This window comes from Protomyctophum parallelum, assembly GCF_964188405.1.
Source record: "Protomyctophum parallelum genome assembly, chromosome: 5".
In the NCBI taxonomy this organism is placed as follows: Eukaryota; Metazoa; Chordata; class Actinopteri; order Myctophiformes; family Myctophidae; genus Protomyctophum; species Protomyctophum parallelum.
This window is the reverse complement of record NC_139702.1, coordinates 14,408,533-14,480,621: the sequence shown is the minus strand read 5'-3', so window position 1 is coordinate 14,480,621 and position 72,089 is coordinate 14,408,533. Positions and strand designations below refer to the sequence as shown.

Genomic DNA, 72,089 nt, shown 5'->3' with positions numbered 1-72,089 from the left:
GCTACATATCTTGCGCCACGGCACCCAATTACCCCTTATTCCTATAGACTTATTTGAGCTACGAGCTTGTAGATCTGCTATTTTTTGAAAAAAATATTTGAATATATATACAGTATACTTTCAGAGCGAGCATTTTTAACTCAAATCTTTGCTTCTGGGAGGGTCCCTGGAACAACATATTTTCAGATGGGGGTCGGCAGCCAATTATATATATATTTGGGGGTCCTTGACATGAAAATGTTTGAGAACCACTGACATAGAAACATGTTCTCAGGTCTAAATGGGTTAAATAAGTTATCCAAATGTTCAAAGCCCTGCAGTCTTTCCAGTAATAGTTACTGTATAGGGTTATTTATCCCATACTTTAATTCATGTATAATTAATTCAGCTATAATGCTGTTTATAGTGAATAGGGATTTTCTGATGATTTCATTTAGTGACTTTCTCTTTTGGCAATAACATCTCATCTTGTGTGCATCGTCTGAATCACTATAGAGGGCTTTCCCACCGAACAGAGGAAAAACTAAAAGAAATAATAAAAAAAAAGAAATTCAGCCAATCATGGCATCCCACGTGCACCTTCCCTCTGCGAGTCTGTGAGTGTGCGCGACTGTGCGTGTGTGTGTGTGTGTGTGTGTACGTGCATGCGTGGTGTGTCCGGAAACAGACCATAGTTGCTTGTCAAAGCTACGAGCATCCGTCTCCTCCTAACAAGGCTCAGTCATCTCCACCGCCCCTATGGCTGCATGCCTTTCATCTTCTCTACACCACTGTCTCTCAACCTCAGGTCTGGGGACCGCCAGGGGCCCAACATGGACCTCATGGGGGCCCTGTATGCCCTATATCGTCGTATACACACTCTCACTAGTTAGATAAGAAGAGGGGTCTTTTCAGTGTTAATTATGGGGTCCCAGAGGGGGTCCGCGTGGCCCTGATCTGCATATCAAACAGGTGGTCCTTTTGAGGATCACTGTCACATCACGTCACACAGCCTACACATACTGTACATACATCTCTCTACCCCTTTGATATCGATCTATACGTGGAAGAGACGTCACCTCTCACTGGGGGGAAAATGTATCTGCAATACAGAGATGCAAGTGTATACTCTGTTACAAGTAAAAGTCTGGAATTCAAAATGTACTTGAGTGAAAGTATACGGCTATAAAACTCAAGTATTGGTATCAAAATGTACCTATAATTTACCAAATGTATACTATATGCAGAATGTCTCATTTCAAGTTTTCAAATCTATAAAGAAAATATTTTGAAAATAGCAGATGCATTGTTTGAGCTTGCAGATCTGCTATTTTCAAATGGCCGAAATGTAAATTATGGCTGAAGAGGTTTAATGTATGTGTGTCTTTGTAATAATAATCAAAGTAACCATAGTAACTAAACATTCTCAAATACACGTAGTCGAGTAAAAGTATAGAACATCTGCCTTTGAGATGTAGTGGAGTAGAAGTAATTGGAAATTACAGTACAAATACCTCAATATATCCTTAACCCATTCTGAACGGGAACCCATTTTGGTGTTAGCTTCATGTTATGCTTTAGCTATTGAAAAATAGCAGATCTACAAGCTCATAGCGCGCCACCGAGTGGCGCGCTACGAGCTTGTAGGTCTGCTATTTTTTTTTTAAATCGAAGAACGACTGACATTTTTTAGAATCTGATCTCAGGTCAGAATGGGTTAAGCATGTAAGTAAATGTAGGCTATACTTATAGTTCCTCATAGTTAGTTCCTTTTTGCACCACTGCTGTGGAAAGACGTGGACAGAACCTCCTCTCCCTCAGTGGTCCATGTGCGGTTGGCGATGACTCGGATGATGCGTCTTTACGCGCTCTCCTCCAACTCCCCTCCCTCCCTCCCTCCCTCCCTTCCCCGGCGCGTCCCCATGGGCATTGGCCCCGCCTCTCTCCGTTCCTCTCCCTCCCTCCCTCCGTCTTCACCCACCCCACCGGGTCGGTGTGACGTAGGAGATTCCACGGTGCCCACATCATGCCCGCGTGGGCGCCCGTAGTGTAACGGCTTTCTCCGGTATAAATACGACACCGGGTGCCATCCAACGGCACTCGACTCGACTCCAGTCGCTCCGACTATAGGCTACTATAACCACGGGGACCCATCAAAGCACAATAACCAGCGGAGATAGGACATATAGCAGAGCCAGGGCATTTATATTAACTTTATATTTTAATAACGCCCCATTCTAGGCTATTATAACTAACTCGCTTTGGACTTTGGTTTTTGAACATGGATCCCTCGACTACAGCTCGGAGCCGACGATGCAGCGCCGTCATACGCAGCTGCAAAAGTAAGTTTTCTTTTCGTCTTCTCATCCGATCGGAAGAGTCGCTCGTTTGTTTGTAAATGTTTTAAAGCCAACTTGAAGTTATTGAATAGAAACTTGTGATCTTTCTAGTTGAATTGAATGGCTTATAGTGATGGAGCTGGACATTTCTTATGGGGATATACAGTAGCTGAGGAATGATCACAATTTAAGCTTTATTGATCCACGCACAAGTGACAAGTCTATCACTTGTTGTAATAAATGTTAAACAAATATATAAGAAAATGTTTTAAAGCAACTTGAAGTTATTTAATCTTTTAGAAATGTTTTTTCTAGATGAATTGAATGGCTTGGAGCTGGCCATTTGTACGGGGATATATAGCTGAGGAATTATATTTGACAATTTAGGCTATATTTATTGATCCACGCACAAGTCTATCACTTGTTGTAATGTTGTTTAATTAACTGCAACTGTAAAAATACGGAATACCTAATTTGTTTAAGAACAGTTCAAGAAGAGAGATAATGCCATCATGCGTAACGCTTATAGCGCAGACAGAAAATGTGTGTACTTTCTCCACACATTTTTAATGTTCTCAATAAACTTATTCTGTAGACATGAACCCATTTGGCTTATTATCACAAATCACTTGCTAACGTGACTAAAGCTATACATACATACATCCGGAACTACCAAACAAGGCGATGATGTTTTGAAGGCGTTTACATTGGGAGTGACAAACGGCATAATACTTTATAACAGCCATTTCAGCACCAAGGACAGCACCCATTGGTCGTCTACATGCGGTGGTTCTTAAAGTGGGGTCCGGGGACCATGCAGGGATCGTTGAAAGGGTTCCAGGGGGCCAGCAGCAGCAGTGTTGCAAATTTCTATTTTAGTTTTAGTCCTATAGTCTTTGGAAGGAAACTTCGTTTAGTTTTTGTCACATTTTAGTCACCTGGAATGTTTGTAGTGTTAGTCTAGTTTATCATAAGATTTTAGTCGACTGAATCTACAGTTGATTTAGTCGACTAAAATGTATTTTGGCAGGCCTTGATGCGCCGTAATGACTGATTTTACACTGAAAATAGCAGCTCACAACGGCTTGTAGATCTGCTATTTTCAGCATTCTCAAACCCAGTGTAAAATGACTTGTACTGGATCTCTTGTCCACTATAGTCCCTTCCTAACATTTTAGTCTAGTTTTTATTAGTTGACAATTTTTTCAGTATATTTAGTCTTAGTCATAGTTTTCATTTAGTCTCCTTTTAGTTTTAGTCAGTGGAAAATGGTAGTCGACGAACATTTTTCGCCTTCGTTTTAGTCAATGAAATCAACACTGCAAGAGCGAGATAAATTAATTTAGCACCTATATCAGTCTTTGACTTTAAACTATATAGGAAATCTGAAGAAATGTTATTATACATTATATTTATATATTATTTAACACAAATCTTGTATGGGGGGGGGGGGGGGGGGGGGGTCCCTGGTACAAAATAGTGAGGGTTCTGCTGCAAAAATACAAATGAGTTTGGTGGTCATTGACATGACCCGATTCATGTACTGCTCTTATGTTGATGGTGTATGTGAATGTAATTCACATGTGTGTATTGTTGGTGTAAATGTGAATGTAATTTCTGTTGTTGACTGTAGTGTGTTGTATCTCGGCTACATTGACAATGAGGGCTTGCCCCTCAAACTGTACTATACGAGTTGAAATAAAGCTTTAAGCTTATGATGATGAAGAAGAAAACAGTTTGAGAACCAGTGGTTTACTGGCCGTTTGTGTACCAGACGTGATCTTACGTTGTGCTGTGAAATTAGTAGGCTACCATATAGACACAGAGCAGGATTCTCAGCGAGTTGATTTATACAGACAAAACAGACAATGAGGCGATTAACCCATTCTGACCCGAGATCAGATTCTAAAAATGTCTGTTTGAAAATGACAGTTTTCTGAAAAAGCTATGTTTCTATGTCAGTCGTTCTTCGATTTAACAAAAATAGCAGACCTACAAGCTCGTAGCGCACCACTCGGTGGTGCGCTATGAGCTTGTATATCTGCTATTTTTCAATAGCAAAAGCATAACGTATAATGCTAACACCAAAAGTGGTTCCCGCCTAAAATGGGTCAATCATTCACTGCATACACTGTGTTTTCAACATGGACATTTGGCAGGAAATAGAACAGATGCAGTGCAATGAAAACACAGTCTGTGTCTTAACAACTCTGGGTACATAATACCTATTATTAATATAATGCACAATACATTGTAAATGAAAATAATCAAATAAGAATAAACACAACCTATAGCGCTTTCATATAGCAAAGATGAAATAGGAAGTTTATGCTATAGGTTATATGACTGTTTTATGGAAACAGTGTTTTGTGTTGAATGTGCTATAATTGCACAGACATTATTTAAAAGAGAAAATGGCCATGCCATAAAATAATGCACATTGCACTTGTCTTTTCATACTTTAGGTGGAAATAAAGCAAAATGAAAAAGTATAATAAATGTTATTTTTTATCAACTGGCCCCTGGCCCCTTGCCATTTTCATAATGTGGCCCACAGGTTCAGCTATTTGAGTATCCCTGGGTTACGTCAATGCCGTAATTTTCTTTCCATGCTAAAATATGATCCTCAGGTATTATTATTATTATATAAGGAGGAAGATTTTGTTTTCAAAAAATTGTACAGTATTTGTTAAAATGACGTTTTTATGCGGACACGCCCACCAGTTCATTATGCCTGGTTTGCCTGGTGGATGGTGATGGGTGGTGATCCACCTGAACTGAACAGTTCATTATGCCTGGTTTGCCTGGTGGATGGTGATGGGTGGTGATCCACCTGAACTGAACAGTTCATTATGCCTGGTTTGCCTGGTGGATGGTGATGGGTGGTGATCCACCTGAACTGAAGCCAGTTCATTAGGTATGCCTGGTTTGCCTGGTGGATGGTGATGGGTGGTGATCCACCTGAACTGAAGCCAGTTCATTAGGTATGCCTGGTTTGCCTGGTGGATGGTGATGGGTGGTGATCCACCTGAACTGAAGCCGAACCCAGTAACCCACAGCTGTTGTTGAATGATAAAGGGGAGGGGTTAGGGGATGATATTGTGATGTCACTATATCACCGTTTTATTCCATTGGCACGTTTGACTGTCGAGGTTTCAGCCTCCAGGAAGAAACCCTATAAATACAAAGGGAAGACATTATTGCACAACCACACCACCAATAAGTCAAACACATTTCCATGTGTTTAGGAGGTGACAGTACTTCATTAGACCCTGAAGAAAAACACATCATATCTTTAAAGTGACAGAACACTGGATCACAATACACATATAGGGATCCATTTTTTACTATTTTGAAAAACATAGTTAAACTAGCTGATCTATACATCGAGACATTGTGAGCTTGTAGATCGGCTATTTGAACTATTTTAAATGTGTTTTTAAAATAGTAAAAAAAAAAAAGGCTAATTAGTTTAGGGATAAAGGACAAGGGTGGCGCAAGATGGAGCCTAATGCCTGCAGGGCAAGTGGAAGCATTATTATTATTAACCACGCTACATCCACTTCTCTCCCTCCTGTTGTGTCTTAAAGGCGATCTCTCCCTCTGGCTGGCGGTGGTGTGGCTGGTCTTTAACTTCTCTCCCTCTGTGTTGTCTCTTCCAGGCGGTCTCTCCCTCTGGCTGGCGGTGTGACTCGTCTTTAACTTCTCTCCCTCTGTGTTGTCTCTTCCAGGCGGTCTCTCCCTGTGGCTGGCGGTGGTGGTTCTGGTTCTGGGTGTAAAGCCCGGTCCGTCTGCGGCGTGCCCTCAGGAGTGCGTGTGCTACCCGACGCCCATGACCGTGAGCTGCCAGGCGCAGAACTTCACCATAGTGCCGGCGGGAGTGCCCTACGACTCGCAGCGCGTGTTCCTGCAGAACAACAGGATAACGGAGCTCAGAGTGGGTTCTTTTGGCTTCGGAACTCAGGTGAGCACTAAATATATATATAGATATATAGATAATGGAGCTCAGAGTTGGTTAATTCTTTTGGCTTTGGAACTCAGGTGAGCACTAAAGCACAACAAGGTTGGACAAGGAAGACAATAGACTTCATGTAATATAAAGGGGAGATGGGCGTTTTAAATTTGAGCTCATTTCTGATTTGCCTGAGCACAAATGATATCTGTGGCAGTAGGGCTATGATAGACTACAAGGTCCATCATGCTTTGCGTATCAGACTTCTGGTGACTAAAGTAAACAAGTGTTGTACAAGCTACTACAAGCTACTAGCTGTGTCCTGTGTCCCGTCACTTAACAATATCGATATACATCATAATCTATCCCCCCCCATTTGCGGAAAGTACATTTACCGTACTTAAGTACTGTACTCTTTTGGTGTTTGTAGGCTACTTTACTTGAGTATTTCCAATTTCCAATACTTTTACTTCTACTCCACTACACCTCAAAGACAAATATTGTACTTTTACTCACTATAATTATTTAAAATATTTAGTTTCTAGTTACTAGTTACATGGTAGATTTGGATTATTATTACAAAACATACATTAATCACTTCAGCATACATTTCGGCAATTTGAAAATAGCTGACGTACAAGCTCACAATGCGACACATGTGAGCTTGTACATCTTTTACTTTCTTTTACTGAAGTAAAACATACTTTTTTCGTCCACTGAACATTTCTATCATCATCATCCTCATCTAGGGATGTCCTAGCCTCGGTCCCAGACTTACTTATCTGCGAAATGTAAAGCCTGGTCACAACGTAAGGCAGAGAAGCATAAAGTAATGCCTGGTCACAACGTAAGGCAGAGAAGCATAAAGTAATGCCTGGTCACAACGTAAGGCAGAGAAGCATAAAGTAAAGCCTGGTCACAACGTAAGGCAGAGAAACATAAAGTAAAGCCTGGTCACAACGTAAGGCAGAGAAGCATAAAGAAAAGCCTGGTCACAACGTAAGGCAGAGAAACATAAAGTAAAGCCTGGTCACAACGTAAGGCAGAGAAGCATAAAGTAAAGCCTGGTCACAACGTAAGGCAGAGAAGCATAAAGTAATGCCTGGTCACAACGTAAGGCAGAGAAGCATAAATAAAAGCCTGGTCACAACGTAAGGCAGAGAAGCCGAACGAAACCGAACGAAATCCTGGTCCTGTGTCTCGTCCTGTGTCCCCTACCCTCCCCTCAACACCCTTCCCCGCCCCCACACATTCATGCATGGCTTTGGAGGAAAATCTGAACAGTACGAACACTATTGAGGACATTTTGGAAAAAATTTCGGCTAGAGGGTTACATATTGTTCATTTGAACATACGTAGTCTCGTACTATACATCGATCAAGTCAGAGACATGTTTGACAATGGCAGGGTTGGTATAATTTCTTTTTCTGAAACTAGACTTGATGATTCCATCAAGGACACCGAGATAGAGATAGAAAACTATACAGTCATCAGAAAGGACAGAGATCGAAATGGAGGAGGAGTCTGTGTCTATGTCAGAGGAGATATCAGCTTCAACGTCCGGTCCGAGATGGACAACAAGGACATTGAAGCAGTTTGGCTTGATATCAACCTCCCCAAAACAAAACCCTTCTTGATTGGGGCTCTGTATAGACCTCCCTCCCAATCCACCTTTTACAACCTGTTAGATGATGTATCAACTGACATAGGATGTTCGGGGGAAATCTTGATTGGCGACGTCAACACCAATATTTTGGTAAAAGACACAGCAATCTTTAAGTCCTTCTGAAATTACTGTAGCCTGCATAACCTGGTTCAGTTGATTTCTCAATATACAAGGGTATGCCCTGACTCTCAAACCATCTTAGACCTCATCTTGACAAATTACCTGACCAAGATCTCCAGAAGTGGTGTCATACAGTGCAATATAAGTGATCATGATATCATTTATTGTACTCGTAAACTTCACAAATCTGCAGTCAATTGTCATAACACAATCAGATTCAGATTAAAAAACTACACCTGTGAAGCATTAAATACAGCTCTGGAGAATCTGGACTGGTCAAACGTCCTTAACTGTACATCTACAGAAGAGGCCTGGTCTCATTTTAAATCTGCCTTTCTATCAGTGGTTGACAGCCTGGCTCCCATGAAAGTCATTAGGGCGAAAGCGAGAACTCAACCATGGATGAATGCCGACATCCTAATGGCCATGAAAATGAGAAATGAGAGTTATGCCAAGTTCAGAAAAAACAGAGATGAGCAGCTGTTCGACAAATGCAAACAATTGCGTAACAAGGTAAACGGCATGATCAAGACAGCCAAACAAACCTACTTCAATGAGAAAATTGAAGAAAACAAGAAAAAGCCCCAAAAACTTGGGCTGTAACAACAGGCTCAAAACAAAGATCACAAATCTCAACATTAAAATAAATGGCTCGCTCATCTCTGATAAGCTGAATGTGGCTAACTGCCAAAATGGTTTCTTCACAACCATAGCTTCCACACTGGTGGACAAGTTGCCCTCCCATTCAGGCCTTTATGGAGAGCAGCATATAAGCTCTTTTTACAAAGGTCTTGGTGCTGTTGAGGACAGCTTCAAAATCTCGTCCGTAACAACAGAGGACGTGTTATCAAAACTCAGTGCCTTACAGCCAACTAAGGCTACCGGCCATGATGGTATCCCCACTAGGTTCCTCAGAGATGCAGCGGTTTCTATTGCCCCTGTTGTGGCTCACATTACAAACCTGTCCATCAGACAGGGCCATGTTCCACAGGAATTCAAACTTGCAAGAGTAGTCCCTCTTTATAAAAAGGGCAGCAAGTTGGACCCTGGGAACTACCGCCCTGTGTCCATCCTTTGTTCCATCTCAAAGGTCATAGAGAGACTAGTGTATGAACAGATAAATTCATATCTGCTTCATAACAAGCTTCTTTTTGAATTCCAGTCAGGCTTCAGAAGATCTCACTCCACTGACACATGTCTGTTATACTTGACAGATAACATCAGACGTGAGGTAGACTCAGGCAAATACTGCGGCATGGTCATGCTGGACCTTCAAAAGGCGTTTGACACTGTGAACCACTCCATACTGCTAAACAAGCTGAAGGCAATTGGTTTTGATGGCCCATCGTTAAACTGGGTGAGATCTTACCTTGAGGGAAGGAAACAGGTGGTCGATGTGAATGGTACCCTGTCCACCTCCCTCCCAGTAGAGTGTGGGGTCCCCCAAGGGAGCATCCTAGGGCCTCTACTGTTTCTAATTTATGTAAACGACATGAACTCGGCATGTAAATGCAATCTGTTCTTGTTCGCAGACGACTCAGCTCTCCTGGTCTCGGACAAAGATAAGTCGCAGGTCGAGAGAGTACTCAGCACAGAGCTCGGTAGCATCTGTCTTTGGCTCTCCGACAACAAATTGTCACTGCACCTTGGGAAAACTGAGTCTATTTTGTTTGGTTCAAGTCATAACCTCAACAAGTCCCGGGCTTCTCAGTTAGAGTGGGTGACAGTGTGGTCACAAATAGGGAAGAGGTCACTTACTTGGGTTTTATACTAGATAACAAACTCACAGGTGAAAAAATGGCAATGAAAGTGATCTCAAAGGTCAACCAGAGAACTCGTTTCTTGGGCAGGATATCCCCTTATGTCAACAGCAGTGCTATGAGGACCTTGGCCGGTGCCCTCATCCAGTGTCACTTTGACTATGCGTGTACTTCATGGTACAGAGGTATCTCCAAGCTTTTGAAAACAAGGCTGCAGACCTCCCAAAACAAGCTTGTGAGGTTACTGCTAAAATTGAACCCCAGGTCTCATCTTACCTCTGCCCACTTTAGTAGCCTGGGATGGCTAAGGGTGGAGGAGAGAGTATCTCAGCTCTCATTGTGTCTGGTCTTCAAGATCCTAGGTGCCTCTGTTCCAGAGTACCTGCTGGGCTACCTGCCCAGAGTGAGGGATGCTCACAGGTACTCAACCAGAGGAAGTCCTTATGATCTAGTTCCTCCCAGTTTCAGGACACTCATGGGTAAAAATGCTTTTTTCTACGCAGCCACTACTCTGTGGAATGCACTCCCTCCAGCCCTGAAATCCCTAAATTCTATTGCAATATTTAGGAAAGACCTGAAATCATGGCTCCATCTACACACTCACTGGTCATAGTTAGCTTCCAAACCTGGATAGCCCTTCTCCCATGCTCAGGACTTTTCTCTCAGGGTACCTCTTGTCCTATGTATAGCTCCCAGCCTTATATATAAGGATTATTTATTATTTGTTCCATGGTTGTTTTTGTCTGTACAGTATGTATGTGTATAGTTTCATGTTTCAAAGTGGACCACAATGGAAACAAGCAAAGGCTTTTTTGTGTCTAAGTCCATTTGGCGTTTTTTTAAAATGATGTCAATTTCTGTAATTTTCTTAAACTGCCAATAAAGTATTCTATCTATCTATCTAAGCATAAAGTAAAGCCTGGTCACAACGTAAGGCAGAGAAACATAAAGAAAAGCCTGGTCACAACGTAAGGCAGAGAAACATAAAGTAAAGCCTGGTCACAACGTAAGGCAGAGAAGCATAAAGTAATGCCTGGTCACAACGTAAGGCAGAGAAGCATAAAGTAAAGCCTGGTCACAACGTAAGGCAGAGAAGCATAAAGTAAAGCCTGGTCACAACGTAAGGCAGAGAAGCATAAAGTAAAGCCTGGTCACAACGTAAGGCAGAGAAGCATAAAGTAAAGCCTGGTCACAACGTAAGGCAGAGAAGCATAAAGTAAAGCCTGGTCACAACGTAAGGCAGAGAAGCATAAAGTAAAGCCTGGTCACAACGTAAGGCAGAGAAGCATAAAGTAAAGCCTGGTCACAACGTAAGGCAGAGAAGCACAAAGTAAAGCCTGGTCACGGATGTATCCTCCGGAACATCCGACAAAAGTATTTCCCCCGGAGAATGTAAACTGATTTGTAGAGCATCAACGTCATTTCCTCGGGCAATACTTCTGCTAAAATCCCGCAACTTCTGCTGATAGTCTTTTCAGCGTAGGTCTTGCCCAGGGTGGGGATGTCCCGATCACATTCTTTTGCTCCCGATCCGATTCCGATCATTAAGATTTTCAGTATCTGCCCATATCGATTTTTCCACTTATGCCATATTACAATATTAGAATATCCAAAATTACAGAAAATATCCAGTCTAATATCATGATATGGATATAATATTGACACTAGTCCTGATCACGTTTATTGCTCCCGATCCGATTCAGCTCATTTGAAAATTACGTGATTGGCCCCCGATTTCAGATCACGTGATCGGATTGGAACAACCCTATATGGACCATATGCAGACAGCGGCCATCTTACCATAATTATAAGTTAATGGCAAGGTGCTAACAAGGTGCAACTTCCCATAGTCAGCCCATTCATCCAAACAGACAAAGTCCTACAGTATATCTGATTGTATTACACAACGTCAAACTCACCAACATTGCAGCTGTACAAAAAGCTTGAATTATTCTCTTTCTATCCTCAAAGTGTTTGTTTCATAAAAATCCACCATGTTATGAGTTACTTTCTGTCCTCGCAGGTGATTCGTGCTCGTTAGATATCACTCGACAGTCCGGCGTACCGACTGTTTTGAATTTGCACATAATGCAAGAGGCAGCAGGACGTTAACCTGACGCTGCCAGATCCAAGATGCTTGCTACACACATTGTTTCACAGCTTATTAGGATCTGGGATCTCGCCAATTCGATGACGGGGCTGTTCCTTTTTTTCCAAGATATTTTCATATGGTAGATGATTGGATGTTCGGTGTTAGCTCAACTCTCTGAGAGATCTCAGATGGATGCTGTCTTGGGGAACATGGTTACTCAATACCGCCCCCCATCTGGCAGAGTCAGGTTAGCAGGACGTTGCTTTACTTCCAAACTCTGATGGCAACATGGCCGCGGTCAATTGAGTCTAGACATCGTCCCAATCAACCACATTAACCCCCTCCATGTCTCCACCACCACCAGGTTCTCTGGCTGTTCAACCACATTAACCCCCTCCATGTTTCCACCACCAGGTTCTCTGGCTGTTCAACCACATTAACCCCCTCCATGTCTCCACCACCACCAGGTTCTCTGGCTGTTCAACCACATTAACCCCCTCCATGTCTCCACCACCACCAGGTTCTCTGGCTGTTCAACCACATTAACCCCCTCCATGTCTCCACCACCAGGTTCTCTGGCTGTTCAACCACATTAACCCCCTCCATGTCTCCACCACCACCAGGTTCTCTGGCTGTTCAACCACATTAACCCCCTCCATGTCTCCACCACCAGGTTCTCTGGCTGTTCAACCACATTAACCCCCTCCATGTCTCCACCACCAGGTTCTCTGGCTGTTCAACCACATTAACCCCCTCCATGTCTCCACCACCAGGTTCTCTGGCTGTTCAACCACATTAACCCCCTCCATGTCTCCACCACCAGGTTCTCTGGCTGTTCTCCAACAACATCTCGTGGATCGAGGCGGGGGCCTTCAGCGAGCTGAGGGACCTGGAGGAGCTGGACCTCGGGGACAACCCCAGCCTGCGGCGCCTGGAGGGCGGGGCGTTCCGCGGCCTGGAGAAGCTCCAGAGCCTCCACATGCACCGCTGCCGGCTCACCGCGCTGCCCCACGACGTCTTCCACAAGCTCTACAGCCTGCAGTTCCTCTACCTGCAGGTAGGTGGCGGCGAGGGGGGATATAATCAGGGTTGATTCCGTCATTAACCCATTCTGACCTGAGATCAGATTCTAAAAAATGTCTTCTACATCCTGACAGTTTTCTGAAAAAGCTATGTTTCTATACGTATGTCAGTCGTTGTTCGATTTTTCAAAAATAGCAGACCTACAAGCTCGTAGCGCGCCACTTGGTGGCGCGCTATGAGCTTGTAGATCTGCTATTTTTCAATAGCTAAAGCATGTCATAATGCTAACACCAAAATGGGTTCCCGTCCAAAATGTGTTAAACTAAAACTAAGACGAAAAATGTTCGTCGACTAAATAAAGACTCAGCTATGATGTCTAAAACAATAAGACTAAATATATTGACAATTTCATCAACAAATTAAAACTAGACTAAAATGTTAGGAAGGGACTAGTGGAGAAGAGATCCAGTATAAGTCATTTTACACTTGGTTGGATGCTGAAAATAGCAGATCTACAGGCTCACAACGCGTCGTAGCGTGCAACGCGTTGTGAGCTTGTAGATCTGCTATTTGCAGCAAGTATAAAATCACGCCATCAAGGCCTGCCAAAATACATTTTTGACAAATCTTATGATATTTAATCGACTAAAACTAGACACTAAAACATTCCGGGTGACCAAAATGTGACTAAAACTAAATGAAAACTATTCAAGAGACTATGACTAAAACTAAAATCTGGCGCTAATGATCGATAGCACCAATAGCATCACCGGCGTCTGGAATGGAATTCAAAATGTACTCCCATTTCAAGTCTGAAAACAGCAGATCTACAAGCTCACAATGCGACACATTGTGAGCTTGTAGATCGTTGATGGTTCCGGCCTAATGACTATACAAAACAATGTCTACAACATGACGTAAACAACGATATCATCCGCTCCCGACCTGATCATAAACCCCAAAAGGAATGCTGACCAGGCTAAGTTCTGAGTGCTTTCACAGAACTTTTAATTGGTTCAGAACTCTAAAAGTTGGTGTGGAACTGGTAGCAGACAAACAGTGCAAGCACTGTTGAAAGATACATTTTGGCGTAATGTCTGGGGGCATTTCTTAAAACGACAGGCAAGTTGTTCCATTTAATGGGACCATAAATAATATATGTTTAGTTCACCATATTATGAGCTTGACATACAACAGGATGCCCTTCTGCATAACAGGTAAAGTATAAGTAACAATACAATACAATACAATACAACACAATACAATACAATACAAATGAATGCCACTTTGGCCCATCCCATAGGATTATATGACGCATTTAACAGAGTACACTGAATGCAACTGGCACTACAGTCCTTCCTGTTCATACATATGTGTACATTATTTGAACAAAAAACTAAACAAAACGAAAATAAACATAACAAGGCCATTTTACATGTAAATGGCCCTCTCCTCCTCATTGACCATGAGGCCTTTTCAAGGAATGAGGCAAATGAAAAGGTGTACTTTTGAAACAGGCGCTTCAGTCCCTCGAAGTCCTCCAACCATACAAATTAAAAAGTCTCTCCCTAATGGAGTTGTAGAATGGACAATAAAAAACAAAATGCAATGCAATACAATAACACATGCACATACTTACAATGTGTTGTATAAATAATTGACAGTCAGCAAATCTTGGACCATTTACAGTTCCACAGTCATCAGATCATGCTATATCTCATGTCATATCATGAGCTAGCCTGGCTAATAAGCCAGACCGAATCAGCCGTTGGCAACAAAAATAATTGCCTGCCGGCGGATTACGGTCTGGAGAGGCTCAATCGTACGCCCATTTCCTACAACAGAGAACTGGTGTGGCCAATCGGGACACGGTATGCAATATGGGCGGGCTTTGGTACAGTGACGTTCAATGCTTGAGACCTTTGACTGACAGTATAGCTCTGACCAATTGCGTCAAAGAGAAAATGATCCATAAACACAGCATCTCCAGACTCAAATACCACACGACACACAGCATCTCCAGACTCAAATACCACACGACACACAGCATCTCCAGACTCAAATACCACACGACACACAGCATCTCCAGACTCAAATACCACACGACACACAGCATCTCCAGACTCAAATAACACAAGACACACAGCATCTCCAGACTCAAATAACACACGACGACAGTGTGATTTGAGTCTGGCTTATTAGCCAGGCTAATCATGAGCTAGCATCACTGTGATGTGTTGTTTTCGTCGACTAAAACTAAGACGAACATTTTTCGTCGACTACCTTTTTCCACTGACAAAAACAAATGGAAACTAAATGAAAACTAAGCTACGATGATTAAAACTAAGACTAAATATACTGACAATTTCGTCGACAAATAAAAACTAGACTAAAATGTTAGGAAGGGACTAGTGGGCAAGAGATCCAGTATAAGTCATTTTACACTTGGTTGCTTGCTGAAAATGGCCGATCTACAAGCTCACAACGTGTCGCAACGCGACGCGTTGTGAGCTTGTAGATCGGCTATTTTCAGCAAGTGTAAAAACACTCATTACGACGGCATCAAGGCCCGCCAAAATACATTTTAGTCGACTAAATCAACTGTACATTTAGTCGACTAAAATCTCATGACATTTAGTCGACTAAAACTAGACTAACACTAAGACATTTCCAGGTGACTAAAATGTGACTAAAACTAAATGACGTTTCAGTCCAAAGACTATGACTAAACTGAAATAGAAATGTGCTGCCAAAAACAACAGTGATGTCACTGTATCTCATCACAGTCCTCACGTCGTCATCATCACGCGTTGCTCCTCCCCTTCCTTCCTTCCAGGAGAACCACCTCCACTTCCTGCAGGACGACATCTTCTCGGACCTCATCAACCTGTCCCAGCTGTTCCTGCACGGGAACCGCATCCGCACGCTGTCCGAGAACGTGTTCCGCGGCCTGGTCAACCTGGACCGGCTGCTGGTGCACGACAACCGCGTACGCCAGGTAGGGAGGCGTGGCCTGATGAATATTTATTTACCCATTCTGACCCGAGATCAGGTCTTCTACATCCTGACGGTTTTCTGAAAAAGCCATGTTTCTATGTCAGTCGTTCTTCGATTTTTCAAAAATAGCAGACCTACAAGCTCGTAGCGCGCTATGAGCTTGTAGATCTGCTATTTTTCAATAGCTAAAGCATAGCATGATGCTAACACCAAAACGGGTTCCCGCACAAAATGGGTTAACGTCGATAATTCAGTGGTTCCCAAACTTTTCAGCCCCGTGCCCGTGGCCCAAGACGGAAATTAGATATTCGCCCGTGGGACGCAAACTATAGTGAAAATAGCCGGTCTACAAGCTCACAAGGTGGCACGAAAATATTTGCTCTAATTTGTGGAATTTCTTAGATTTTTTTTCATTCATTTCTCCAAGACGTTTACTGAATTTCTTTTAATTGGATCATTATTTGTAATTAATTCATGAATGGTTTCCCTTTTTTTTTAAGAATTAATTTAAAAAAGAACGAAGGAAACAGAAAACTAAGGGGACCGAAAACAATGTGTCCGCGACCCACACATGGGTCCCGACCCACTGTTTGGGAAACAGTGGTCAAGACGATCGGATACAGTGGGTTCCATTTTCGTCACCGCTAAACCCCTTATCCCTAAACTTCTTTGCCTTTTTTTTTTACTATTTTGCAAAACATTTTCGAATAGTTAAAAATGGCCAGTCTACAAGCTCACAACGTGTAAATGTATAGGCCGCTAGTTGAACAAAAAAAAGGCAAAGAAGTTTAGGGAAAAGGGGTTTAGCGTTTAGGGAAAAGGGGTTTAGTTTAGTTTAGGGAAAAGGGATTTAGCGTTTAGGGAAAAGGGGTTTAGCGTTTAGGGAAAAGCGGTTTAGTTAAGTTTAGGGAAAAGGGGTTTAGCTTTTAGGGAAAAGGGGTTTAGCGGTGATGAACGTGGAGCCCAGTGTCTCCACCATGTGTTGCCGTTTCAGAGATATTGTACATTATTGTTACGTTGAATGCACATTCTATGATTTGCAGTTTCATACCTTAATTTATACTTATTCTTTTAGTTTTTAACCATAAAACCATAAAAACGGCATGAAGAAATATCGCGATAATATGGTGATATCATATTTTTTCCCATATCGCAGGTGAACCGCCGGGCGTTCCGCGACCTGGGCCGCCTCACCATGCTCTTCCTGTTCAACAACTCCCTGGCGGAGCTCCCCGCCCAGGCGCTGCGGGACGCGCAGGGCGTCCAGTTCCTGCGCCTCAACGCCAACCCCTGGGCGTGCGGCTGCGAGTCCCGCGCCATGTGGGAGTGGTTCCGCGAGGCCAGCGGCTCCGTCTCCTCCTCCGAGGTGCCGTGCGCCTCGCCGGCGGCCCGCCGCGGCCAGGACATGCGCTTCCTGCGCGAGATGGACTTCGCGCCGTGCCCGCTGCCCCCCGACCCCGCCTCCATCGCCGGCTCCACCACCACCACCTTCAGCACCAAGACCCGCTGGTGGTTCTCCCGGAACAAGCCCCAGGCCATCACCAAGGGGCTGCTGGAGAAGGCCCACGAGACGGTGAAGGCCGGCGCGCACGGCAAGGGCCCGTCCACCTCCACGTCCGTGGTCAAGTGGGAGCTGGAGGAGGCGGAGCTGGCGCTGCCCAAGATCGACCCCGAGGAGTACTGGGCCAACTACGGCAACGAGGACTCGGGCATCTCCGTGACCTGCATCGAGCTCGAGTGCCCGCCCGACTTCGACCTCACTCCCAACGCCGCCTCCAGTCCTCTTCGCTCGCACTCTTTCCTCTCGCTGCTGGTGCTCTCCGTCGTGGTCAGCGTTTCCCTCAGTCTCCACCTGCTGTTTGGCTGAATGGGACTCTTGGTTAATTAGACGACCACATTGTCCTCCTAAGCCTGTTGTAAAGGCGACGAGGTACCCTGTTTTAGACGCTCGACAACCCCCAACCCTTTGCCCTTTGCTCTGCTGAGCTGCTCGTATCTAAACGGATACTCAGGGCACAGCGAGGGAAATAGGGAGGGGACGGGAAGGGTTAGATTCTGCATCTTAACCTGCATCCACAGGGCTTAAAACACTTCAGGGTTTCTAAGTGTTCTTCAGCCAAGACTATAATGTACTTTATACGGTATAATTATATACCTACAATGTTGCTATAATGGTGTGACTTTCTGCGTCTCACCTATAGGTGAAGTTATCATTACCCACGATGCACCTGCAATCAGGGGTTCAGATGGCGTAAATATCTGTGCTCGGAGAAACGGCGGTGAACGATCTTAAGTCAGTGTTTGTGAACTTTTCCTCGCGGCCGTATACCTGCTATTATCATGACATCGAAATAATCACCATGGCTGCTACAAAGATAGCAACTATACTGTTATAACCAGTACAATGTCACATTATAATGGCAATACTGAAATGACTCAGAGTGTCATGTGAAACATGCTTTTGTTTATGTGTATTTTTTCTAGTTGTTTTCTGTGTCTGTGACACATCCATTATTTTATTATTATTATCACCTATTGAGCATTACTGTGAGAAGACTGCATGGTGGTTCCACACTCAGAGCACAATGTGGAGCAGCGCTCAGAAAGAAAAGGCAATAAGAGAGAGAGAGAGAGAGAGAGAGAGAGAGAGAGAGAGAGAGAGAGAGAGAGACAGAGACAGAGACAGAGACAGAGACAGAGACAGAGACAGAGACAGAGACAGAGACAGAGAGACAGAGAGAGATACTGTATACTGTGAAGCAAAAAGGAAGCAGGCAAACAGAAGAATGTAGTGGCAGATGGACAAGGAGGAGGCTGGAGGCGGGGAGAGAGAGAGAGAGAGAGAGAGAGAGAGAGAGAGAGAGTTAGAAGAGAGAGAGAGTTATAAATACAAGCAAAAACAGGACAAAAAAGGACATTTTGATGGAAATAATAAAAATGTCAGTGACGCATAACGCAGTGAAAGCGGAATGGTTGACGACATCCATCCGAGGACGATTGTTCAGAACGAGGCATTATTAGCAACGTAAAAAAGAGAACCAGATATTGATTGATCAATGGAGTGAAAGTGAAATATAGGGCGAGGGCACAGCAATACGAATGGAGATAAAAAAGGCAATATTCCGTTGCATGAAGCATGCGACAGGAGGGCTAGTGAAGGAGACCGTGCTGGCCATGGGGAGTGCAGGAGAACAGTAATAAACCCATCCATGTATTGGGTGTTTGTCTGTCTGTCTGTCACAAAGCCACAGTTATATACCCATCCATGTAAATATGATGTGACTGTTTACAAAGTACAGGAAAAAATAATGTCTGTTATAACATTTGTAAGGAATGCTAGGAATATTGGTTAAATTATCTTTATATAAAAAAATATCATCCAGATTTTCTGAATAACATTTGTCAGACTTTTATTTTGTGCAATAACAGAGCTATTTTAGAATGCATTTTTGTGGATTCAAGTTTGTAAGGAGACGACGGTAGCTTGGATTTGAATGGGTTCAACCAGCAACACTTAAATGTATACTGTATCAGAAATGCATGCATTCTCTTGGAGGGCGACAGTATAGCTACTGTCACGTGTGCCATTTTACTTTTGAGGGCTTTGGCTTTACGCAAGACAACTTGCCTCTAATCCTGGCTCCTTTTCTGCATATAGGGACAATCACGAATATCCTTCAAAACACCTTGCTCTTAAAGCTTCAAGCCATTACTTATGTTAAATAATAACAAAGATGACAACAGCAATAATAACAGTTGTGTTAAATAATAACACACCTGATAACTGATAACACAATAGAGCGCCGAAGCCATGACGTCACTCGCTCATCCCCTGGTTCCAAGGTGTTCATGGAAGTTTTTCTCTATATGGAGAATAACATCTTAAAAATCATCTCATATAAGAATTGTGGTCCAAAAATATACAAACTGTCAATTTGTCAGTCATATTTGATAGTCTGTTTCTATAGTGAAGATTTCACTAATTTGGCAGCAGTAACATTAGCGTTTTCTCTCATACGAGTGAAAGTATTGTTCAAACACAGTTCGTATATGAGTCAATCTAAGATCCCCCTATGGGCGTAATAATACAATTAAATACGTACACAAACCCGTGGACTTAGCGCCCTCTAGTGACAGTCAGACTTCGGTACTATAACGAGCACATTTGATTTTGTAGTGGTTGGAAAAATGTGTCAATCCTCCATTGACACCTCAGAGCCATAGACATAAGACGGAGTTACGCTCCATTCACTTCATGGGGCTTCAGTCCAATGGAGGCTCTCCTACATAGACTTCTATTGAGAATGGGGACAACCAACTGGGACAAGTCCTGGACTGGAAGTAGGCAGAAATACATTGGACCCACCAGGCAACAGACCAGCTTTAATGATCTTAAATCCCTTTATTTTAGATTGTTTTTATAGTAATAGTACAACAATAATCATTACAGACTTTAGTTGTTACTGTACAATACTTTAAAACAGTTGTCATGTTGCACACATGCCTAAAATAGCTCTTATTTGCGCCGCCCTCGTTGAAAACAATGTATTTCCAACTCCAGCTTGTCTCAGTTCAGGCTGCATGAACAGCGCTCGGTTTCTGCCCCCTCTATGTCCTAACTCTTCTATTAGATGGCTCTGGGACACCTAATGTAGGTGACTGGTTGAACTAGTTCAAGAGAACAAATTTGGTGCACCGAATTCGACACTAGATACGCCGCCGTGGTTACATGAGGGCTTTTCATTCAGAATAAAAACTTCAGAATAAAATTATTCGGAAGTAATGTGTTTTGCTATACGAGTTTACATGGGAAATGGTCATTCCGAATGAGTGTATACAATTTTTTCAATCGCATTCAACATCGGAATAATCCGGAATGGTTTTTAAATTGCGCATTTTTCATTCGAATTTAAGTTTTTGTAGGCGTTTACATGACAACTTTTAATAGGATTTAACGTTTATTCGGAATTAAAAGGGGTTAAAAGTCCTCATATAAACCTGGCCATTGTTGCAATCACCTCTCCCCGCCAGGAGGAGAAAATGTACTAACCATAACTTTTAACCAAAAATCTGAAATAATCTTAATTTTATATACAGTATGCTGTGATCCGCTAATTCACACTACAGTGCAAGAAATGAGGAACCACATTTTGTACCCTGGACCCTTTTAGTTTTTTTTAGCAAATTAGAGCTAAGCCTGGTACTCAGGATGTTTTCTGTGTGGCTTAATTAAACATGACAACTTCTTTCGTAAACCATGTCAATGAAAAGCACCTGTTGTTACTATAGACTGTGACAGGAATAGGATACTCTCACTGTGATCCTGGACATCTGTCTGTGTGTGTGGTGGGATCTGGGATGAGACACACTGGCATGTTTCCAATGCAACAGCAGGCAAATATACGTCAGTGAGGTTGACACTCAAGTGACTAACTCACTGTCGATGCTGGATTTGACTGACTGACTGACTGACTGACTGACTGACTGACTGACTGACTGACTGACTGGAGAATGCCTTGTAGGGAAAGTGACTATAGCTTGTGAACACAACCAGACGGAAATGGAACAGTTTAAGAATAACAGACAGACTCCATCCAAACGGATGCCCAGTAGACAGCCAACCATAACTGAGATGGAGACATCATATGAATGCAGTCAGAGGGATGGAACCGACAACACAGAGGAACTATGGTCTCCTGTAAAACCCTAACCTAACCCTCCTTTATGTTCTGCCTTTTCTTTTATCTCCAATTGTATTTTCTTTTTCCTTTTTGTGTGTGATCACATTTTTATTTTAACAGCAAGGAAAACCAATAGAAAACAATATTCAACACAATTGCAGATTTCTCTGGTTTTTAAGACCTGCCTTGCATCATGTTGCCAGGTCTGATAATAACACGCTTTCAAGCTTTTAATTCTCTCTATTGCAGTGGTTTTCAACCAGTGGTCCTTGAGGGCGTTCCAGGTGGTCCCCTAAAATGATGGACAGTTGGTAACCAAATGGACCCTTATTATTAGATCTTTAACTCTTGAGAGCGTAAAATGGAACCAAATTGACCTTAAATGGTACTTAATTTACCAGAAGTCTAACAATTACAATGTAGAAGAATTGTTATTTTGATCATGTTATGCCTTTTCTCTACCAACATCAATATGGCAAATGAATACTGTAATTGTGGACAAAGGTTTCTAGGATTTGAGTTCGAGAGGCTAAAATCTCATCAAGCGGTGCTTCCGTGCATGGCTCAGAATGCCGGATAAATAACCGGCCTTAATATGAAACTGGTTGAAAACCACTGCTATGTACAGTATAGCGATGGACTAATGGACACGTAACTCCTCAAGCTGTGCTTCTCAAATAGAACAGAATGTTCACGTCTGTGAAAGAAATGTTCTAACCGAGATGGAGAGAGAGAGGGAGAGAGGGCAAGGACGCCATCCGGGAGTAGGAGGCAGAGTAGGAGGCGAACGCACACGGAAGGAAGAGAGGCGCGCGCGTGCACGCACGCGCACACACACGCACGCACACGTTCAATGTTATTCAGTTGAAAAATCTATGATTTCCCCCACACGGCTGACGATGATAAAGGAAAGACTCTCAAGGTCCTGCATTGTATTGTGATGTGTATTGCAGGTCAATGCTGGATGTGAGGTTGAAGGTCAAACTGAACCAAACTGTAAGTGTGTGACTGTAAGGAAATGTGGAGTGTGTCTCTGTGTTTGTATTGTATTGTTAGTTAGTGTCTGAGAAGAATTAAATCTTCATGTTGATTCGACTCATTTGTCATACCTGCATTTTTCTTTTTTTAATTGTAAAGTAATGATAACATTGAAATACACTCTGTGAGGAAATAATAAATATTAGTTTTCTTTACAAGAAATGATTTGTGTGGGCGTTTCCTTCTACCGTGTGTCAAGATCAATATCCTGGGGTATCAACCATGCATGCATGCATGCACACACACACACACACACACACACACACACACACACACACACACACACACACACACACACACACACACACACACACACACACACACACACACACGTGTGTAACCCTAACCCTAACCCTTGTCATATAGCAGCAGCAACATTGGCTTAGGAATTTGGAACAAAAACGAAACAATTAAAATAATGAATTACATTTTCAACGCTTTCAACAAGCTGAATTTGACGGGCAGGTCTATACGCTCCTGTATTTTAACATCAGTTATTATCGTGGTACTTTGAGAGCCAGATATTTTCTGAACAACCCCTTGTCACGGTTCGCAGGGAAGGACTGAACCCAAGTGCAGAGCCAAACGCAGAATAGTCTTAAAGTAACTTATTTATGCATGCACAGAAGCATACAGCCAAAGTAAAATAGTCAATGCAAAAATCTAAATCCAAAACATGCAAAACTTCAGGGACAAAATTGCAAAATCACAGGAAGTCCAAAAATGCTATACTATACTTGCAAAGCATAAATGTATAAACCAGAAGTCCAAAAGTTACACAAAGCACATGAAATCCAAGATACCTTTTAGGAGACCAAAATAACAAAGCAGAAGTCCAAGGCAGAACACTGGAACAACAATGTATGTACTGACGGTGTGTTTGTGGAATGAGTCCATTCTTATGGGCAGCAGGGTGATTGCAGAAGTGTTCTCAGGTGTGGAATGAGTCCAGTCTTATGGGCAGCAGGGTGATTGCAGAAGTGTTCTCAGGTGTGGAATGGGCGTGGCACTGTTGGGCTGAAGAGGGGGCGGAAACAGGTGTGTGACTATGGGTGCTGCCACACTATGAAAAAACCTGCGCACGTTCCCTGCTGCGCGCAGCTTAAAAACTGTTTTTTTTAGACAGCTGGTGGATGGGAATTAAGCTCCACCTCCGGACGTTTGACGCGGAGGAGAGCTCTTCCGCACAGGCAATTATTTCTCCCCCTTTAGCGTGGCTCCTCATGCATGTGGGAGCGAAGCCCTATACATCCTATATATAATAATATATATACACAAGCCCTGTACATCCCCACATGTCTTCCACAGACACCGCAGTAAGGAACGTTATCCTGCCATGAAAGGCGGTAAAAATCAAAAGGGTATAAAACGTCAAGCACGTACGCTCCGGCCAAGCGAGGACTTTAATGAGACAGGGCAGCTAAAGAAAATGAATTAAATCCGCACTTCCAGTCGAGTAAGAGTCTTTATTCATAAAGAATGTGCTCCGCAGCAGCAGTCATACCAGACAGACAAACGCGTTTCGGCGCGCAGGCCTTCGTCAGTGTCAAAATTGGCAGTAATTAGAAGGGACTATACAGCCGTGTCACATTATTAAAGACATACATAGTAGTGAACATACATATTATTATAAGAAATCATTGTCTTATTTTAGAATCCACATTACAAGAAAAGTTGTTCATAGAAAACTGTTTAACACCAATTCTTCATTTAGACCTTTAGGAAATACAGTGTTTAAGAAATTGATCCAAAATGCTTCGTGTTGCAAGGGCAGGGCAGCTAAACACATGGACATTTTGCCATTTTTTATTCTGTGCTGATGCTGAGTGACGTGTTGCGCAAACGGGCGCTCTACTGCTCTCCAGACAGCCGTTCGTGTGTGCAGTATATTAATATTATATTACACCATTATTTCACCATAATATATAGCTTCATTCAAGATTCACTTTAGATCACTATAAAGTCAACACTTATAGCGATGCACTGTTTGGGTATAAAATAAATACATGTGGGAAAACCCAAGCTTGGAAGCTGCTGGGGGTCTATAATTAAACAAATCAATTCATGCAACTCGCTGCATGTGCCCCGTTTTGAAAACCGACAGCCAACGTTGAAACATTGACACCTATAAGTGATGCCTTGACTCATCATGAGGGCCCATATCAAGCATTATGTTATACTTTAGCTGTTGGAAAATAGCAGATCTACAAGCTCGTAGTGTGGCACTTGGTGCCGCGCTACCAGATCTGCTATTTTTTGAAAAGTCGTGGAAATGTGGCACAAATCTTTGAATATATATTCTTTCAGAGCGAACGTTTTTAACTCAAATCTTTGCTTCTGGGGGGGTGCCTATAGCTGGAACAACATATTTTCAGATGGGGGTCGGCAAATCGCCAAATACAGATAATTCTGGAGGTCCGTTGACATGAAAATATTTGAGAACCACTGACATACTGTAGAAACATGAGGTTTTTCAGAAAACTGTCAGGATTTAAAAGGCATTTGTAGAATCTTTTCTCAGGTCTAAATAGGTTAAGCAATTTTACATGAAAGTGTGTGCTTTCCCGTACAGTTATACTTTTCCGTGTGATGTACTGTATATGTTTTGCATTGTTTAATTTGTATACTCGAAACAAAACACCACTAAAGAAGATGCCTCGAATGTATACCATTCTAAACCTTTTACCGTAATATTTATAAACACATAATATGATCTTTAGGCTACATACAGTAAAATGAAATGAGAATTCAAATATTAAAGGCCTTCTAATATATTAAAAGTATTTGTAGTAGAGAACAGTAGCACAATTAGAAATTTGACGTCTGTGTGTTTGACTACGGTTTGACTGGATTGCTGAATTCCTATACAATGCCCATAATGTTTTAGTGTGTGTGTGTGTGTGTGTGTGTGTGTGTGTGTGTGTGTGTGTGTGTGTGTGTGTGTGTGGATTGTTCGTGAACATGAAATATAAATACATATTACACATAAATAAACAAACAGGAAAGTGTTTTTGTGTGCCCTAAACATCATTAAAAAATAAGCTCTGGATGCAGAAAGGGATGAAATGGCCTTTTTAAAGAGCTTCAAAAAGTCACCAGGAAATACATTCTATACATGAAAACCACCATGAAATGTCTTCTATACGGTATGTGATCCTTCTAATCAAATAAAGAGGTTCTCAGCTTGTAAACCCAAACATGTCAGCAAAAGTCATTTCTGGAGCACGCGTCTGTATCTTTCCCCCCGACTCCAACAGACGCTGTGCACACGCGCGCACACACACACACACACACACACACACACACACACACACACACACACACCCACACACACACACACACACACACACACACACACACACACACACACACACACACGGGGGATGAATGAACAGCCTGTGCCCATATTAGGATATAAATAAACCAAAGCCACGGAGCCCAGGCCAGCTCACGTTTCCCCGTTCCCCATTGGTTCCGTTGACTCCGTTGCGCGCCAACGGATTTGGGTGACGCACCTCCGTCGCACACAATACGTACGTAGCGGCCGCGCGTCTGATTGGCTGGGGGGTGGCATCTCGTTTTAACCCTTTCAGACCCGCCGACCCCCCCCCCCCCCCCCATCTGATAAAAATGTTCTCTGATGTTCGCTCTGAAAGAATATATACCGTATTCAAAGATTTGCGCCATATTATCACGATCTTTCAAAAATAGCAGATACGAGCTTGTAGATTATGTTAGCATAATTATGTTATGCTTTAGCTATTTTTCAACAGCTAAAGTATAACATATAACTCTTAAAACACCAAAAGGGGTTCCCGTACAGAATGCGTTAATCTAATCACCAGCCATGCACAATGGGAGTCACTGGAGATGAGCGGTGATGGTGGTGGTGAGACACACAGTAGGCAAGACAAGACTATGTTATGAATAGATGAATATTAAATAAAACCTCATGCACCGCCCCCTGTTTGTTCATGTTCAGAAAGACAGTGTGAGGGATGGGGGGGCGGGGGGGGGGGGGGGAGACAGCGGGTTCATAGTTACGTCAATAGAATTTCACAAGTTTCCTCCACATTGTGAGAGAGTCACATTTCCACAGCACATGCAAAACACAATGACTGTAGCCCTGAATCACTCAATGCATCTCCACCCACAGCCAACTGTTGCAACGCACACACGCACACACACACACACACACATTCACACACGCACGCACACACACACACACGCACGCACGCATGCACGCCTATATTCTTCACAGGGGTCTAGCCTATAGTCTACAGTCTACACCCCATATCTCTTCGCCGAAAATAGTCAATCTACAAGCTTGTAGATCTTGTAGATCTGCTATACTTCACTGAATGTTCATGTGCACCCCATAGAATAGGGATCCTAGAAGTTTTTATTATTTATTATTTATTTTATTATAAAAAAAATAAAAAATAATTAAGGCGGTTGCCTTTAAGGAAATGACGTAACCTACCGCACTTCCTATTTCATACTGGCTTTGAAAGCGCAATTGATATTGTGTAAAAACGTATATACAAGTCAGAGCAGAGCAGTGATTGCCTCGTTGTCTTTTGTACAGAATAAATCTACTCACTGCTGCATCCTGGTCTATGGTGCTTCATAACACAACGCAAGATCACGTCTGTTACACACACGCCCACGAGCGACTGACTAGACCTGGATTGTCTTGACCTTTTTTTTCCACTTACGTTGTCGCGTTCCTCGTGAGCAGACCCTGCATGGCCGTCGCTGACCCAGGCGACAACCCACTGAGAGATAGTCGATTCAGGGCCTTGCAAAAAACGTGAAGCGAGGAACGCACACGTTGTTGCCTGGATCAACACAGGTCTCCTCCAGGTCTGTTGAAGAGGGTCTGGAACAACACAGGTCTCCTCCAGGTCTGTTAAAGAGGGTCTGGATCAACACAGGTCTCCTCCAGGTCTGTTGAAGAGGGTCTGGATCAACACAGGTCTCCTCCAGGTCTGTTGAAGAGGGTCTGGATCAACACAGGTCTCCTCCAGGTCTGTTGAAGAGGGTCTGGATCAACGACAGGTCTCCTCCAGGTCTCCTCCAGAGGGGCGCGACAACGCAGGTGTAAAAAAAAAAGCTAAACAGAATCCATGTCTGGTGAGTCGCGGGCGTGTGCACAAAACGAGCACGCGCACAACAAATTCACGGGACCGCACTCACGTAAATATACGCTTGTGTTACACCGCGACTTCTGCGACCAAAAACGCAGTTCTCATTGAGAATGAACTATAGGCGCGTTTTATTGCTCCCCGAACCTTTAGACGTCCGTCTAAATTATGGTCTAAAAATGATGGGTTTTTTTTGCGGTCTAATCTTATAGCCTAGACGTTGATTAGCATTTTTGTTAAATGTCTATAGACTTTTCTAAATATAGACATTGAAACCACGTTGTTTCAACGTCTAATCTAAGCCTAACCCGCAAAACAAAACAAAACAATTGACAAATTAAACGGCCATTTAGACATCTATTAGACTAAAAAATCACACCCGTGTGAACTGAGTGGTGCAACTCCCCCCACCCACCTCTCTCTCTCTCTCTCTCCCTCTCTCAATTCAATTAAATTCAATTCAAAGGGCTTTATTGGCATGAGAAAACCTACGTTTACATTGCCAAAGCAGAAAGGACAATACAACAATACAATCAAAACAAAAATTATGTACTTTGAAGGTCAGAATCTTCAATAGATCAACTTCTATACCAAGATCACTCGATGCAGGCATAGTGCAGGAATATACAGGCAACAGAGGCACTATCCCTCTCTCTGTTTCTGGCACCCCCTACTGGTACTAATAGTCATATACTGGTGCTCATTAACGTCACATACATAGGTGAACAACACATACACGTATGTACGTACGTACGTACACGGACATTGCTGGTTGTAGGAGTGGTTGCACCACTCAAAAGAATGCTCAGTGGGACCGTCTGTGTCACACGCTCCCCGTAGCGTCTGAAAAGGACCTTTAGAATTTCACCTTGCCATTTGTTATTGTTTGGGAGTAGCTTATATTCACCTCTGCAGTGTATGGGCTTCAGCTTGAGCTTTGAAAAGAGAGAATGTCTCATTCACTTGCTGTATAATGTACACTATGTACAGTACACACCAGGCGTCATTCACTCGCTGTATAATGTATACAGTACACGCCAGGCGTCATTCACTCGCTGTATAATGTATACAGTACACGCCAGGCGTCATTCACTCGCTGTATAATGTATACAGTACACGCCAGGCGTCGGAGTGACGTGTGGACTGACTCACTGACCGTTCCTGACCATCCGTGTCTGTTCCTGACCATCCGTGTCTGTTCCTGACCATCCGTGTCTGTTCCTGACCATCCGTGTCTGTTCCTGACCATCCGTGTCTGTTCCTGACCATCCGTGTCTGTTTCTGACCATGTGTCTGTTCCTGACCATCCGTGTCTGTTCCTGACCATCCGTGTCTGTTCCTGACCATCCGTGTCTGTTCCTGACCATCCGTGTCTGTTCCTGACCATCCGTGTCTGTTTCTGACCATGTGTCTGTTCCTGACCATCCGTGTCTGTCGGGCCATTCTTCCTGGAGAGCACATTTCATTCAACGCTCGGCTAATGAACTGATTCATGCTTGCATTCGTTGCCGTCATTCGTAACTAATTTTTTTAGGTTTTTGGTATTTTTGTTGTGGCATAAATCAGTGCTATCGAACACCCTTTACGTCTGTGTGTCGTTTCATAAATCAATGCTATTGAACACCCTTTACGTCGTCTGTGTGTTGTTTCATAAATCAGTGCTATCGAACACCCTTTACGTCTGTGTGTCGTTTCATAAATCAGTGCTATTGAACACCCTTTACGTCTGTGTGTTGTTTCATAAATCAGTGCTATCGAACACCCTTTACGTCTGTGTGTCGTTTCATAAATCAGTGCTATCGAACACCCTTTACGTCTGTGTGTCGTTTCATAAATCAGTGCTATTGAACACCCTTTACGTCTGTGTGTTGTTTCATAAATCAGTGCTATCGAACACCCTTTACGTCTGTGTGTCGTTTCATAAATCAGTGCTATTGAACACCCTTTACGTCTGTGTGTTGTTTCATAAATCAGTGCTATCGAACACCCTTTACGTCTGTGTGTCGTTTCATAAATCAGTGCTATTGAACACCCTTTACGTCTGTGTGTTGTTTCATAAATCAGTGCTATCGAACACCCTTTACGTCTGTGTGTCGTTTCATAAATCAGAGCTATTGAACACCCTTTACGTCTGTGTGTTGTTTCATAAATCAGTGCTATCGAACACCCTTTACGTCTGTGTGTTGTTTCATAAATCAGTGCTATTTAACACCCTTTACGTCTGTGTGTTGTTTCATAAATCAGTGCTATCGAACACCCTTTACGTCTGTGTGTCGTTTCATAAATCAGAGCTATTGAACACCCTTTACGTCTGTGTGTTGTTTCATAAATCAGTGCTATCGAACACCCTTTACGTCTGTGTGTCGTTTCATAAATCAGAGCTATTGAACACCCTTTACGTCTGTGTGTTGTTTCATAAATCAGTGCTATCGAACACCCTTTACGTCTGTGTGTTGTTTCATAAATCAGTGCTATTGAACACCCTTTACGTCTGTGTGTTGTTTCATAAATCAGTGCTATTGAACACCCTTTACGTCTGTGTGTTGTTTCATAAATCAGTGCTATCGAACACCCTTTACGTCTGTGTGTTGTTTCGAAAAAATGTAACCAATGGAAAGTAGTAAAAAGTGCTTTGGACAAAACCTCTTAACTCCATTTGGACCATCAAAATGTCTGCTAAAGCAGTTAACTCCACCACCTCTCCCCCTCTCATGGAGGTAATTGACAATATATAAAGTCAAAACACCAACTCTGATGGGGCAGTATCGCTTTGTTTTAAAAGGCAAAGAAGGTTAGGGAGAAGGAGTTTAGCGGTGATGAAAATGGAGCCCATTATAGTCTCCTTCACACCGAGTGAGGTAAAGGACGCCTGCCATTGAACTCCTGCTCGGGTTCTTCCTCGTCTTTCATTCATTCCATTTTCTTTGATTCGTTGTAAGGTTGTAAGGTTTTGCGCTCTTCTGTACAGGGATGTAATTATATGACATATTAAAGAGAGCTGAACAGAAGCAGGTCGCCGTGATGAGAGAGCATCAAAAAGACTTCATAGAATTCTCTCTTGATGTATAGAGACACACACACTCTTTGTGCAGGTGTTGCTCATGATTAGTGTGACACGCACACACGCGCACACACACACGCACGCACGTGTAACATGGTTAATAGTGCTTCCACTTTCCCACGCATTATATTGTATTCAGTGATCCAGTGTTCTGTGACTTTAAGAGTTCAGGCGGTTGACTTTAAGGAAATGACGTAACCTATCGCACTTCCTATTTCATATTGGCTTTGAAATCGGTAGGTTGTGTTCATTTTGCTCTGCAGATTATTTTATTATTTTCAATTACAATTGTGTAATATATTGATACATATATGTACCCAAAGTTGTTAAGACACATACTGTGTTTTCATGGTACTGCGTCTGCTTTATTTCCAGCAAATGTATTGTGGAAAACATACGAGTGAGAGCAGAGCAGTGATTGCCTCATTGTCTTTTGTACAGAATAAATCTACTCACTGCTGAGATCCTGGTCAATGGTGCTTCATAACACAACGCAAGATCACGTCTGTCTCACGCGCACGCACGCACGCACGCACGCACGCACACACACACACACACACACACACACACACACACACACACACACACACACACACACACACACACACACACACACACACACACACACACACACACACACACACACACACACACACACACACACACACACACACACACACAACTATATAATTAGCTATCTATACAAATAGGAGCCTAATTAGCTTAGGCCGTGAATGAATTGTACATCTTGTCACAAGATCTACAATTCATTCACGGCCTAAGCTAATTAGGCTCCTATTTGTATTGTGTACTAGTAAAAAGTTAGGTATGCTGCACGCACGCACAAGACATTCAACTATTTCCATTGAATACATTGCGGCACGAAGTGACCGCTGGGATATTTGCTATTTTGATTTATTTATTTATTTATTTTTAATTTGAGCTGGTAGAACAGCTATTTTTGCTATGACAGTAATATGCAATGTGGCCCCTCTGGAGTGAGTGTGGAACTATAGTGGCCCTCTGGAGTGAGTGTGGAACTATATAGTGTCCCTCTGGAGTGAGTGTGGAACTATATAGTGTCCCTCTGGAGTGAGTGTGGAACTATATAGTGGCCCTCTGGAGTGAGTGTGGAACTATATAGTGGCCCTCTGGAGTGAGTGTGGAACTAGAAAGAGGCAATTCCGGGAAATTGCAAAGTGTGGTTGCCCACATCGCACCCGTCGAAAATGGAATCGCTTTTGGCTCTGCGTTGATGAAGCCACCCTCGACATGTGATTCAGATTTGGGATGGATCGGACATTCCGTGCGTGAATTGTGGCGTGTTTTGTAAAGTAGGCCCCTCCCACTAACTTCGGAAGACGATTACGGCCGAACGATACAGAAGATCCAAATTCTGACTGTGCTGTTTTAATCGGATAGGTCCGGAGATCATGTGTACCGATTTTTGTGAAATTTGGACAAAATCTGTAGGAGGAGGAGCAAAAAGTGTGTTTTGAACAAAATTCAAAATGGCGGGAAATCTATCTAGACGCAAATGGGCGGGGCCTATATGGGGAGATGCGTCATGACCCAAGGAATCCAGGGAAAAAATATTTTTGATTTTACGACCTACGGTTCAAGAGTTATACCCCAAAAGGTAAAGTTGGCTGTTATAGCGCCACCATGAGGCAGAACGTTATACTTCTAAGGTAATTAATTTTAGTAATTATTATGAATCTCTCCTCCAAGTCTTGTAAGTATAGCCCTTACGGTCTCAGAGGAAAAAATACTTGAAAGTGAGTTTTTGCATTTTCCCATTCATGTCTATGGGGAAATTTAATGCACCAATTAATTCATATAAATTAAACTATCCAACAAATGTCTTATCCCAATACACGCACACGATTCCCGATGTAGCCCGTCGTTTTGACATATGGCTCGAGTGCGCGCGACAAAAACTGTGGGAGGTATAACGGGACAAAATAAAGTTTATCTATAATAATAACATTATTAATAATAATAATAAAAGGTCACAAAAACAATAGTATGGTTGCCTTCAGGCAACCACACTAACTATATAGTGGCCCTCTGGAGTGAGTGTGGAACTATATAGTGGCCCTCTGGAGTGAGTGTGGAACTATATAGTGGCTCTCTCCATGTTCAAAGTTGCCCACCCGGCCACCCCTGGACTAGAGAACAAACCACCACCTTTAACCCGCATCTCAATCAGCGTCTTCTCCATGTTTGGCTGTGTCATCATGGCTTACAGTAAAGATAATCAATGTATACTGATTAACATTAACATTAACATTAACATATGATAACCAGATTAACTCCTGTTGATTCTTTATCTGCTTCTGTCCTTGATCTATAGCAGTTGTAAACCAACCTTTTCAAGCCCAAGAGCCCATTTTATTCCCAATTGTAAGCCATGATCTACTAGTTTTAGACCCTCAATCACCCATTGGAATGTAAATGCATGCCTTTGTATCCTATCCGTCGGGCAGGTATATCTCTTAGATAGTGCTACGATTGTGCGCTGCGGGGAGACGACAATTAACACATCTTGCCTGCCCCAACATGTAATTCCTGGAAACGCCACTGCCTTTCGCTGCTGTAGTTAAATACCTTGCGTGTACGGTACGTACAGAATGTGTCTGGAATGTTAGACCAGTCAATCATAACCAAATGTTGCTTATATGATTGATGTTTTTATTTTATCTTTTGACTGTTGCGTTGACATGCTCACATGCAGTTCTGCAAGAGTTTCCTGACAAACCAGACACAACTTGCCAGTGGTGGGGGGAAAAAAAGTACTCACATTCCCTATTAAAAGTATACTGCAATGTAGAAATACTCTGTAACAAGTACAAGTTATGGAATTCAAAATGTACTTGAGTAAAAATATTGGCATCAAAACAATATATAAATAATCAAAATCTATCTGTATAACTAACTAAAGTTAAATAATTGTATTGGAGTAAAAGTACAATAGTTGCCTCACAATGCCTCACAATGCAACACAAATGAAATACTCAAGTAAAGTACAAATACCACACACACACACACACACACACACACACACACACACACACACACACACACACACACACACACACACACACACACACACACACACACACACACACACACACACACACTTCATGTTTGTCCACTTTGACTTTATAGATTATAGATCCCTCCCCCCTCTGTCTGGACTCCTGCAGACATGCGCTGGTGGAATCTCATCTGGAGAGAGAGCTTACTGACAAGACAGACGTGCTAAAAAACATTTACAATGTAATATTCAAAGAGCTATAGACATTAAGGTATATATATATATATATGAAGATCAAAAGGGTAGTCGTCATGGAGGGAGAAGAACAGAGGGTACTTCTGGGAGGACAAAACAAATGTGACAGCAGCAGCAGGAGCACCGAACCCAAACCCGAACCCGAACCCCCCAAAGCTGACGTTTTTGTACGCAAGTTTGAAGCGGACGACGATCCCGAGGTGCAGCGCATCTTCCGCAAGGGGCTGATGGAGATGGTGGAGGACACGGCCTTCCGGGGGCTCAGACACCACCCCGAGAGCCTGCTGCTCTACGCCGCTATGACAGGTAAGATGTGTAACCAAGACCCACTCTGGGGGCTCAGACACCACCCCGAGAGCCTGCTGCTCTACGCCGCTATGACAGGTAAGATGTGTAAACCAAGACCCACTCTGGGGGCTCAGACACCACCCTGAGAGCCTGCTGCTCTACGCTGCTATGACAAGTAAGATGTGTAACCAAGACCCACTCTGGGGGCTCAGACACCACCCCGAGAGCCTGCTGCTCTACGCCGCTATGACAAGTAAGATGTGTAACCAAGACCCACTCTGGGGGCTCAGACACCACCCCGAGAGCCTGCTGCTCTACGCCGCTATGACAAGTAAGATGTGTAACCAAGACCCACTCTGGGGGCTCAGACACCACCCCGAGAGCCTGCTGCTCTACGCCGCTATGACAGGTAAGATGTGTTCAGAGTCAGACACCACACGAGAGCCTGCTGCTCTACGCCGCTATGACAGGTAAGATGTGTAACCAAGACCCACTCTGGGGGCTCAGACACCACCCCGAGAGCCTGCTGCTCTACGCCGCTATGACAAGTAAGATGTGTAACCAAGACCCACTCTGGGGGCTCAGACACCACCCCGAGAGCCTGCTGCTCTACGCCGCTATGACAGGTAAGATGTGTAACCAAGACCCACTCTGGGGGCTCAGACACCACCCCGAGAGCCTGCTGCTCTACGCCGCTATGACAGGTAAGATGTGTAACCAAGACCCACTCTGGGGGCTCAGACACCACACGAGAGCCTGCTGCTCTACGCCACTATGACAAGTAAGATGTGTAAACCAAGACCCACTCTGGGCGGGAACACCCTTTTGGTGCAACCACTCCAAGGAACAGCAATGTCCGTGTCTATGTGTTGGTTAATTGAGCACCAGTATAAGACTATTAGTACCAGTAGGGGCGCTGTTGTGCCAGAAACAGAGAGAGGGATAGTGCTGCACTGTTGCCTGCTAATGAGAGAGAGAGCGAGAGAGAGATAGAGGTGGGGGGGGAGGTGGGGGGGGGGGGGGGGGGGGGACGGACAAATTTCACCGCGGTAACGTGTGTGACAAATCGTACGACTTTGACCTATATGATGGCCGTCCATGTAGTCATTTACTGACAAGTTTGGAGGTCAAGAAATTCAACAGAAAAAGGGAGTTTATTTATTTATTTGAAAAGGATCCCCATTAGCTGATGTCATGGCAGTCAGCTATAGTCTTCCTGGGGTCCACACACAACATATTACAAAACACATTAAATAAAAAAAGGAAGAAAACTAAAACATGAATTGAATTAATTCAGTTCATCAATATCAGTGTTATATTATGAGTTGCCCATGTACGAAGTCTGTGTACTTGAACCTGAGATACAGTGTACTTGATATGTATTGTGTACTGCCTGTACTGTAGCATACTTTATAGATAGGCTACGAGAGACATCTCAGACAACAAGGTCAGCCTTGCTGCATTAGTCAATTCAATTTTCAATTCAAAGGGCTTTATTGGCATGAGAAAACATATGTTTACATTGCCAAAGCAGAAAGAACAATACAACAATACAGCAATACAATCAAAACAAAAATGATGTACATTTGAAGGTCAGAATCTTCAATAGATCAAATTCTATGTACCAAGGTCACTCAATGCAGGTATAGTGCAGGAATATACACAATGATTAATCTTTAGTCACGGTACTTTGTCTCATGTCTTATTGTCACGTCATTATGATCTAATCCAATTTTATTTATAGAGCACATTTAAAACAACAAAGTTGACCAAAGTGCTGTACAATTAGGCAGTAATAAAACATAGCACAACTTGTTCCAAAAATCTATAGCTCTATAAATTACAGTTTTTTTCATTGAGTTTGTGTTTGAACTATAGGTACGGCGATATGCCCATTCACAGCATGCCTTGTATTGTGGGTGTGTATCTAATCTTGACAATTAGAGATGTCCCGATACTGTATCTGTATTTGGAAAAATATCGGATCTGCCCTTATTTGTCATATTGGGTCATATCGGTATCAGCGAATATGCCAGTCTAACCACAGGTCCGACACAGGGGTAAGGGGTTGACACTATGCCAGTCTATAACCACAGATCCGACACAGGGGTAAGGGGTTGACACTATATGCCAGTCTAACCAGCGATCCGACACAGGGGTAAGGGGTTGACACTATGCCAGTCTAACCAGCGATCCGACACAGGGGTAAGGGGGTTGACACTATGCCAGTCTATAACCACAGATCCGACACAGGGGTAAGGGGTTGACACTATGCCAGTCTATAACCACAGATCCGACACAGGGGTAAGGGGTTGACACTATGCCAGTCTAACCACAGATCCGACACAGGGGTAAGGGGTTGACACTATGCCAGTCTATAACCACAGATCCGACACAGGGGTAAGGGGTTGACACTATGCCAGTCTAACCACAGATCCGACACAGGGGTAAGGGGTTGACACTATGACAGGTAAAGAGAATGTTGGGGCATGTGGAGTTTGCTTTGGAGTTGCCCCAAACTGCAAGTGCACATTTGAGTGAGGAGTCTGATATAAACACAACACGAGATATAGCTATAAACACAACATGAGATCACGACACTGGTATCGCTATTCGTATCGGTATCGGCTAACACAGAAATTGAGGTATCGGGATCGGATCGGAAGCGAAAAAAGGGACATCCTTAACAATAATCTATTTGTTCAAACAAAAACCAAGGCATCTTTGACTTAATAACACAAAAGTAAAAATGTGGCCAAACTTGAGGAACTTCTTTGCTCAATAGTGAGCATGAGAGCCTGGAGTGCATATTTACACTACTAGTTATTATAGAACAGCCCAGAACAAGTCAGGGTGGTGGTCCCCAGGTTGATTCTATAGTCAGGGTGGTGGTCCCCAGGTTGATTCTATAGTCAGGGTGGTGGTCCCCAGGTTGATTCTATAGTCAGGGTGGTGGTCCCCAGGTTGATTCTATAGTCAGGGTGGTGGTCCCCAGGTTGATTCTATAGTCACGGTGGTGGTCCCCAGGTTGATTCTATAGTCACGGTGGTGGTCCCCAGGTTGATTCTATAGTCAGGGTGGTGGTCCCCAGGTTGATTCTATAGTCAGGGTGGTGGTCCCCAGGTTGATTCTATAGTCAGGGTGGTGGTCCCCAGGTTGATTCTATAGTCAGGGTGGTGGTCCCCAGGTTGATTCTATAGTCAGGGTGGTGGTCCCCAGGTTGATTCTATAGTCAGGGTGGTGGTCCCCAGGTTGATTCTATAGTCACGGTGGTGGTCCCCAGGTTGATTCTATAGTCACGGTGGTGGTCCCCAGGTTGATTCTATAGTCACGGTGGTGGTCCCCAGGTTGATTCTATAGTCAGGGTGGTGGTCCCCAGGTTGATTCTATAGTCAGGGTGGTGGTCCCCAGGTTGATTCTATAGTCAGGGTGGTGGTCCCCAGGTTGATTCTATAGTCAGGGTGGTGGTCCCCAGGTTGATTCTATAGTCAGGGTGGTGGTCCCCAGGTTGATTCTATAGTCAGGGTGGTGGTCCCCAGGTTGATTCTATAGTCAGGGTGGTGGTCCCCAGGTTGATTCTATAGTCAGGGTGTTGATTTAGTCTTAATTTAGTCAAAAGTTAACACTGCTTTATTGGCATGAGAAAATATCATGCGTTTACATTGCCAACAGAACAGAGGGAAATCTAACTTAAAAACAAACAAACATAAGAATTGTGCGTTTTACTGTCAGAGATTGTTAGCCTATACCATACACATATAGCACAAGCATTTGCTGCTTTTCAAAAGCGTTATTTGTATGTACAGTCAGTGTGTCTATTTTTTCCCTGCAGGCATTCAGGCGAGAGATCTGCTATTTTTCAATAGCTAAAGTAGAACAGAATGCTTAAAACACCAAAAGAGGTTCCCGCCCAAAATGGATTCATCTAGATTAATACAGTACAGTACATACTGTACAGTAAGCAAGGAAAACACCAGGTAAATAGAGATCAGTCTAAACAGTAGAATATCTAATAAATCAATCTCTATGTGACGAGGTCACTCCATGCAGACAGTGCAGGAATTCACTCAATGATTGCACGCAGGCACACACACACACACACACACACACACACACACACACACACACACACACACACGTTCTGTAAAGCGACTTAGCGATTATGCATTACATTCACACACACACACACAAAATTGTTCTGTAAAGTGATTTAGCGATTACGCAACACACACACACACACACACACACACACACACACACACACACACACACACACACACACACACACACACACACACACACACACACACACACACACACACACACACACACACACACACACACACACACACACAGGGTATGTGCAAAACCTGCATATAAGGATGTTTGCATACATAGAGTAGACTCAGGTCTTGTCCTTATACACACACACACTAAGAGTGTATTTATAAACAGATACATGTCATACCTCTTGCAGCGGTGTGTTTTGTGGTCACCGGGTCATGGCTGCTGACGGGCCTGGTCCCGCCTGCCGTCCTGTGTGCGAGGTATCTCTGCAGCCGGCGGGTCGCCCTCCGGTACCTGGAGCACGCCAGGAGGGGAGATATGGCCGACATCCAGGCCTTCTACATCAAACCACCAGGTATAACCAGGGGAGCAGTCAGACAGATATTTTGTGAAGCCACTAAGGAAATCGGGACATCCTGAAAGTTCATATAATGGCCTGTTGTGGCGCTGTCATTGGGCCCAAAAAAACCCATATCCCCATAGAGGTCCATGTATTTGGGCCCAACTTCACCTAGACTGTATTACCTTAATAAACATGGTCATGAATACTTTCTGCTTCCAGTCACTAGTTTAAAGTCTCATTTCTCATGTCATAATATTCTTTTTGGAAAACTATGGTCCCATTTATTAAAATAATTACCATAAAGTCGCGTATGTTCTGAGGGGCGTGGCTACTGTTACAGTCTATTTATGTTAGGATAAATATGCGTGACTGTAAATGTAACGTGTAATCTGCGTTGTGTTGTGGAATAATGAAGTTCCGGACGACTTCTCTCTTTGTTGACATTTTAATCTGGTAAATACACAGACGTATCTGGTCAGTTTCTGTCTGTGTAACACACCCAATCCTCAGCACGTCTATAACTAAATTAACATTGTGACCACAGTAAACATACAGACTCTTGTTGAAAATGTGCTGAGGAACACATCTTACCATGGGCATGTCTCATGTTAGACTGACACCACTCTAAACGTGGACACCCGTGTTATTCAATGAGGTGCCGCCCACTAACCAATAAGAATTGTCATTACTAATGGAGCAAGTGGAACCCACTAAACTCTGTTACATAAAGACGAAACGGAAGTAGGGAGGAGGAACCACTTCCGCTTTATATTTTACTCATGGTCAGATCGAGCTTCCGTTGTTCCAGACTGTATGACTCATACATTCTGGAACAACGGTATATGACGGAAGCATTTGAACATTGCGAGATCATGTCTGAAAACACAGGACTATATCATGTACAACCAGGTTGTTTGACAACAATATCCACTGAACATACATTTTGAATTATATTCACTGTAGCTTGAACATGGTATAGACTAGAATTGTGAATTGAAACATCACTTATATATTATAGTTTAGTTCCATTACATTTTAATAAAAAAAGACCAATACTGGGCTGGCCAGGTTAAAAAACAAAAGGAGGATCTCCTTTTACATTTACGAGGTTTTAATCCTCCATACTATATATAAGGAGTTGGCCTGTCCCCCCGAGGGGGGGGGGGGGGGGGGGTTGCAAATCACCCAAATAAATCACTGAAGCTGTTGTACTATAACAGTTTTTTTCCCCACGTCAGACTCCCTTTATGTCTGTGTGAAAATATTGAACCAATGTAAAGTAGTAAAAAACGCATTGGACAAAACCTCTCAACTCCATTGGACCCTCAAACTGTCTGCAAAAAACAGCTATAACTTCACCACCTCTCTCCTTCTCGTGCAAGTAATTGACAACATCTAAAGTCACAACACCAACTTTGATGAGGCAGTATTGCATCGTTTAAAAATAATGTTAAGGTTTTATTCATTTCATTTGTATATATTTTTCAGACAGCATAGGTATTATAACTGCATTTTGGTGTCTTCTTCATCTCTTCAGCTGTTGTACTATAACAGTGTTGTTTTTGGCAGCAAATTTCTATTTTAGTTTAGTCATAGTCTTTGGACTGAAACTTCATTTAGTTTCAGTCACATTTTAGTCACCTGGAATGTCTTAGTGTTAGTCAATTTTTAGTCGACTAAATGTCATAAGATTTTAGTCGACTAAATCTACAGGTGATTTAGTCGACTAAAATGTATTTTGGTGGGTCTTGATGCCGTCGTAATGAGTGTTTTTTACACTTGCTGAAAATAGCCGATCTACAAGCTCACAACGCGTCGCGTTGTGAGCTTGTAGATCAGCTATTTTCAGCATGCAACCAAGTGTAAAATGACTTATACTGGATCTCTTACCACTAGTCCCTTCCTAACATTTTAGTCTAGTTTTTATTTGTCGACGAAATTGTCAGTATATTTAGTCTTATAGTTTTAGTCATCATAGCTTAGTTTTCATTTAGTTTCCATTTGTTTTTGTCAGTGAAAATATGTAGTCGACGAACATTTTTCGTCTTAGTTTTAGTCGACGAAAACAACACTGTACTATAACTCCGTTTCTTTTCAGACTCCTGCATGTGGGTGGCGGTATGGCAGGGCAGCGTGGTGGGCACCGTCGCGGCCGTAGGCCGCGGCCCGAAGACGAGGAGGAGCGGTGGCGCCCCCGGTGGCGACCTGGAGCTGTGCCGCATGTCCGTGGACCGGCGCCATCGGCACCGCGGCGTGGGCGGGGCGCTGGGGCGCGCCGTCCTGGCGTTCGCGGCGGCCCGCGGGTTCTCGTCCGTGGTCCTGGGAACCACGGCGTACTCGCCGTCCGCGCACAAGCTCTACCGGCGGCTGGGCTTCCGGCGTGTCGGCGAGGTCAGGGGTCACGTCGCCACCAACGAGGGACACGACGGACCGGCGTCGGCGCTGGAGAGGATGTTCTACCGTGTCTCTCATCACCTGTATTCCCTAGACGTGCCGGCCACATCTCCCCCACCCTAGATCAGTGTTGTTTTCGTCGACTAAAACTAAGACGAAAAATGTTCGTCGACTACCTTTTTTCACTGACTAAAACTAAATAAAAACTAAATAAAAACGAATCTATGATGACTAAAACTAAGACTAAATATACTGACAATTTCGTCAACAAATAAAAACTAGACTAAAATGTTAGGAAGGGACTAGTGGACAAGATATCTAGTTTTATGCTGGGTTGCATGATGAAAATAGCAGATATACAATCTCACAACGCGTCGCGCTGCGACGCGTTGTGAGATTGTATATCTGCTATTTTCAGCATGCAACCAAAGTGTAAAATATGTCATTACAACGACATCAAGGCCTGTCAAAACACATTTTAGTCGACTAAATCAACTGTAGATTAGTCGACTAAAATCGTATGACATTTAGTCGACTAAAACTAGACTAAACACTAGAACATTCCAGGTGACTAAAATGTGACTAAAACTAAGTGAAAACTATTCAAGAGACTATGACTAAAACTAAAATAGAAATTTGCTGCCAAAAACAACACTGCCCTAGATGTGCTGGCCATATCTCCCCCACCCTAGATGTGCTGGAGTTCGGCCTGCCTAATTCAGGTCAAGCCCAACACACACACCGGGTGAGCAGCGACGCGGTGCACAGGTGCTGCCGCGCCGCAACGCCATGGAAAATAGAACAGTGGCGTATCGGAGCGTCAGGCGAGGCGTGAACGCGCGTCGGACGCCGCCGGTGTGGGATAGGTTCATTGAAAAATAACGGAGGCGGCTGTTTTGACGCGCGGCGTTCGCAGACGGTTTGTGCTGGGCTTCAGACAGCGGGTGGGGGCCCTTTTTTATGATTTTTACGAGACAAAAACTTTGCAGATAGAAATAGGGGTAATTCAAGCTTTTTTTGTACTGCTGCAATGTTGGTGAGTTTGACGTTGTTTAATACAATAAGACTTTCCTGTTTGGATATATGGGAAATTGCACTTATAGGCTACTAGTCTAGTTACCACCAGTACTTCCCATACGGTCTGCTAAATTAACCTGGTGTACTAAATGTTCTCCTATAGTGGTTTTATTGTCTGACTTCTGTCTATTGTGCCTTTTTTTCCTTCTTGTTATACAGTACATTTCCGTCCTCTCACTGTCCCTGTATTTTATCTGTATTCTAATGTTCAATATAATTGTTTTTTGTCTTTAAACAAACAAAAACAACTATGAATGTATAAACATGCCTGGAGAAGCCACTTGCAAGCCCCTGGAGGGTTTTTAGGCTTTCTCCTTCACATTTTTTATTGACCTTACGGAATATTTTTGTATGTGAAAATAAATAAACAAAGAAACAAACAAACCTTGTTGGAAAGATGGACGCGGTCTGCATAATATGGTCAATAGGATCCACAGGTTGTTGTTGGCCCAGATCTTTAATGAATACACCTGGAAATGCAGATTTATGTAAATGTCAATCTACAATAGTACTGTAACGCTGTGTAATGTTATGTTATTACGTTTGTTGTGCGGAATGTCTTCTTATAGGGTATTAATATATTATGTGACCTTTTGTATATATTTGTTATATTATGTGTAATATAACCATGAATGATATAGGGGTAAATAAAGCTTTTTGCTCAACCCTTGGTGTACTGTTGCAAATACAACTGTTCCTATATAAAGGTAATTTTTTTAGGCTAATTAAAGGATAATTCCTTACTAAAAGGCTTTCTTACCTTTCTTTGTAGTCGTTATGTCCCCATCAAAGAGGTCCAGGTGTTATTTTGTGCAAAAGCTCCTTATTGGCTATTGCCCCGACCATAAGCCCTCAATGAATTGCATTGAATGGGAATTGAATGGGGCTATGGGGTGTTGTGCTAATTCGCTTATTTCCATCGCTCAAAATTATATATTTTTTGTATATATCCTCTCTTCATAATGTAAATAATAACCCAAGCGGCACACTTTACTACTTATTTTGATGGAAATAAGCAAATTAGCACAACACCCCATAGCCCCATTCAATTCAATGCAATTCATTGAGGGCAATAGCCAATAAGGAGTTCTTTTCACAAAAAAAACACCTGGACCTCTTTGGTGGGGACGTAACAACTACAAAGAAAGGTAAGAAAGCCTTCTAGCATGGAATTCTCCTTTAATGTATAACGTCCCATGACACTACCTTTGATTGGAGAAAAATAATAAAGACCACACACATGTCTTGATTTATAATGGCGGGGCTGTGTTCCAGGATTTAATATTTTCTAATTTCTATTTAGCTAGATCTTGACGGTCTTGAGCACAGCTAGCTGCTCAAACCAGATTGATACTTTTACTTAAGAAAAACATCCAAGTACTTTTTCCACCACTGCTGTAATCTTGCTGCATCTTCTCTGTGTGTGTGTGTGTGTGTGTGTGTGTGTGTGTGTGTGTGTGTGTGTGTGTGTGTGTGTGTGTGTGTGTGTGTGTGTGTGTGTGTGTGAGAGTGTGTGTGTGTGTGTGTGTGTGTGTGTGTGTGTTTACACAATTAGTTAGCAGTCTGATTACTCAAGACACAAATTACCGTAATGCTGAGTAACTCAAATGTTTCCTTGAAAACCACAAGATAAGCTTTTTTTCTGTCCTAAGTTGTGTATAGGTCAGCAAGTTTCATCCCACCATGAGAATAACTAATTCCCCTTTTTTCGACAGCCACTGTTCTCTCGGACAAACTTAAAATACGTGACCAACAGGAGAATCATTCTACCCTCCATGGTCCAGGTCAGTGTTGTTTTTGGCAACAAATTTCTATTTTAGTTTTAGTCATAGTCTCCTGAATAGTTTTCACTTACCCTTAGTCACATTTTAGTCACCTGGAATGTATTAGTGCTAGTCTAGTTTTAGTCGACTAAATGTCATAAGATTTTAGTCGACTAAATGTACAGGTGATTTAGTCGACAAAAATGTGTTTTTGCGGGCCTTGTTGCCGTCATAATGACTTATTTTACACTTGCTGAAGATAGCCGATCTACAAGCTCACAACGCGTTGCAGCGCGACGCGTTGTGAGCTTGTAGATCAGCTATTTTCAGCATGCAACCAAGTGTAAAATGACTTATACTGGATCTGTTGTCCACTAGTCCCTTCCTAACATTTTAGTCTAGTTTTTATTTGTTGACGGAATTGTCAGTATATTTAGTCTTAGTTTTAGTCACCATAGCATAGTTTTAATTTAGTTTACATTTAGTTTTCTTCAGTGGAAAAGGTAGTCGACGAACATTTTTCGTCTTAGTTTTAGTCGACAAAAACAACACTGGTCCAGGAAATTGATGTGTTTATCGTGGCACTTGTAGCTGTAGCCCTTGCACTATAGCCTCGTCGACCTTACAGGCGCACGCAAAGGCTAAACTTTAACTTATGTAATTTAGATTTATAATTTAACCTTTTATTCTATATTTATAATTTAGCATTTTATGAAGACTTATACAGTAGCACGTAGCACTCTATAGTGTACTGTACACTCGTAGCTTCACTGCACATACATTCTACTGTTCGACAGATATTAGGTTCTTAGCTTACGTACTGTATGATTCTTGATGACTATTTCTATGTATTTGATGTATTACCATGTGTTGTTTTTGCTTACTGTAAATCACTCTGGATTAGCCCATTTAGACCTGAGGACGATTCTACAAATTCCTTCTAAATTGTAACAGTTTTCTGGAAAAACCCCATGTTTCTATGTCAGTGGTTCTCAAACATTTTCATGTCAAGGACCCCCAAAAATATATGTAAATTGGCCACCGACCACCCATCTGAAAATATGTTGTTCCAGGCACACCCCAGAAACAAAGATTTTTGTTAAAAACGTAGAATATATATTCAAAGATTTGCGCCACATTTGAAAGTTTTTTCAAAAATAGCAGACCTACAAGCTCGTAGCGCGGCACTCCGCGCTATGAGCTTGTAGATCTGCTATTTTTCAATAGCTAAAGTATAACAATGCTTAAAACTTCCAAAAGGGGTTCCATGCAGTCCAGAATGCAAGGGAGAGTCTGCTAAATTGCCTAAATTGTAAATTGTTGTCTTTTGAGTTGATTTATTTTTGATCAATTAAAATATATTTAGTCAAATTTCTATCTCCAGCCCAACCTACACCTTGACGACCATGGAAATTATGGATATGAAGGACAGTCGGAGCAGATACAGTCCGCTTACTGCAGATGGAAGCAAGTTTAAGCTAACAGGTACAATAATAATAATAATAATAATAGACTTAGATAGTATTTTAGACAGAATCATAGCTCGTTACGTAGACAGCACTAGAATTGCATTTTATGTAGTCATAGCACTTTATAGTACATATAGTATAGTATGTATAGTTGACATAGATACTCCACTGTTACGTTCTTAGTTTATACATGATTCATGATAACTACTTTTTATATATGTGTATATGTATGCCATGCTTTTGTTTTTGCTTAATGTAAGTCGCTCTGGATCAAGAGCGTCTGCTAAATGCCTAAATTGCAATAATACATAAATAAATAAAAAGCTTAATTCGAAAATGGAATAATACAAATATTTTGGAGAGAATACTAAATAAATAAATAAATACCCAACTGAAAGCAATAAACCTCAATATGTTTAAGACTTAAAAGAGAATCACCGGCGGAATATACATTTAAAATAATTCATCAGAATGTGTTTGTTTTCATCTCTAAATGTTATAGTTTATCCCATTTTGGGCAGGAACCCATTTTGGTGTTGGCATCATGTCGCGCTTTAGCCATTTAAAAATAGCAGATCTACAAGCTCATAGCATGAGCTTGTAGATCTGCTATTTTTAATTTGGTGTTGGCATCATGTCGTGCTTTAGCTATTTTACAAGCTCATAGCGCGCCACCGAGTGGCGCGCTACGAGCTTGTAGGTCTTCTATTTTTGAAAAATCGAAGAGCGACTGACATAGAAGACATTTTTAGAATCTGATCTCAGGTCAGAATGAAAACTGTCAGGATGTAGAAGACATTTTTAGAATTTGATCTCAGGTCAGAATGGATTATAGAACCTTTGCTCTGCTTCCTACCTATGTGTGTCCAGTTTCTGAGTTGAGGAGCAGACCTTTCAGGACGGCTGCACTGTGTCTTGGGCTGCTGGGTGCTCTCCTGCTGGCTGGGGTCATAGGTCAAGCAGTCCACTGTAAGTCAGACATTACATTATTGTCATATATATTCACAACACGCACCGGCTCTACTGTATATGCTCTGTATTTAACAACACGGTCTCTACTGTGTATATGCTCTGTATTTAACAACACGCACCTCTACTGTGTATATGCTCTGTATTTCATAACACACACCTCTACTGTGTATATGCTCTGTATTTCATAACACCCACCTCTACTGTGTATATGCTCTGTATTTCATAACACCCACCTCTACTGTGTATGCTCTGTATTTCATAACACCCACCTCTACTGTGTATGCTCTGTATTTAACAACACGGTCTCTACTGTGCATGCTCTGTATTTAACAACACGGTCTCTACTGTATAGGCTATATGCTCTGTATTTCACAACACGCACCTCTACTGTGTATGCTCTGTATTTAACAACACGGTCTCTACTGTAGGCTATATGCTCTGTATTTCACAACACGCACCTCTACTGTGTATGCTCTGTATTTAACAACACGGTCTCTACTGTGCATGCTCTGTATTTAACAACACGCACCTCTACTGTATATATGCTCCGTAATGTTCTATGGCAGTGTATGGGACTGCCACTTAACATCAAGATAAACCGCAGCCAATGAAGACATGAGTCGAAGGTGGAATTGATTGTTTACTTAATTCACTGACAAGGCAATGGAAACTGCAAAAAATTATAAAAATAATGCAAACATTCGAACAACAAAGAAACCCAGGCAATGAACTAACCATACACACTGTGGCTAAACCACCTACAGTACTCATCAGTGTTAATTAGTAGGATGACATGCACCTGAGTGTGCACTAGGCTATGTTCTGCAGACACAGCAGCAAACATTGTCAAAAACATTCACAACATGTGATGTCACACAAGGGGTTCACAGCAAGATACAATAACTGAATTGAGCAGCACAACTTACGACATTGCGTCAATATTGCTTCCATGTGGGTAAGATATGTGTTTCAGGGCTCAAGCTATGACCAGGTCTGCCTTCTCTGTGCACTGCTGCTGCATGGTCACAGGAAGTGACTCTCATTAACCCATTCTGACCTGAGATCAGATCCTAAAGATGTCTTCTACATCCTGACAGTTTTCCATTCTGACCTGAGATCAGATTCTAAAAAATGTCTTCTACATCCTGACAGTTTTCCATTCTGACCTGAGATCAGATTCTAAAAATGTCTTCTATGTCAGTCGCTCTTCGGATTTTTCAAAAAATAGCAGACCTACAAGCTCGTAGAGCTTGTAGATCTGCTATTTTTCAATAGCTAAAGCACAACATATTGCTAACACCAAAACGTCTTCCCGCCCCAAAATGGGTTAAATACAGAGTTTTCTAAATAAAACCACTGGTACACACTTTCACAATAAAGTACAAACTTTTCTAATGTAAACAGAAATACAAACGTGAATAGAATTACATATTTGCCTTAATTAAAGGCATCACATGCTCTGTATTTCACAACACGTTCAACTCCAGAAGTGGTGGAAAGTAACCTATACTGTACTACAGTGGTTCTCAAACTTTTTCATGTCTGGGGGGACCCCCAAATTGACACTAATTAGCCCACGGACCCCCATTTGAAAAGATATGTCGGGGACCCCCATGAGAGAAGATTTTCAAAATTTCACTCAACCATTTTTCATTCCAAGGACCCCCCAGTTTGACATGCATCAGGCTACAGACCCCCCCCCCCCCCCCCCCCCCATTCAATGTCATTTCTATCTCTGGGACCCCCAATTATATTGTAAAAATAGTTAAAAAAAATAAAAATAAAAGAAACAACGTTAATTTAACTATCCATGTAAACTCTCAGAGTTGGAGACCCATAAGGGTCCCTTTGGTTCCAAACTATCATTTAGCCGGGGACCCCCTGGAACTGCCTCAAGGACCCCTGGGGGACCCCACTTTGAGAACCACTGACCTAGTGTATTGAGTACATTCTTTAGGTATTTGTACTTTAATTGAGTATTTCCAATACTTTACTTAGGCCTACTTGAGTCCTATAGCCTACACTCCACTACATCTCAGAGGCAAATGTTGTACTTTTATTACTCCACTACATTTAGCTTTAGTTACTATAGTCACGTGGTAACTTCAGGTCAAGAAAGGCACAAACTCAGTCTTTCTTTATCTTTGATTCATTATCTCAAAGATTTGCAGTACAAACACACAGAACACATGTGGGGATCCAACATGGCTGCATTTCTCTACAAACACACAGAACACATGTGGGGATCCAACATGTCTGCATTTCTCTACAAACACACAGAACACATGTGGGATCCAACATGGCTGCATTTCTCTGTCACCGCTGGCAGAAGAGGAAGTGAACCTTTTTAACCTGACCATATAAGGGAACCATTGGAAAACTGTCAACATAATGCATGCCCAGAGCCTTAGATATATACAGAGTTACGCAAACTGCCCAGAGCCTTAGATATATACAGAGTTACGCAAACTGCCCAGAGCCTTAGATATATACAGAGTTACGCAAACTGCCCAGAGCCTTAGATATATACAGAGTTACGCAAACTGCCCAGAGCCTTAGATATAGAACAGAGTTACGCAAACTGCCCAGAGCCTTAGATATAGAACAGAGTTACGCAAACTGCCCAGAGCCTTAGATATAGAACAGAGTTACGCAAACTGCCCAGAGCCTTAGATATAGATATATATATGTAAAAGGTATTTTAATCCACTCCGTTTCTGAATCCTCCATTGTAAATGCGGTAAACGGCGCAACAGAATATTGCCCGCGCCCCTAGCGGCCAGGGTTCTCTTGCGCATTTACAACGGAGAGAAAAGCAAGATGGCCGCCAGATTCCGAGACAGAGTGGATTCAAATACCTTTTACAGGGTTTAATATGGTTCCGCAGACGTTTAATATGGTTCCGCAGACGTCACAAACAAGTGGGGAAAAAATAAAAGCAGCTTAGAATTTGCATTTGTACAAGGTAAGAGTGATTTAAAGGCATCAAGGATGCTTCTTCGACGTTAGGGGCGGGGTTAACTTTTAGACTCTCGTAGAGAGATTCGTCAGAATCTGAAAAAAAACCTCTACGAGAATCTAAATTTTTGGGCTACTATAAGGCCACCTTTGTGATGCAGTCCTGCTCCATCCTCAGTACATGTCCTATAGCCATATCAGGCGTCTGTGTGTAATGTCCTTGGTAATGCTCCGGCTCCCTTGTGTGTTTGTACAGTTCATTGTTTGATATTTTATTCGGCTTCAAGTTCAAAGTGTATACTTGTCTCTTTATTTTCGCAGCCAGGAAAGCAGCCAGGGAAGCAGAACGACATCATCAAAATAAGTACGACGCCTTAACCAAACAACGGGACAACCTGCAGACCAACCTGGCCGCCGTGCTGAAGGAGAGAGAGGAGCAGCAGACCGCTCAGGTCCGCCTGCAGAGCAGCAACGGCGACTTACAGAGAGAGACGGGCCGAGCGGCGGCCGAAATCAAAGCCCTGAAACAGAGAAACGGCGTCCTGACCAACGAGAGAGACACACTCAAAGCCGGCGAACAGCAACTGCAGACGGACAGAGGCGCTTTGGCCACGGAGAGAGACCGGCTCAAAGCCGACCACGACCGCTTGCAGACCAACGTCGTGGCCTTGACCAAAGCCAGAGACCTGTTGCAGAGCAACTTCGACTCGGCCGCCAAACGACGGGACGAGTTGCAGGCCGGTTACAGCGCGGCGGTCAGAGAGAGGGGCGCGTTTGAGAACCGCTACAACAACGTGACCAGAGCCCGGGAGCAGCTGCAGGTCAACTACGACGCCTTGCTTACCGAGTTCGGGAAACTGGAGGACACTCACAACGCCACGGCCAGCGAGAAAGAGCAGCTGGAGATCGATCACCGGCACAAGTCGCAAGAATCCGCCTCGCGGCTGGGTTGGATGAGGTTCTGTACGCTCTCGGTGAACATGTTGCGGTCCAGTTACGATGCTCTGATAGCAGACAGAGACTCGCTGAGAGTCCGTTACGACAACGTCACCACCGACAGAGACGTGTTGCAGGTCAGTGTTGTTTTCGCCGACTAAAACTAAGACGAAAAATGTTCGTCGACTACCTTTTTTCACTGACAAAAACTAAATGGAAAGTAAGCTTAGTAAGCTATGATGACTAAAACTAAGACTAATTATAGGCCTACTGACAATTTCGTCGACAAATAAAAACTAGACTAAAATGTTAGGAAGAGACTAGTGTACAAGAGATCCACATTTTACACTTTACTTTATACTGAAAATAGCAGATCTACAAGCTCACCGTTGTGAGCTTGTAGATCTGTTATTTTCAGTGTAAAAACAGTCATTACATCAAGGCCCACTAAAATACATTTTAGTCGACTAAATTAACTGTAGATTTAGTCGACTAAAATCTTATGACATTTAGTTGACTAAAACTAGACTAACACTAAAACATTCCGGGTGACTAAAATATGACTAAAACTAAGTGAAAACAATTCAAGAGACTAGGACTAAGTGGAAATTCTCTGCCAAAAACAACACTGTTACAGGTCACTGCTGAAAACTGCACCCTCGAGAGAGATGGGCTACAGCAAGAGGTCAAGAGACTGTCACTCAATGCCACGAATATAGAAGGTAAGAGAAAATATAGCAAGGATTTGAGTTAAAAATGTTCACTGTGAAAGAATATGTATATTCAAAGGACACATTTTCGCTATTTATTTTTATTTTCATGTCATTAATTGTTATTATTTATTCTTGCTTTGCTAATATTACTTGCAAGACTCATGATAAGTATACACATTTATAATAATTTAAAGTTTGCGTTCTGCAATGGCCTACTTTTCCATACCCCTCACAATCACTGTACGAAAAGGAAACAACCAAATACTAATGCCATAATGAAAAGAATGAAAAAATGCACTAATCTTTAAAAAATCACACCCGTGTGAACCGAGTGGTGCAACTCCCTTTCTTCCCCGCCCCTCCTCCCCCTCTCTCTCTCTCTCTCTCTCTCTCTCTCTCTCTCTCTCTCTCTCTCTCTCTCTCTCTCTCTCTCTCTCTCTCATTAGCATTGTTTCTGGCAAACAGCGCCCCTACTGGTACTCATTATATGATGCTCATAGTCACATCGGTGAACACATGAAAACATAGGTGAACACATAGGTGAACACATAGGTGAACACATAGGTGAACACATAGGTGAACACGGACAAAGCTGTTCCTTGGAGTGGTTGCACCACTCAAAAACAGGCCAGCTAGTGAATTGTTCCAAACAGTGAATAAATTGTCCCAAACCTGGTGGTGGCTGACAACAATAAGATCATTAAAACTAACTAAAATGGTGGGCTATAATAACAATGATCCTTCTGCAGCACATGCAGTGCACACACTGTCAACATCACAGAGGCCCGGGGTACTTATCTTGAAGAGGGGCAATTAAGTCCCATGCTTTGCCCCCTCTCTCTGCTGAGTTCGTTTGGCGTCCTCCCTCTTTCACCATCTGCCGTCTCGGACCTTAATTCCCTCCTCTGGCATCGACTCTCAGCGCCATCGCAGATGGGTCCAGCTCCCATAGGCGGACGGGACGGGCACAGACACACCCCGCCCGGTGCCAAGCACCGCCCGGTGCCAAGCAACCTTAATTGGCACCCTGGCTGGTGGTGTCCCTCTGGACCCTCTGGTCAATGGCCGCTCTCCTTCCCTCCCTCCAGGCAGCCAGCTCTGTTCCTCTCCACAGCAGTGTTGTTTTTGGCAGCAAATTTCTATTTTAGTTTAGTCATAGTCTTTGGAATGAAACTTCATTGTTGGGGGGGGGGGGGGGGGGGGGTCCCTCTACTTTACTGTACTATCACCGTACTGTACTTGTACACCCGAAATCACCATATATACAGTTAATATGTGCGTGTGTGTTTGTGTGTGTGTTAGGTTGCACACAGGTGGTGAAAATCAACCATGCTGTTTTCGTGCACCCACCCAGCCACCACTCAAAAGCTCACTCATTGATTCACTCGTATACCAAAATCCATTTAAATTTAAAAAGAAAATCACACCCGTGTGAACCGAGTGGTGCAACTCCCCTCTCTCCCCCCCCCCCCCCATCTCCTCCTCCTCTCTCTCTCTCTCTCTCTCTCTCTCATCTCTCATTAGCAGGCAACAGTCAGCACTGTCTCTCTGTTTCTGCATGGCACAACAGCGCCCCTACTGGTACTCATACTGGTGCTCATTAACACATACATACATGAACACATACACATACGGTAGGTGAAACACATAGGTGTACACAGACATTGCTGGTTGTAGGAGTGGTTGCACCACTCAAAAAAGAAAAAGCTTCTCAGGCCAAATATTGATATTCGATTAAAATGCGATTAATTTCCGAATTATTCATTTCAATGCCTCGAAACAATTAGATAACATTTATTTAATCGAGTCCCAGCCCTAGTAACAATACAAATGTGGAACTGGTATTTTCCCTGTCTGTGTTCCCTCAGATCCCCGCGCGTGCACAGAGACAGAGTTTCGCTGTGATAATCTGCAATGCATTCCCGACCGCTGGGTCTGTGACAAAGACAACGACTGTGCGGACAACTCGGATGAAAGGAACTGTGGTAAGTGGAGAGGCTTTTTTGTTTTCTGGTCTGGGTGTTAGCTCTGCATGGTCCATATATAGAGTGTCGCATTCCCCATTTCCCGCCCCCTTTCATAACGACGAAGACAATTTCCCATTCATTTTTCCCCCATAGACGTTTCAGAAAGTATTTATTTAAAGACCTGTAAGCCTCGGACAAAGCCAAACTCGGATGATCATGACTATAAACACACTTTTTTGGGGGGACTCAGGGACACAGCCACACTAGGGCATTAAGCAACTAGTCGTCTAGTTTACTAGTCGACTAGTTTACTAGTCGACTAGTAAATCCACTAGTCGACCTTGTTGGTACTAGTTGACTAGTTGATAATGTAGGCCTCAAGATCAGGTAATAGTTATAGTCACAAATGTACACAGTTTCTGTGTTAAATGTACACAACTAGTCGACTAGTAAACTAGGCAACTAGTAAACTAGTAAAAATGACTAGAAGTGAATGCCCTAGCTAAGCCACACATATAGCAGTGGTTGCACCACTCAAAAACAAAAAACAACAAACAAAAAAGATCATTCGTTAATTTTTGCATTAGTTCATTAAAACAATTCATAAGCTATACAGAGACATTCCTTCTAAAGGACACTTCAGCAGTGACTCACACTGTCCTCATTAATTAACCAGGGTTTTCAGACATGTCACATCTGTCTTTAGCTAAAGATAACAGATGTGGTAAGTGGTCAAGTATAGAGTTTCCATATTTTAGCGAAAATTGATAATTTTGTTATTTTTTGCATTAGTTCATTAAAACAATTCATAAGCTATACAGAGACATTCCTTCTAAAGGACACTTCAGCACTGACTCACACTGTCCTCATTAGCCAGGGTTTTCAGACATGTCACATCTGTCTTTAGCTAAGGATAACGATGGTATGTGGTCAAGTAGAGGTTTCCATATTTTAATGAAAATGTCTTCATTGCCTTTAGACCTACAGTAGCACTCATTCTCTCCATGGGCAGAATTTTGTATATATCCCAGTACCATTGTGTAACTGTTACAATTTACAATTACAATTTAGGCATATTTATCAGACGCTCTTAATCCAGAGAAAAGAACAAAAAGCATGGCAATACATCACATACATAAAAAGTAGTTATCATGAAACATGCGTTAGCTATAAGAACGTAACAGTGGAATATCTATATAATGAAACAATATATACTATATATATATATATATATATATATATACACTACTATACAATTAATATAAAGTGCTGTGACTACATGAAATGCAATTCTAGTGCTGTCTACGTAACATGCTGTAAGTCTGTATAAAATGCTATCTAAGACTACATAAAGTGATATCTAAGTGCAATCTGTTGGTGGTTTAGCCATAATCCAATTGAATAGGATATACATTTTCTGACGAGAACAAATATTCTTTTGAAGAAGCATGACAGATCCTCCAAAGTTATGCCTAAATAAGTAAGTCCTGAAGTGGTCCACTTAAAGGGAACATGGGTTACGTGGGTCAGTGGCACCTCCTACTGGCATGTTTCATTATGACAATTTCATTTGAAAGTATCCTTTTAACAATCAGGACAACATATCATTTTAATTAATTGCATAATGATTCCCCCACCCATGCCTTTTCATGCTGTCTGGTGGAAATCAATAGTTGAAATGGTAAGAACAGTGACATTGAAACAGAAAGGATGTCATGTTTTCCATTAGGACCATGAGGACGATTCTACAAATGTCTTCTAAATCCTGACAGTTTTCTGAAAAAAACAACATGTTTCTATATCAGTCGTTCTCAAACATTTTCCTGTCAAGGACCCCCAAAATTATATGTAATTGGCCTCCGACCCCATCTCAAAATATGTTGTTCCAGGTTCCTCCCCAGAAGCAAAGATTTGAGTTTAAAACGTTCGCTCTGAAAGAATATTCAAAGATTTGCACTACATTTTCATGATTTTTCAAAAATAGCAGATCTACAAGCTCATAGCGCGGCACCGAGTGCCGCGCTATGAGCTTGTAGATCTGCTATTTTCAAATAGCTAAATAAAAGGGGTTCTTGCCCCCACCTTTTCAACATGACATCCCAATGTGGGCATGTCATTATGGCAACTAAAAAATATGGGGAAGCAGCTTTTTGCTTCTACGGGCCGACGGCGTGGAACAAACTCCCACTGTACCTTCAACAGGCAGCCTCTGTAGACATTTTTAAAGCACAGCTCAAGACCCACTTCTACAACATTGCTTTTAATTGATCTTTTATTTTTTGTTATTCATGTCCCCACTGTATTGCATTATTGTTTTTTAATGTTGATGCCTTGCTTTTCTTTTCATTTTTTTCTCCGTTGCTCTGTAAAGCACTTTGAGCTGCATTCCATGTCATGAAAGGTGCTATACAAATAAAGTTGTATTATTATTATTATTATTATTATTATAAGGGGAACATATGCATGTTGAGCTTTGGATATACATTTTTCAAATCACTTGTAGAAAATACTTAAAACAAAAAATCATTTCAACAGGTAAGGCATGTCCTCCCTCCTTCACGAAGTTCCAGCAGAGCTGCTATTACATCTCCACCGGCCGTAAATCCTGGTCCGAGAGCCGGAAGGACTGCCAGAACAGAGGGGCAGACCTGGCCATCCTCAACAGCACAGAGGAAATGGTGGGAACAGTATATATATCACATCCTTTTTTGTTTTATTTAACCTTTATTTAACCAGTAAAAACACATTGAGACTGCGGGCTGTATTTTGCGTTTCTTAAGTACCAGGTCTTATTCCCTAACTTGAGTAAACTAAAGACCTGGAGGCGTGATCAATGCTCTTTGGCCACTCAGAATAGCCAAATGGCATTGATCCCTGAATCAGAGGTGGGCAACTTTGACGATGGCGAGGGCCAATATATTTCCATACTCACTCCAGAGGGGCCACAGTGCATGCCTATTACTGTCGTAGCAAAAAAAGCCGATCTACTATTCAGCTATTTTTTGCTATTTGAATTGAAAACCTGTTTTTTTTGTTGCTATTTTTGAATTGGAATCCTGAAAAGTAACCTTTTTTATTGAATTTCAAATGCATTTAGTTATAGTTAACTTTTTGAACTGTTAACATAACTACATTGGACACAAAAAGACAATAACATTTTTTTAATACTAGTCATTAAGTACTATAGTAATTTAATACTAGTCATGAAGTAATTAGGGGGGTATGGAATTGTAACAGCTGAAATCCATACTATATCAGTATTCTGATATCAACATGTGGGCCGCATTAAGTGAAGGCATGTGGCCCGCGGGCCGCCAGTTGCCCACCCCTGCCCTAAATTATTTTCCTTTTATTAATTTTGGCCAGGCAGAAATGAAATATTGTAGATACGCCTCTGGTATGAGCTACCTTGTATGTTTGTGCACATTTATACATGTGATTTTCTTTTAACCTGTTGTTTCTCCTCCTCCCTCAAAGGACTTCATCGATACCTTACATTCGGCGGATTCTGCAAGCTGGATTGGTTTGACCGACATGAGGAGAGAGGGACATTGGGAATGGGTGGACGGCACACCGCTGACCATAGAGTAAGAAAGAGCATTCATTCAAATCTTCTCTGCGACGGAAATTCAATTCTTTGTAACTTTTAATAAATTAATTAACAGTGGTGGGGGGGAAAAAAGTACTTAAGTAAAAGTATCAATACTGCAGTACAGAACTTAAGTAAATCTACTTAGTTGCTTTACACCTCTGTAAATTAATGTGTGCGTTATGAATCCTTAACCTTAATGACAGCTCTTAAATTACACATTACTCTTCAGGACAACAATCTCAACGGGACTATAAGATTTAACAAAAGTGACCCAGATTGACTGAGGGGCGGCCATTGGATTATTTGTTTGTCATTTGTTTTTTCCATGTATTATGATATGAAAGCAGGGAATCATAGCTTCAAATTGTCAAATTAGCGAGTTGAGAAAACAGGCCTGAAAAGTTCACTTCTGTGGACTCCAACATTACACCTAAGCTACGTGTTTAAGCATTTATTTCATATTTACATGTCGATTTCAGCTCTTGACACTTATTTCAGACATGCTCTAGTAGCCTATGTGAATTATTATTAACTCATTTTGGATTCAAAAATAATTTAATTGAAAATAAAAAAATGTTTTTATCCTGGTGAAAAGCTGGAGGCTGGACGACAAGTCAAGCTGGGTCACAAAAAGGTTAAATAAAAAGTGGAAGAAGCTGCTACATTATGTTCTGTTTTGGCGCCTCTCTCTCTCCCTTCTTTCGACAGCAAGTTTTGGGGCAAAGGACAGCCCAACAGTTACAACGGGCTGCAGGACTGTGTGGAGGTGGTGAAGAAAGACACGGGGGGCGGTTACTGGAATGATGACCAATGTGACGACAAAAACACCTGGATCTGTGAGATGTAGGCATGTAGCGCTCCCAACAACAAGACGAACGGGCTGCGTGTCTTCAGTACCAGGTCTTATTACTTAATTTAAGACCTGGAGGCGTGGTCAATGCTCTTTGGCCACTCAGAATAACCAAATGGCATTGATCACGCCTCCAAGTCTTAAGTTAAGTAATAAGACCTGGTACACTTAAGACACGCAAAATACAGCCCCATGATGTGTCAAAGCCCTCCCTCCATATCGGCAATGTGTGGGCAATGTCTTAAATTGTGGGCAAATTTGTTAGTTATAGACGGATACTGTGCATGGTAGTGTATTTTACATTAATAATGGGAATTATGGCTGAATATGAACGCGGGGGTGCCTGGGGTTTTCTATAGCGGGGCTAATGCATTTTGTTTTACTTAGAACATAGAAGTCAGTCAATTGGGTTTGTGGGGGTGGGGGGGGGGTTAGGGTATGCAGTCAAAGCTTATTTTGTGCTGTGATATCATTCATCTCTTTATTGTGTATCATTTTCATTTTCAATGACAATGCAGGCAGGCAACAGAGAACATTTCAATTTACAAGTAGCATTTATTGTAAGAGGAGAAAAGCATTGGTATTGATGGAACAAAGTAATTAATAAACTGCAAAATGTGAATGCCTTTTTAGATACTTTTTTTTTTACACAGATTAGTGTTTTTTTAATTAATTGACCTTGTACAATGATGATGGCAGACTGCGTGGCGTGCAATGTGTTGTATCCATTAGCTCATGTACAAATTATATAATTAATGATTGATCATAAATGAAACAATTTGGTGTTATTAATGGTCCTGAGAATTTTGATGCATAATTGACTCAACTAGGGGTGGGACGACTTGTGTACCTCACGATACGACATCTGTGGCGAGATTAGGCCCTTGATCATGACAATATTACGATATTATATATATATTGCGATATTTAATATATTGCAAGAGATTGAATCAACGATATATCACGATGTATACTCTGTAACTGAAAATAAAAATAACCATGAATGACAAAAATCTGGAATTATGTATTTATTCCAAAATCTTACAAGATTTCTTTAAGTAAGAATAAGTTAGTAAAGTACATGAATCTTGCCTCCTAGTACTAACTAATCAATATCACGATATTGGGAGGACGATACAATGTATATATATATCGTGGGAGGAAGTACCATGATATCGATAGATTAGCACACCCCTAGTTGTTTTTGGCATCAAGTTTCTATTTTGATTGAAACCTTTATTTATTCTCAAAAGAGCAATTGAGGTTCTCCCTCATTTTCAATGCTGACAAGATTACATACATTATATAAAACAATTTAAAGACATGCAGGTTAGGTTTTAGTTTTAGTCATAGTCTTTGGAATAGTGTTAATTTAGTTTTTGTCACATTTTAGTCACCCGGAATGTTTTAGTGTTGTCATGTCATGAGATTTTAGTCGACTAAATCTACAGTTGATTTAGTCGACTAAAATGCATTTTGGCGGGCCTTGATGCTGTCGTAATGGCAGATTTTTTGTAAAAACAAAAAACGCAAACAAGTGTAAAATGACTTACACTGGATCTCTTGTCCACTAGTTTTTATTTGTTGACGAAATTGTCAGTATATTTAGTCTTAGTTTTAGTCACCATAGATTAGTTTAATTTAGTTTCCATTTAGTTTTCGTTAGTGAAAAAAGGTAGTCAACGAACTTTTTTCGTCTTAGTTTTAGTCAACGAAAACAACACTGCCCTAGACTCAACACACTACAATGTAAGTATAATGCTGTCGAACAGTTTGCATGTTTCAAAACGGAGTGATTACACTTACAGTATATACAGTATATATAGACCCTAATCTATAGTGTCCTAGTGTTGAAGCTGCAACTACGTACGCAACGTTCTTCTACCCCGGATTTGAACCCAGGTCTCCTCCTGTGTGCATTGAGCCAATAGAGCGGATTTGAACCCAGGTCTCCTCCTGTGTGCATTGAGCCAATATAGAGGATTTGAACCCAGGTCTCCTCCTGTGTGCATTGAGCTAATAGAGAGGATTTGAACCCAGGTCTCCTCCTGTGTGCATTGAGCTAATAGAGAGGATTTGAACCCAGGTCTCCTCCTGTGTGCATTGAGCCAATAGAGAGGATTTGAACCCAGGTCTCCTCCTGTGTGCATTGAGCCAATAGAGATGATTTGAACCCAGGTCTCCTCCTGTGTGCATTGAGCCAATAGAGAGACCATGCATGCAGAGACCATCCAGGGGATAAATTGAGTCTGAACGTCGTTCAGGTCGAAATGTGCGTCAAACCAGAAACAGGATCGTGTCAACGGTCATGTTTCCACTATGAATGAAGTTGATGATAACATTGACCACTTTTGAATCTTAAGTCGTTTTGCCACTTCCAAAAAAACAATATAATGGGGTCAAAATATTAGATAGTTTCAGAAGCTTTTGCACTGTGTCTTTGGTTTGAATTTATGATGGACTGACTGATCTGCTGATTAATGTGATTCACTACATTATAATTTTTATATACGCTACAACAATAACACACATGAGGAGCACTCAGGGGCAGACTGGAAAGTGGAAAGCAGACTGGAAAGGGGCAGACCCTAAAGACCACCAAAGGGTCACCATGCAACTCTGACGGTCCAAATGGTTGCAAGGAGTGTTAACTCCTAAAACCGTCTCGACCCTTACATTCGGTGTGGTTTGGGCTTGAATTCCATGCGTTTAATCACTAGGGTCAACGTGGGTCAATGTGCAACAAGACATCACACCACAGAGACAACGCTAAAACCGTCTTGACCCTTTGGTGTGGTTATAGGGCTTAATTTACACCACAACAAATAAAGTCAAAACACACTGAGGGTTCACAGAAAAGTGCTGATTTCTATGAACAAAATGATGAAAATTCAAAGTAGAGGAAGGAATATCTTTTCCATTTCCAACATACAGGGAGGGAAACGTGCTTCACAAATTATAACTGGGACTAACCAACAGAAACATATGCTCCTATAACTGGGACTATAACCAACAGAAACGTGCTCCTGTGACCCAGGGAGGAAGAGACTGAAATATGGCCTTTTATACTGTTTTGGAGACAGTGGTCAGGTGTCTGGGGTTCCACTGATTTAGGCCTATACCTTGATTCCACCCAACACTTCCAATTACACTTGCTTATCCTTGTATACATGTATGGGTTTTGAATTATCTCTCCTAGACTGGATAACAGTAGCCTATATAGACATACATTAGAAGACTGTTACTGAAAAAACATTATCATTACATGATTTATGTTGGAATACAGAGCTTTTTTATGCTTATTTTTTAAAAGAAACATACCTCCTTTAGCACTTCAACTGAAGTTCAGTTTAATTTCAGGCAGAGGGTGCTATATTTCAGCAGCTGGATTAATTGACTCATGCAAACTTTTCTGGACTCTATATATAATATTAATAACTCTATGGCAGGGATGGCTAGGGGGAAGCTTAAAGAAGCATCTCTTCACCAAATAATATAATATGCTTAAGGGAGATCCAACCGCGCCTCTAGCCTATGGCAGGCCAGTCTGGTGCGTCTCAGAGGCCTCTAGCCTATAGCAGGCCAATCTGGTGCATCTCAGAAGCAGGACAGGTATCATGAGAGAAGGAGGCAGCTAGGGTGCAGGTAAAAAGCGACAACATTTCGATGTTTCAGTCATATCTTCATATATATATATATATATATATATATATATATATATATATATATATTATGTAATATAATATGCTTATCTTATGCTTTGGTGATGTTGTCCTTTTTGTTTTGCATAGAAGTGTATATTTGTACGTCATTAATAAATGGTCTGATGAATTGAAAATGGAGGACCCTTATGTAAACAAGTCTTCTTTGTGCTTTTTTTTAATATATTTGTTATCCCACGATTTTGTAAGGGCTCTACACACCCTCCGCCAACCTGGGGAGAGCAACGGACTTAACTCATGCTTCCTTCATGCTTGAGTGTCCAAGTTGCTCCTTTACACCTGACAGGGGGAGTTTCCCTGGTTGGACGTAGCACGTGGAAGGAACACGTTATTCCAACCAGTTCCTTTCCCCTCCATCAGGCACCCCGGCTGGCCAGGGGGAGGCAGTTTAGAGTCCAGGATAACTGCATGTTTTTGTGAGGGTACCTACCCTAGGGGACACGGGGAGAACATGTAAACTCCACACAGAAAGGCCCTTTCGCCAACCCCGCCTTCGGGTATGGGCACTGATGACGCGGAGGAGGAAACACGCCGCCAGCACCCACAGTGCCCCGAGCGGGAATCGAACCCAGGACCTTCTAGCTGTGAGGCGACAGCACTACCAACTGTGCCACCGTGCTTTTTCTGGTTCTATCCTCAAGTAGCACTTTCTGTATTGACCTGCAGGCTGCTTTCGTTTTAAATTCCCATTCTGCATACTGTCAAATGAAATAATCAATCAATCAATCAATCAATCAATCAATCTTATGTACACCACAGTGAAACTTTGATTTACTCAAGTGCCCACCGACACAGATCTGTAGGTGGTGAATGGCCTTCTAATTGCCCTCTTAGTCATGGTTCGGTTACACAATATTCACTTTATTGCAGAAGGCAGAGTTCACTCACTTCAGCTGGAATCGTGCCCATGAGATTGGAGGCGATCGATGTGTAATCCAAGCTGTCCTCCTGAATATCTTTTTGTTCTCAGATCAGGCGGTATGTTGAGAGGATAAGAGGAATACGTTTCATACGGTGAGCCCTTGAATACTTTCTAACACTCAGTTCTACCGGCTATCTCATCATTCAGGTACTTATAACAGAACCTTGATTTTAATCATCCTCCTGTAAGTCTTATTTTGTGCTTTTCATGGTTTTGTCCTCAAAGGATAGCAGTTTTTGCATTGACTTTCATTTGAAATGTACCCATGCATACTGTGAAATACAAAATGTCAATGAATGAATGAATGAATGAATGAATTAATGAATTAATGAATTAATGAATGAATGAATCAATCAATCAATCAATCAATCAATCAATCAATCAAATCATGTTTCTAGGATCTAATGTAAGGTATTTATTTCTGTGTTGAAAAGGTTTTAAAGAGTTAATGCATTTGTACAACTTTGAGTCTAAATTTAGACTATAGTATAGCTCATAATACTGCGTTTGAATGAAAGACACATTTATTAGTCAAAACCTCAGAAGTAGCCCCACTATAGAGCTATCTACAGTATGTGTGTGTGTGTACTGTTACTCTACATTCTGTTATGTATGTAGCAATTTTGCAAACCAAGAGCTGATGAATGGTATTTACTCTCCTGTCTGTACAGTAGGTTGTCTCAGAGCTCACGTCGGTCCAAAGGTGGAACTTATATCTGCGTTCTCAAAGACTTTACACGGTTTTCAGAATATGGCGGTTTTTGCAGACCATTAGAGCTAATCTGATGAAGGAAGGTCAGACAGGTCTTTCCTGAAGATAAAGAATGTGTGTGCAACTGTGTATGCTTGAAATTTAAATAAATCTTAATCTTTAGACTGGAAATTATCAGTATCTATATTCATATAGGTATAGGTGTCACTCTCACAGATGATAAAAAGCATAGATCAAAGGGTATTGCTATATATTATTTTAAGGGCCTTTGGCCCAAATTAATGTCTACTTTGCTTCCTGGTAGTGAATTTGGGTCTTCAAATTATACGTGCTCATGAGACCTACATTTTTGTGCCCTTTCTGATATTGTCCTTTCGAAACGGACAGGCCTGCATAACTCCATCTCACAGAGCTTGTACTGTAGGTTGGCTATTTTGGAGAGGTGATTTGGGGCAAATCATAGACCCCCAGCAGCCCTGGTCAACAAATTATATTAGGGATTAGGGTTTTATAATGTCACATATCTGTTTGTGTTATTCCAGTGAGGTTGTGAAGAGACTGCATGGTGCCAATATCCAGAGGTGATTATGTCAGAAAAGGATGCAAAGGATGTTCCGAATCTTTCCAAAGACAAAAGGTAAGAAATACATTATAATGCACATTTTAATTGATTGTTCTAGTTCTCATGATCAAAAGCAAAGTCTTTTTCAAAATGTCTGTTTTATTTTTGTATTTATTTATGAGTTTGTCGTAGTTGTAGTTGTATAGGTGTGTCATTGCCATGGGAAACATTAACATATCGTTTGGTAATCACTTATACTTTGAAGAATAAACAGAAGATGTTTGATAAGACATGGGGACGGTTTATCCAATATATTATGGTTAATGATTTATCCTATTTAATGATGGAAACTGAAAATGTCTAATTGTATTCTCTGCAGCTGTTTGGTCTTGTGGCCATAAGGACTCTGTCGTTGTTTACTTGTTACCAATCTAAGTGCCCTTATTTTATTATACTGTATTTATATATGTATGTACTGTATGTTTGTTTTGTTTTTTGATTGTTTTTCATTTTAAGTAATTGTATTATGTATTGTTTGTTAAATGCAATAAATATATTGTTAAAAAAAAAAAAAAAAAAAACATATCGTTTGATTTGCCTTTGATGATCTATTCTAAACCGTTGCCATGCCAACAGGGGAAAGACATCAGATATGTCTTCAAAAGACATTCTTCTTCATCTCAGAGGCAAAAAGTAAGACATTGAATAATATATTATATTATTATAATGTATCTGACATACACAACACAACAAGACAATTATTTTTCATTTGTAAAATTAAATATAACAGCACATAAAAACTGAACAAAGATGGGCCTGCTGCATGGGCAGCAATTGTGTATTGTTCCATAATATTCATATCCGTTTGTCATCGTGTTTAACTATCTACCGCAACTCTCTCTCTCTCGTTCTTTCTCAATCACAAGTCACTTTCATGTCATTTAATACAGTTTCATATTATCATTGACAATTTCAGAGGTCATGACCTGAGCCAGAGACCTGCACGGTTTCCAGTAGCCGTGTCTGTGAAGAGTGACAGTTCTATTGCGGACCCTCTGTATTTCTCCAGTGAACCTCAACCCACCCACACAAAGTAAGACCAGAACCTCAACCCACCCACACAAAGTAAGACCAGAACCTCAACCCACCCACACAAAGTAAGACCAGAACCTCAACCCACCCACACAAAGTAAGACCAGAACCTCAACCCACCCACACAAAGACCACTGATGTACCTTATTTTTAACATGACATGTTTAATATAATAATTATGCTCACAGACTGCATGATAATGCAATGAAAACGACACGTGAACGATAGCAGGGGGCCGATTCATACTCCTATTTTGTCCCGAAAACAAGTCGGTTCAGGAAAGGTCCCAGATCCAAAGTTAGTTAGGCTCTATAAAAGTCAATTCAACTATTTACTACCACTGCAAATTCTACAACCACTGCTAAATAATTACAACTACGATTGCTACTATATTACAACTTATTCTATTAATACCACAACTAAGTAATCAATGCAGAATAACAGATAGATTTTTAGATGTTTTCAAAGATGACAGTTTATTTTCTTTCTTTGTCTTATAGCTGCTCTTTCAGACTGCCTGGGCAGCAAATAATCATGTATTGTTCATATTCATATTCCTCAAACACAATAAGTCACTTTCATATCATTCAGTATTTGATATTTCATATCATTGACAATTTCAGAGGTCATGACCTGAGCCAGAGACCTGGACGGTTTCCAGTAGCCGTGTCTGTGAAGAGTGACAGTTCTAAGGTGGACCCTCCGTATTTCTCCAGCGAACCTCGACCCACCCGCACAAAGTAAGACCAGAACCTCAACCCACCCACACAAAGTAAGACCAGAACCTCAACCGACCCACACAAAGTAAGACCAGAACCTCAACCCACCCACACAAAGTAAGACCAGAACCTCAACCCACCCACACAAAGTAAGAACAGAACCATAACCCATGCACCCACACAAAGTAAGACCAGAACCTCAACCCACCCACACAAAGTAAGACCAGAACCTCAACCCACCCACACAAAGTAAGACCTGCAGAACCTCAACCCATGCACCCACACAAAGTAAAGATTTATCTTTTTTTTTTTAACATGCCATGTTTAACCTGATATATATATACTCACGCACGGACATTATCTGTTATCCCCCCCCCCACAAAAGGCTCTGAAAGAATATATATTCAAAGATTTGCGCCACATTTTCACGATTTTTCAAAAATAGCAGACCTACAAGCTCGTAGTGCGGCACTCGGTGCCGCGCTACGAGCTTGTAGATCTGCTATTTTTCAATGCTTAAAACACCAAAAGGGGTTCCCGTCCTGAATGGGTTCATATATAGGAATCAGTGCAGAATAATGGATACATTTGTATGTTTTCAAAGATGAAACGTTTCTTTCTGTCTTTCATTCTTTCAGTCTTAGCTCACTCGGTGCCGCGATACGAGCTTGTAGACAAGGTTAGGTGACACAGATGCGTTCCAGGTCTAAATGGGTAAATCATAAGTCACCTCTGTATCCCTAAAACATTTGTGATCATTTCAGAGGTCACAAGCTGAGCCAGAGACCTGCAGGGTTTCCAGGACACAGCATGAAGAGTGAAGGCTCTATTGCAGACCCTCTATATTTCAGCCCCGGACCTCAACCCATCCACACCAAGTAAGGCTATACTGAAACAGTTCTCTATCATAGTTTCAATCAATCAATCAATCAATCAATCAATTAATCAGATTTATTGTCACTTCCACAATATACACTGGGCATACAGGGGAGCAAAACACCGTTCTCCATGGCTCATGGTGCTTCACATTTAAAAACAATAGACACATTAAAAAGAGGCAAGGCCTTATAAAAAAACAAACATTAAAAAGGTAAAAGGAGCAGACAACATTGGCAGGAGAAAGTGCTGATGCATTCCAAAGTGCATGTGTGTAAAGTGCTGTTCATCTCTCCTTGGGGGGCAGTATGTGGCGAGTGTTCAGTGTCCTGATGGTTTGGGGAAAGAAACTGTTGGTCAGCCTGCTGGTGCTTCCTCCTAGGCCAGGGGTCAGCAACCCAAGATGTTGAAAGAGCCATTTTCGACCAAAAATAAATTCAAAATCTATCTGGAGCCGCAAAGAAAATTACACATTATAATGCAGCTTGCCAAGCTTTATTATCTCCCGGGTTGCAACGAAACTAGCAGAATTTAGCATGCTTTCCCTGGAAATGTCTTTCAACGTTACTTTTTTTGTTGTTTGACAGCTTCTCACTGCAGATTAAACATACAGGCAGTCAATCTGCATTGGCTGTGAAGGCAAAAGCCTCTGTCCACGAACTGTTAAATCCTCTGTTTTTCGTCGGCTATCTTTATTTTCCTCACACACCCACCGGTTTGTTTATAATAGACACCTGGCTGGCACGGCACTGAGTGTGTCGCATGCTATGACGCAAATTTTAGTTTAGTTACGTTTTCCAATTTTGTAAAAATGTGTAGAATAAATATTAAGAATGCTTGTCACGTTTGGCCTCCTACAGAAACCATAAATGAAAAATAATGTATTGCTACTTTTAATGCTACAGGGAGCCACTAGAGCCGCCTGTTGCAGACCCCTGTCCTAGGCTCTTGAGTCTTGAACCTCCTTCCAGATGGCAGGAGTTCAAGGAGATGATGGGAGGGGTGGGAGGGGTCGGTCATAATACTCATGGCCTTCCTGACACAACGGTCTGTGTATTTTCTGTATTTCAGCTATGGGGGGGGGGGGGGGGGGGGGGGGGGGGACCGTTATGAACCGTTTTGTGTTGCCAACACAAAACACAACGGTTCATAAAAGGTTCTTCCGTGGTGTCACTATAGTCCATTACAGTCAGGTTGATAGCCGCTGCAGTAGTACGTTGTAATCTCAAAGAGTCAATAAGGTGGTATTATCTCACACTTGAGAAGTGCTTTGACTTGAACGCCTTCACGTGAGAAAACGCATGCGTGACTAGCAAACAACACCGAGTGGCGCGCTACGAGCTTGTAGGTCTGCTATTTTTGAAAAATCGAAGAGTGACTGACATTGAAGAAATTTTTTAGAATCTGATCTCAGGTCAGAATGGAAAACTGTCAGGATGTAGAAGACATTTTTAGAATCTGATCTCAGGTCAGAATGCAGTTTTAGAATTTGATGAGATTGCTGTTTAGGTGTTCCATAGCTGGGCCCCCCTGTATCTGATGGAGAACTGACACAGACCAGTATATTGTACATCCAGTCAGTTTCCCATGGGAGAAGTAAAGTAGTGACATTCTTCTATTCTTGCCCCCCTTTTCGTGAATACTGCAAACAACGGGTATGCCCAAGAGTTACACTCAAATCTCTATTGTACAATTTGTACACCTGGAAACCTGTAATGTGACAATAATGTTGAAGTTCATTTCTAAAGGTCTAGGCAGGACAGGTTTCCATCTGTTGTTCTTGATTAAATCTAATGCTATTTTTTAATTTACTTTAATTTACTTAAAGCACATAATGATCACTTATATTGACTTATAATCACACTAAACTGTGACATTGTGTGATTATAATGCATTATGAAACGATTATAATGTGCTAATATTACAACTATATCACAGTAAGAATTTGCAAATAACTGCAAGCATTTATGAGTAGCCTACTGTTATAACTATTATCATACAGTGTTAAAAGCAGATTAATGCATTTTACATTATAGACATTTTAGTAACACAAAGTGTTACTAAAATCTCATATTAAAAATTTGTTCAATTCGTTTTTAGATTATTTTGTTTTCTCTGTTTTGAAACAACATTTTGACTTTCTTGTCTTTCAGGTTAAAGACACCAGCAGTCCATGCTTATTGTGTGACAGAGAAGCAACCTGATGATAGGTACACTTATATGTAGAATAATACTAAAGCCTGATATGAATTCCATTTACTTCCATTATAAAAACGATTATTTGTAAAACGTGGAGGTAGCCTACTAAATCGGCCTAATGGCAGTGCACGGTACTAACCGGACTCCACCAGATGAGGGCGGTATTGAGTTCACAAAGGTCACAATAGAAACAAGCAATTACTTCTTCCATCTGGCAGACCGGAGACAGGTTAAGTCAGGTTAAATGCACAGTGACACGTTTCGCAAGAGATTTGCTAGATTACATAACAAATGCTCACACTCCCCCAGACAATGGCCTACTACTGATTATAATGTCCCAGTGACTGGTCGTTTTATAGCGCCACCATTGGGCCAGCATTCCCAATAAATAGGGCATATACTGGCACCACTGAAAAATCTGCCATTCATTTCCCCCATAGAGATTTACAAAAAAAACATATGAATATCAATTATTTTAAGCCATCCCGGATCCTGATGAATTACAAATTAACTGATATAAATATTTGTACACATCTCTCTGAGAAATAGCTTTCCTCTGTGGTCTTCAGAGTAATAGCATCAGTAGCCTACAGGTTGTTGGAGCTGCTATGGGGCTATTATTGTCTTTTTAATTTATACTTGTTTTTGAATCCTCTATAGAAAATATATAAAGTCTACAGCTTATGGAGTGCCAAAGGACTGGGGTCGACAAATGCATGGAGAACCACACAAGTAAGGGCAGATGTATACTGTAGTAATACCTACTGTATCTCATATATGTCTTGTAAAATTATTATTATCCCATTCTGACCTGAGATCAGATTCTAAAAATGTCTTCTACATCCTGACAGTTTTCTGAAAAAGCTATGTTTCTATGTCAGTCGTTCTTCGACTTTTCAAAAAATTAGCAGACCTACAAGCTCGCTATGAGCTTGTAGGTCTGCTATTTTTCAATAGCTAAATCATAACATAATGCTTATACACCAAAAGGGGTCCCCGCCCCAAAATGGGTTAAAATACTTTTAAAATATGTTATGTATTATGAGGTGGGGGATTATAGGCTAAATTAAATAGTACATCACGAACATGCATGCCCAATCTGCGCTCACATTAATCTGATTAATTTAAAATAATCAGATTAATGTGAGTGCAGATTGGGCATGGAGGACCCTGATTCAAAGTCTTTGTGCTTTTCATGGTTTGGCCTATGTGGAATGTGTGAACATTTTGATTACTATAATCCTTTAAAATGTAAAGTTCTATTTCTTGATAGATTGAATACAAAATAATGTCAGTCCTCTTTTACACTAGTATGCGACAATAAAGTTCAGGTAACCCATTTTGGGGGCGGGAACTGTTGAAAAATAGCAGATCTACAAGCTCATAGCGCGGCACCAATTGCCACGCTATGAACGGTTTGGTTTTTTTAATCGTGAAAATGTGGCGCAAATCTTTGAATATATTTTCTTTCAGAGTGAACGTTTTTAACTCAAATCTTAGCTTCTGGGTGGTCCCTGGAACAACATATTTTCAGATGGGGGGTCGGCGGCCAAATACAGATAATTCTGGAGGTTCTTGACATGAAAAAGGTTGAGCATCGCTGACATAGGATTTTCAGAATACTGTCAGGATTTAGAAGACATTTTTTAATAATCGTCCTCAGTTGTATGAAACGTAGGATATATATTATACAAAAAGAAAAGAAAAGAAAAACAGCATCATGTACTGTATACGGTACATATAAGGCAAAATGTTGGGTTTCACACTTGACAACTCTTTCAATGGAGAATATTTGATGTGTGTTTAAGATGATTATAAAGTGTGTTTTTAATCGGAAGATTGAAGTTTGTCATTCTTATATAGGGGGAAATCATCAGAGGTTACACACTCTCATGGTTATGAGTCTATGAAGTCTTCAAAAGACACGCCTCCTCATTTCAGGGACAAAAGGTACAACATTATCTTTTCACCGATATGATTTACAGATCATGTTTTTACATGTTGATAATTTAATGAATTGTATTTTCTTCCCCCCCCCCCAGAGAGAACAGACCAGATGATTCTTACTGTGGTTATAAAACAGAGTCAGAGATATCATCGAAGGATATTCCTCTTCATTTCAAGTAAGAATGGGTACCTCAATCTGAAAGGTACATTGATGCTGAACCCCTGATTGCTCCCGATGGTGGCTTGCATGGTTTCTGCCGCCATCGTCAGTGTATAAATGTGTGTGTGAATGTGTGTGTGTGAACGCACAATCCTCCAATCTAAAGCGCTTTGGATAAAAGCGCTAGATAAATGCACCATTTCATTTATATAAATGCATCATTTATACTGTCATATCATGGAGTACCACTGTGATGGAGGGCTATATGTGAACGGATAACTCACTTTATTATAACTTTAAGATATCTGTTCATATTAAACTTGGACTTACGCTGTACATTAATGACTGCAAGTCTAGTAAATCTGATTCCATCCTTTTCAAATGTTTCATAACTTTTAGTGTGAAGACAACTGTGAGGGGTTCTGATGAGCCCAGAGCAGTGCCAAATAATTTAATCAAGAAGCAGTACGTGAACTCTACATAAAATATCATATTAGTATTATTAAATATGAATACAGTATATACTAATTATAAACTAATTATATTGTTCATCGTGAACACTAACACGAATGCAACAAAAAGTGTTCTTTGTGCAGTGTATCCTTTGTGTCCAACTTTTAAGTATCCTTGCAATATCATATCTTGAGATATAGTTTAATATGCGGTGACATCTGGCTCAGAGTCCACTTATTACAGGAGGGATTTAGGCTTTAGATCTAAATTCGTACACAACTAAAGAGTACAACTAAAGACTTGCTGGTTGTAAAACAAATAGCCATGTGTAATTTCATTTTTGCATTACTCTTTCAGACATGTCCTACTGTACCTGCGCCTACACAATTCTTACCAAAAAAAAATCTTACCAAAATTCTTACCAAAACAAAGTAAACATAGGACACATTTTAGACATTTTAGATATTTTAGACATTTTAGACATTTTAGACAGTAAATATTCTCAAACATGAAACATTAAAGGACAACTTTAGTTTTTCTCAACCAAGGTTCATGTTTTAGGTTGTTATTAGAGAAAGTAAAAGATGAGTGTTATTTTTTTTCATTTGCTGCTTTCTCTCTTTTTAGGGATTTTAGCTGTTTTTGACAAGGGGGCGGGGGCATTAGAGCATGGGGATAAATATGTATTTTTTACAACATTTTATAGCGATTTATTTTTTAATTATTTACTATAGTCCTAATAAACCCCAGGAAATTTCATCTGGCCACAAAAGATCACGAGTTCTACTCAATGTGTCAAACTGACATATTGAGCATATGACACACAGTGTGGCTACCCCCCAGTAGGCTTCACATTCAGGGACTCTAGGACTATAGTAAATAATAAAAAAAATAATAGACATATTTTGTAAAAAAAATTACATATTTAGCCCCATGCTCGAATGCCCCCGCCCCCCTATCAAAACC

General features: G+C 41.7%; 3 protein-coding genes across 3 annotated transcripts; all 3 read left to right on the top strand.

Annotated features, from left to right (window-relative positions):
- Window positions 1-2,236: 2,236 nt before the first annotated feature.
- Window positions 2,237-17,795, top strand: rtn4rl2a (reticulon 4 receptor-like 2 a; the record flags this gene model as incomplete). Its single annotated transcript, XM_083765939.1, has 5 exons — window positions 2,237-2,321; window positions 6,050-6,282; window positions 12,732-12,965; window positions 15,768-15,929; window positions 17,085-17,795. Exons 1-5 carry the CDS (start codon window positions 2,261-2,263, stop codon window positions 17,793-17,795), a joined length of 1,401 nt encoding a protein of 466 aa, XP_083622065.1. The 5' UTR covers window positions 2,237-2,260.
- A 16,411-nt stretch (window positions 17,796-34,206) lies between these two features.
- LOC310858209 (N-acetylaspartate synthetase-like) lies at window positions 34,207-41,585 on the top strand (the record flags this gene model as incomplete). The annotated part of the gene is made up of 3 exons (XM_083764317.1): window positions 34,207-34,456; window positions 38,916-39,080; window positions 41,167-41,585. The coding sequence occupies 3 exons, from the start codon at window positions 34,207-34,209 to the stop codon at window positions 41,583-41,585; spliced, it is 834 nt and encodes a 277-aa protein (XP_083620443.1).
- A 4,123-nt stretch (window positions 41,586-45,708) lies between these two features.
- On the top strand, window positions 45,709-58,745 carry LOC310858208 (uncharacterized protein; the record flags this gene model as incomplete). Its single annotated transcript, XM_083764316.1, has 8 exons — window positions 45,709-45,787; window positions 46,642-46,740; window positions 50,023-50,774; window positions 51,275-51,359; window positions 53,219-53,335; window positions 55,853-55,995; window positions 56,795-56,904; window positions 57,618-58,745. The coding sequence occupies 8 exons, from the start codon at window positions 45,709-45,711 to the stop codon at window positions 57,754-57,756; spliced, it is 1,524 nt and encodes a 507-aa protein (XP_083620442.1). The 3' UTR covers window positions 57,757-58,745.
- Window positions 58,746-72,089: the final 13,344 nt, after the last annotated feature.